Genomic DNA, 72,089 nt, shown 5'->3' with positions numbered 1-72,089 from the left:
CTTAAAACTTACCTCGGAAGTGGTCGACGATTAGATGTCCACGGCTATTCGTTTACTTCCTCTTTTCTCCTATCCGACTTTGATCCTCTTTGCTCTTAAGCTAATTCAAACAAATTTAACTTATTAAAGTCTCATTATGCTAGCTTATGGCTGAATATGACAAGGAGTTTGATAGGTCATATAGCCACCTTTAGCTCAAACACAAAATGGTCATACGCATTTTTAATCACATTGAGCAATTTAATACAATTAATCTAACATTTCCTCATGTGCACCTTTATGACCGAATACATGCAACACCAAGCTATCTATTCATTCATGTGTGCATCTTATTTAAGCATGTATATCCACAATCGAATTCATCATATAAATATCTATGATTTCACTCAAATAATCTCATTGCAACACATGGTGCTCCAACCATTATTTAAATTCAAAGCTCGGCTAGTACACATATATACACTAGCAATCCATTACTAACATTTGCACTTTATCTTAATAGCTAGCCTAGCAAACCTTAATTTAACACATAATTCATACATATCACATTCCAAGCATTCACTCAATTCTATCACTTAAAACACACACATTACTCAATAACTTCATAGTTCAAATTCGGCAACTACACCACTAATATTCAAAATCATATTCGGCCTTAGTACTCCCTTGTTAGCCGATTTTTCTTCATTTAGCAACTAAAATATAATAAACCACAACATTTAAATTCATCTCATTCTTCTCCTATTTGACCGAATGAACATTTATCAAATGAAAATTCAACTAAACAACAACATCTTTCTTTCTAAAATGTATATACACTCACACGGCAACTTTCAATTTATACTTTTCAACCATGAACTCTACTCATTCAAACATCATTTAAGCCACTTACCGAATGGACATTTGTCTATTGATGCATGAAATTAAACCATGGGCTAAATAAGCTATGCACTTATCAATCTAATCTCATAGTCAATTAAAAAGAAAATCACAATGCATACCTTAAACTAGGATAGCCATGGCCGACTACCTTGGTTTTCCTCTTCAATATTCCCTTTCCCACATTCGCAATCAAGAAGAAGGATGAGCATGCATTTTTTGTTTCCTTTTGTTATCTTTCTTCAACCCACGGCATTGGGGGAGAACATGGATGAGACAACTTTGTTTTCATCACCCTCCTTTTCATTTCTTTATTACTAACCTTTTTTCTTTTATTGTTTCCTACATACCCCATTATCACAAAGTGTTTATAATATGGTTAATCCCATAGCATGGCCGCCACTAGTTCATCTTTTGGGTATTTTGACATGCAAGGACAACATTTTCTAAGATGCATCAATAGGCCACTTTAACATTTGCCTAGCACATTTCTAAATTTTCTCACACAAGTCCTATTTAGCAAAATTCACTTACAATTAACAAAATTCAAACATGAAATTTTCACACATGCCTATATACATATAATAAGCATCAAATATAATGGTTAATTATTTTTATGACTCGGTTTTGTGGTCCCGAAACCACTTTCCGACTGGGGTCACTTTAGGGGTGTCACATTTAGATAATGAGATATTTGAAGTGGAGTGAGATAGAGTCAAAATGACTTTGAAATCCCCTGTTCTATCTTTAGAAAATCATTGTAAATTGTACAATTATGATTATAAGATAAAATTTATATTCTTAGACTCCTTAATGAGTCTAGTTTCAAATGAAGTAAACGATAACATATTTGAATTCGTATAATGAGAAAATTGATTTGTAGTGAAGAGTGGTTAGAATAGTCAAACAGTGAAACAGGGGAAACTTCAATAAAAATCTGGTATTGATTGGTCAAACCAAAATTCTGAAAATTTTATGGATGGAAGATATATAAGTCTATTTTCAGGAAAATTAACGGCACTTTATTTGGAATTTCTTATCTCCAGTTATAAATAATTTAGTGACTGTTGCTCGGAAAACAGCTTGTAGTGAATTTGTGATTTTGTTGCAAACATGGTTAAAACTAGTTAATGAGATACTTTTCGAGTTCTTATGATCTTATTTGTGATTTCAATATTTGGTTTTAATTGAGTTCAGATTCAAGTGAGGTGAATTTGCTAAATATGCATTATGTTCATGGATACTTGGCCGAAATGGCAATTACCTAGGAATGATTTCTTGAAAATTTGAAATAATCGAGCTATAAGTAAATTAATTGTTTGCATTGCTTAAAACTTACTAAGCATTGAAGCTTACTCTGTGTTCTCTTTTCCATTCCTTATAGGTTTATCCTTTAGTTTGAGTTGGAAGAGCCGGAGATATCATCACACTATCGAGTCATTATGTGAGTTGAGAATATGGTATATCATCATGATTTAAGGCATGTATAGGATAGACTATAGGTAGAATGATATTTTGTCTTTGTTTACATTATAGCCATGCGAAGATGGCTCGCTTATTTTGTTTAGAAAAGCCTTATAATTGAACTAATGTGTTGAAATATTTTAGTTATAACTTGATAGTAGTTAATTTGTTATTAGATATTCGGTTATGTTTTGATAGTTAGTTTGGAAATTTATAAGAGCTCTTATGAAAAATCAATGAGACAGGTTGCATTGTTGATAATTTATGTCTAGTAAATATCTTTGACCTTATAGAAGTTTTGTTCAGTCAAGTAATACCTCATAACCTTATTCCGGCAACGGATACGGGTTAGGAGTGTTACAAGTTGAGTCTCAATTCTGGTTCAGTTAAGTTGGAATCGACTGGCTCCTTAGTAGAAGACAGAATGATTAGTATCGAATGATTATTTGGGGCTTTCGTAGCCGTGTGTGAGAGGGGTTATATATGTGTATGAGGAGGATCTTTTTGCAGGTAGAATTCTCCTCATTTTGTTTTGTTTTCTTTTCTTTTGCACTATCTTCTTTGGTTTCTCCAAAGAAGAGAAAGTTGAGAAAAATCCTAAATAGGATAGTGATCGTGAGATTTAAGACCAGGTAGTAGAAAATCCAATGAGCTAGTAAGCTTCTCAATCTTTCAGTATTCGTGGATTTAAGAAAGAGAAATAATGATTTTTGAAATGTTTGAAAAGCTTCACATATTACTGGATTTTGGGTTTTAAAGTTTGAATAATTTTGGTTAAATTGATATACTGGTGGTTATGCTTAGCTGCCAAGACAAATGAGACTTTGGCATTTTGGAAAAGCTAAGTTGGTGAGGATGAAGGATTTCAAGTGAGCTTCTGTTTTCAACTATTTGAGTGTTGCTCTAGTTTGTTCTAGTGTTGTTTGTTTGTTCTACACAGAGTTCAATTGAGTTTATTGTCTACATATATAATCATCACTAACTAGAAAGGTTATGCTTACATATGGTTGTACGATTGTATGATTTTTGCAAGTATGTTCTTTCAATGTAAGACATGGTTGTGTATCTATGAATTGTTATGTGGCGTACTCCATGTTATGTTAGTGAATGTGATTATATGTATGATATGCATGTTTATAAAATGTGGAGTACGGAGGGAAGTATTAGTTGGTTAATCGAAGCTAGGAAAATGATTTGCAACTCAACCTAAATGTGTCAAACATCCATTTTACAATAATAATAAAAACCAATTTTACACCATTTCATGTCAATAAGATCACTTAATCATTCAACTAACCACATTTCCAAATTCAATCATTTTCCATTTCTACCTATACCATATAATCCCAAACATACTTTCAATACCAAACCAAACATGTTTCATTATGCACATTTGTGAGCAAATCAATTGACCCGAATGCGCTTGTGCGCAAAAAAAGAACAATTTTCTAAAACAATTTAAAGAACAGATTTTAACTGCAAGTGGATAGTGTCAGTTGTAATATTTGTAGTCTTCGATGGAACATCAAAGTATTCCAAGGGGTCGAACTCAAAAGATTGCCAAGTGGGTAAATGTGTTTATCAAGTTAATTACAAGTTAAAAAATTACTAATCTAATCGAGTCGAAAATTATTAATGCAAGTTCAAATAAAATTATTTATAAAATAAAATCAAACTATTAATTACAGGGTTAAATATAATATTAGTACTCGAACTTGTCCACTTCTCTCAGATTGGTACTTTTGATTTTTTTTTGTCCCAGATTGGTACTCAAAATTTTTTTCCGCCCACTATTTTGGTACCTGACACTAACGCCGTTACTTTTTTGACGATGTGGCTGCGTTGGCCAATCGCGTGCTGCCACGTGGCATCCTATGATACCTTATTTCTCTTTTTATTTAATTCTTTATTTTCTCTCATTTTTGTTTCTTTTTTTTCTTTTTTTTTAGGTTTTCTTCTATATCTTTCTTCTTCCTTTCTTTTGGCAACGCCCCAAATTTTCCCAATGTTCATACATAGTCTCAATCCCCTCAACCCAAGTTGCTATTTCCATCGTTGCCAGCGATTGGCCTCTTTTTCGCCCTAAAAATGGCACCAGAGTTAAGCTAATTTGGGGTTTTCGATTAAAGTTTTGTTTCAAATTAAAGTTCATCCAACTTTGGATCTTTTAAAATCCTTGGTTTACTCCATGAAATCGAGCTTAAAAAAACCTAATTACCGAAAATTTTGAACCAAATTTCAAATTATTGAAATTAGATAAGTGTTTCCAAGAAATCGGAAAGGGTTTCTTCAACATTCAAATTCTAATCTTAAACCCATAATCCAGTAACAAACATGTTAAGCAAGATGCCATAAAGGGGAAATGATAGACCAAAACAATTAAATACAAAGAAGAATAAATGGTGAACATAAAAGAATGACTAAATTTTGGAAAATAATCAAATAAAAATAAAGTGTTCATCGAATAATACCCCAAAAAAAAAAAACAAAAGTATAATAGTAAAATAGAAAAAGAAAAGAGAAAAGAATAATAACAATAAAAAGCCACATACTAGCAGCAGCGGCGATGGCAGAACTCCAGATCTCTGTTCAACGATCCCAATAGTGGTAAGGCGAACCATGGCACCATGTACCACATACTGGAGACTGGTGGTGATCTGATAAGGTAAAAAGGGAGATTGGAGAAAGAAATAGATCAAAACTTTGGTCTTTGTTTCATCAAATTTAGGTTGGGTTCTTGGTAAACTAACCGACAATTTGAAGAGATGTGGTGGAGAGGAGTGTTTTGATGGTGCCTAACCGGAGCTCAAACGGCAGAGGCAACAGCGAGTTCATCTAAGGAAAAAACAAAAAAAAAAAACAAAAGAAAGGAGGCCACTGCAAAATAAGAATCAAAAGTGGAGGGAGAGAAATGTTAAATGAATTTTTTTAATATTATTTTAAAAATTTTCAGCTGATGATGTCATTATGACATCGTCATTACCATGTATCTTCATTTCAAAGTGCCAAGTGTCCTGCATTTAACGCCGTCAGACTCAGGTACCAATCTGGGACAAAAAAACCATAAGTACCAATCTAGGATAAGTGGACAAGTTCGAGTACTAATCTTATATTTAACCCATTAATTAAACTAACTAAGCTAAACTTTATTCCTAATGTTCTAGATAATGTAAATGATTAAACGATGATCGATTGATTAGTTGAGTGCTAATTAAACTGGTGAACCTGTACCAATTATATTAGTTTCCACTCTTAGTTAAGAATCTTCTCTCAGTCTCATTCTAGACTAAAAGATACCACCTAAGAATACCTCTTGGTCTCACCTAGACATATAGATTACCTTTCGATCTCACTACTCGACACGATTCTGTTGAACTATCTAAATATTAACTCTCCTCTCAGTCTTGTTTATCTAGGTTTTCTGCTAGAGGCATCAATTCTAACGTATTAAGTATTTCGATATAATCAAACAACCAATCAATCAAGAATAGACATTAACTTAATCAAACAAATAACCAATCAACTAACCATCCAACAATTTAGCACAAAATAAAGCTTAACATCCAAACAGACATTTCATCAAATAATTAATAAGCACAATCTAGAGGTAATGAGAAATGATTATTTAGATGTGGAAACAATGGCTCCCAAAAGCTTCATCCATCTTCATTTACAAAGTTTTTTACAAGAAAGAAGAAAGAAAACTACAAGAGTAAAATATACTCTAAAAAGAAAAGAGAAAACCTAAATTAAAAATAAATAAATAAAAAGAAAAGGAAAAGAGAAAGAAAACCTAACCTGAAAACTATAAACCCTAAAGATACTATTCAGCCACCAAAAATTTGAAATGAAAGGCTTATAAAGTTTTATTTATAGCCTACTAACACTTAACCTAATATTAACCATTTTGTCCTTAAGTAAAAAGAAGAAATAAGCTTGTTTGACACAAAATTGCCCCTGCAGTTTTTTCACTCGTCAGACAACGGTATCGCAATACCACTGTAGATGGCCTATATTCTCTTCATTTCAACACTGTCAGAGGTATCACGACTTCCATGTTTCAGTATCGTGATACCCCTCTTCTAGGTGATGTTTTCTTCATGTTCGGGCCACCACCGACTCCTTACAACACTCAATCAACTTGTTAGGTTCCCCATGGTAAGGTTGACCAATTTAGGTCTCAAAAACGGCTTAAAACTAATAAATTTTTTTATTGACAACAAAACTAAAAATTAAAAAAAAAACATATAAAAGACACTTAAATTGCTTGAGAATAAGTTCCTTAAGTCTGATGGAGAGCGTAATTTGACGTATCAAATTACAACAGATCAACAACTCAATAAGTTTGACATGATTTTGTCAAAATATAGATTGAGCCATGAATTATCCATAATTCTTTAATCTTAGTATTTCTAACCATTCACTTAAGCTTATTAACCATAGCATATAAATTCACTGCATGATTAACTATACACTTTCATACTTCAAGTACCTATATGACCTTAGTATGAACCAATCCAAACATATGTCAATTATTTTTATAGCATAACACTCAATTATACCAAAACAATCAAGATTATAATGTTACTCATACTTGCGTGAAACACATTCCTTTCCACACATATACCGAGTCATAAAGAAATCATGTTACACTTAATTAAACATCTATCCAAGGTAGCCATTTCCATTACATTACATCCTCTTTTCAAGTTCCCAAGCTCATTTATATCATTTCGCCTGATGAACCTTAGTAAAATGGACTCGAATAAATGGGTAAACTACACTATACCAAGTTGCTCGTCCAAGCTAAACACATACCTATATCAGGTTATCCGTCCAGGCTAAACTTATATCATGACACATCAGGTTACTTGTCCAAGCTAAAAATGTGTCATATAATATTCGAGAATCTACAACAAATGTTGGATCCCATTAAAATCTATGATAATCCCTGTACAAGCGTGCAAAAGACCCTATTAGCATGCCAAACGTATCCTAACATTTTATTAAATTCACACTAGCCTCAATTTTACATGTTTCATCCCTGTAATTATCCATATTTCATATTGAATCATGTATAGGGTCGCATGTTTTGATTACATGCCCTGTACACATTCAAACTTCCACATTTGTACTCTGTACTATTTCATTATAACCAAATATCACATAACATTTCAATTCAATCCATACTAGCCATTTATGACAAATTCACTAATGTTTTAATTTTGTACAAATATATATAAATGGAATCAAATACAACATCACACTTAACATAAAATAAAATAGTAAGTTCTATATGAACTTACGTGTTCAAAATGTGAAAAGAGTATATACTTCAAGGACTAATTGTAATTTTAGTTTTTCCACTAATAACTCCACTTTGATCCAAATCTTGATCTATACAATTATTTTATATAAAAATCAATACCAAACATTTTCATTTGATTCCATGATATGAATGGACCTATATGAACTCATTTTTGATATCTTTAAAATTTTACATTTTATACAATTTTACATTTTTTGATATCATTTTATAAAATTAATATCTCATAACTTTCAATTCCTAGCTTGATTAAGATCCGAGTTCATATATCCTTATTAAGGATCTTATACTTTCTAATTCTAACATAATTTCATGACAAGTTTCACATTTATTTAGTTTGGTCCCTAATGTAACAAAGTTAACTAACAAGCTAAATAACTTTAAAATCTAGTCATTTTCATAATCTAAGCTTATAATCTATCAATTTCAAGTTTAATTCTTCAAGAAATCAACAATAACAACTTTCTAAAACTTTAATATTTTTACAAATTGGTACATTGGTTAGCTAAATCAAGCTCCCATGACCCCAAATTTATAAGAATTACAAAAAAGGACTTGAATTTCATACCTAAAGTGTAGCCGAAGCCTTCCGAGTTTGGAAGCTTTTTCTCCTTTATTTTTTCTTCTTCTTTTCGAGGACATAATGAGATGAAGAAGATGATACTATTTTCTCCACTCATTTTAGCTTATATAATTAATTAAATCTTAATTAATTTGTTTAACACCCAAATGGTCGGACGACCGACCCTTCAAGAATCCAATTTTTAAAAAAAGTATTAGTAATTTAATAATCAAATAATAATGCCACATGGTTTTTCTATTAAATCATAATATATGAAACTACTTTCTGATAAAATTCATCTCTTATAATAATATGTCCAACAACTTACGAGAATCTAATTACAATTTGAACTTGATTTGAAGAGTTCTAACATAAGCACAAAATAGAGATATAAACCACGTGATACCCTGGTATCTATAAATGCTACAAAAATAGAAATGTCATGCTCACAAAGGGCTTGCTTAGTCCCTTAATTCTTCTCGAACTACAATTTAGTATTACCTAAAATAAAAAATAAAATAAAAAAAAGAACATGGTAAGGTCATGAGAAACTTAGTGAGATTTAAAATAAGTTACTTCAATTTTTAAGATTCGCCAAGATTCTTGTTTAGCTTAAATTTGTGAGATCATTTTCCACAACTTGTATTTGAGCATAAATCACATAGTGGCACAGTACAATATGCATGAAAAGCCCCTTATGAAAGATTGTGAGGCATATAGTCTCTTCATATAGACTTGTTGCATAAGATCTTAATATAACCTACCGAAAGGAGAGAGAGTCATTTTAGATTAACTTGGTGGACAATCCTGCGGACTCTTTAATGCAGACTCTTATATATGGACTCAGTAGAAGATTCATGGATACAACGGCTCACACATATGTATTCATAGAAGAAGATTTACAAAATAGCGGGCTAAACATGCGTACTCTTATAAAAGGATTCAATATTATAGCAGTCCATGCATGCGAATTCATAGAAGAAACTTCAAAGATAAAATAGATTTAAACACTTGGATTCATAGAAAAACTTCACAATCATAGTAATTTCATACAAGTTTACTTTGTCGTAGACTTTATTTGGCAAAATCTCATATTTAATTTTAACATAAAACTTATTGTATAAGTTTGGTGGACTTTCATATACCATGGCCGTAGACTTGCTTACACATATGTAGCTTAAAGTCTTAGACTCCATATAGTCTCATACATATATAAAGCCCACATTGGGTTATCATATTCATTTGTGCATATATCTTCGTAAAATCCAACCGAACCTCCGCAAAGCCAGGTAACACGTGGCACAGAGTACACAACGTGACATTTCTTCATCTTTCATCCACCAAAACAACCCTCCATACTCCACATATCATTCATAATTATAATGGGCATATAGTAGCATTCAACTATTCATTTTATTGATAATACAACATATTATACCAAACATAACATCTAACAGACCATTGCAATAATAACTTCATCAATAATTATTTTCCTGGTAAAAGTTTATCAATAGTGAACTAGAAAATATAATTGAACATACAATTGTAAAATGATGCTTTATATAAACCATTCACGATAATGCAACTTATCATCAGCCGAACATGTATACAGCCACAACATGAAAACATAGTAATGATATAAATATATATAAACAACCACAGAAAGTTTGAGTTTAGAAACTCACCAAAAAAAACCCTGATTGGCACAACTTACCTACTTGGCCTTTCCTTTATCACTTGGATCTCCTCTTTCTTAGTTAGCTAAATATAACAATTATATAAAGGTCAAAACGAAGGTATACATACGTAAGAAACTTTAATCCATATGCATTAAGAAGAATTATAGTATTTATCTACGACTTTAACATCACAGTTCAAAATGAATCATACTTAAATCCCCAGACTTTTTTTCTTTTTAATTAATATCAAAAGGCACGTATGTAGCACCCCTAACCCGTCTCCGTCACTGGAATAGGGTTACGAAGTATTACTAAAGAATCAAAAACATTTGAATGTTATATCATTCAATATTATAATCACAATATAAACTATTCAAACGCATACATATTATCCTTAAATCGAGCCCTTGAGGCCCTAAAAATAGCTTAGAAATAATTTAGGACCAATTTGAATCACTTTAGAAAAATTTGGACAAAAGTAGCAAAATTTGAAAACAAGGGACACACAGCCATGTGGCCGAGTCATGTGCCTCACACGGTTGAGAGACACGCTCGTGTCATAGGCTGTGTAACCTTCGAACTAGGGACACAAGGCCTTTTCCCAGCCCGTGTCCTCACCCGTTAACTCTCTGAGTAGGGTCACATGGTCGTGTCACATGCCTGTGTGTCAATCCGTTTAACTCTTGAAATTGCCCCACATGCCCGTGTGTCAAGCTGTTTAACTCTTGGCTTGCATATAAAAAACCATCAAGTGACACACGGCCAAGTCACACGCCCATGCCTCAGGTCGTGTGAATCTAAATTTTACCTATTTCTTGTCCAATTCCAATTCCTTATGGCATAGGTACCTACACATTTTCAAACACACATATGGGAAGTGCAATTCAACTTCAACATTCATAAACATAATCATATATGTAACAACCCGATTTTGGGCTTAGTCGGAACAATGGTTTCGAGACCACAAATTCAAAGTCAGAAAAATTATTTTATTAATTTTTTTTATGGTTATAGCATGATTATAAAGGTGTATGAAAAATTTGGTGAAGTAATTTTAGCTTTTGAGGGCTTAATTTCGAAAAATAACTAAATCGCATAAAGTGCAAAAGTCCTATTTTAATAGCTAAAGGTGACAAATAGCTAGAGAACCTAAACTGGGGGCCTTTAAAAGACAATTAGACCCTAAGATAGTGCATGGCAGGCCATAGAAGACAATTTGGTCAAAAAGTCCAAGTTTGGTAAGTTTGGTGGCTAATTTGACTAAAATAGAAATAAAATAAGAAAAAGATGATATCACATTCTTATCTTCTTCACTACCACCGATTTTTCAGCCATTTTTAACAGTTTTGAGCTTCAAAAAAATTTCAAGAACTTGTTCCTTTTGCAAGTAAGTGATTCACATACTTTTTGTTAGTGATTTTTATATTTTTGGACCCTTGAAGCATAAGCTTTCTATTAAGGGGATTATTTTGCAAAATGGTTGAGAGTTTAGCATTTTTCCATGAAATCATATGTGTAGTTTTTTGAAATTTTATGGAATAATATGAGTATTAGATGTGTAATAAACAACTTTTGTGAAAGGATTTCTCATGAAAACCCTAACAGGGACTATTTTGCATAAGTTGAAAATTTGATGATAAATGTGTGAGATAGTGGAAATTTTGGATTTGCTATAAGAGAAAAAGGGGTTCGTCTAGGCTTTTGATATGAGGAAAGTCGATAAAAATTGATTTTCAGACCTAGGGGTAAAATGGTCATTTTGTAAAAGTCTAGCGGCAAAATGGTCATTTTGCCCAAGTATAGATTATTAAGTGCCTAGATCGATAAAGTGATTAAATTTGTGAATTTTTGTTATTATAGATCAAGAAATTCAAACTCCGAACTTAGACCGAAGGAAGGCCAAGCAAATTGATTAGACCGACTAGACACCATATTTTGTAACCGAGGTAAGTTGTATGCAAATAATACAACTACATTGTCATTATATGTGATAAGTTAATTTAGCATGAATTACTTGATTTTGGAAATGAAAATGCATGATGATAACTTAGATAGTAGATTTCCCATTTGAACCATAAGAAATAAATCGGATATTCATGCCATGACGTATGGGTTATTGTGAGCTAGTGTAAGACATGTCTGGGACATGCATTGGCCACATTACAAGAACTAGTGTAAGACCATGTCTAGGACATGGCATCGGCATTGAGACGAGAGCTAGTGTAAGACATGTCTAGGACATGCATCAGCCTCGAGATGTAAGCCAATGTAAGACATGTCTGGGACATGCATCGACTACGAGTTGAGCTAGTGTAAGACCATGTTCGGGACATGGCATCGGCATCCTACCCCATGTTGAGGCTCATTGAATATCCGGTAGTGTTTTGAATGGTTCAACTGTGAGAGTTATGGTTTAAAATCAAGAGAAAAGTATAACCGTGTTGTGAGTGATACAGGTACCTATTCATTCTGTGTGAAACGTGAGTTCAATATATATTATATGATGAGTATTGGATTGTGATGAGTAAGTTGTGTTTATGCCTATTTATATCAAGAGCATATTGATGAATGGTATAGTTGTTGCTAGGTGTTTGCATACTTCTTACTAAGCTTTATGCTTACTCCCTCTCTTCTCCATTTTCTTATAGTGTCGCCTAAATAGCTCGAGGATCAACAAACATCGGAGGCCACAATCACACTATCATTTGAAGCATTCGGTATAGTTAGATTTCTTGTTTTTGTGTATGGCATGTATAGGGCTAGAATTTAATGTTTTGTGTTATTGAGAAATAGCCAAATGTGTCGGCTTGGGATCAATATATTTATTTTGTATAAGGCCATGGATAATGATCAATGCTCATTTTGATACTTCTATAGAAGATATTATTTTCATGGATGAGTAAAACGCACAAATAAAATGTTGTCTATCGTGGTTAGTTTGGCTATGTAATGTACCCTTGTTTTGGTATAGATTGATTTTATGCAGGTTATGTAAATAAGAGTGGCAAAGAGGCTTGGTAAATAGCCTTATTTTGTCCACACGGGTAGGCACACGGGCGTGTGTCTAAGCCGTGTGTGACACACGGTCTGCCACATGGGCTTGTGATCTGGCAGTGTGTCCCCTGCACATAAAATTTGCAAGCCAGTATGCATGGTAGTAAACACACGAGCAGAGACACGGCCGTGTATCTCAGTTGTGTGAAAAGCACGACCTAGCACATGAGCATGTGCCTTGGCCGTGTGACCCTTAAGAATTGTTGACGTCAGAAACAGAATGTCCAGATTTTTGCATACGGGCTAGGACACGGGCGTGTCATGGCCGTGTGAAGGACACGGGCATGTTCCAGGCTATGTAAAAACCCCTGTAGGTGTAAATTTAGAATTAATTCAACACGTGTGAGGGACACGGGCGTGTACTTGTATTGCTTAGATCGTGTGAGTCACACGGGCCAACAACACAACCATGTCGAATTGGTCACAAGGGCGTGTTGCCCCTCTTACATGGGCGTGTGCCCCTGTAGCTAGTAACATTTTTCAGGGTTAGTGGTAAGACCCAAATCATTCCCAAATGGTTTTAAATGAACGTTTAGAGCCTAGTAGGCCTTTATTATGGAGTTTTCGATTTAGAGTGGAAAAGTTTTAAATTTGACCAAATTTTGATGACTAAGAAACGTGTGAATGTATGTGACCGAGTTAGGTAACACGTCGTATTCTGTCCCGACGTAAGGTAAGGGTGTGGGGTGTTACAGTATACCCATTCCCAACTAGTAACTACAACACAATTATCTTTTTAAACATGCATCCATTGCATTACAAGCATTAAGATGACCTATAGCATACCATTTCATACTATGTTCTTTCAAACATATCTAAGTAACAAGTTGGAAATCACAAGTTGATCAAGTGCACAACATGTCACAACATTTTACTCAAAAGCTAGGCATTTAACATAACAATACATATGGTCCTAATACATGCTATATATCAAAACTGAGAAATTTAGTCTACCAAGGTTCCAAGATAATGTGATTCCTAGCGTTAACCCGATCCTCTTAGCCTTCAAAATTTGATCTACAAAATGAACAAATTTAAAGGTAAGCTTAAAATGAAGCTTAGTAAGTTCGTTTAGAAATTCATAACCTTTCCAATCCAACTAGATTCAAATAACTTAAGCATAGAGATTTCCAATATACGCAGTTTATAACAGTAATTACAACCAATTCAATAGTTCAGTATACTTAATGAGCATCGCTCGATTGAACTTTTCATCAATATAACCATAGCTTTCTACTCATTTGAGCTTCACTCAGTATAACAGTAGAATTTGAACAATTTAAACATCAGTCAGTAAAACAGTAAGATTTACTCAGTTAAGTTCCATTCAATATAACGGTATGATTTGTTCGATTAAGCTTTATTCAATATACTAGTAAGATTTGGCTCAATAAAATGTACTTCAAGTAGATGAAACAATGTTCATTAACAACATGTTAACAAGAATGTAAGCATTTAAGGGTATAATTAAGCATGCGAACTTACTGGACTGTTTTACAGAAGATTCTAAAGTATAGGGACTACTTCGTAATTTTTCCTTTTCCAAGATTATCAGCACATTCTTGATCTAAAAGTAATAATTTCATTCCATTGATTAGAGTAACACATAATTTGATCCATTTCATGTAATTGAGTCCCTTTTGGTAAATTTACATTTTTACCCTCAATCTTTCATTTTATTCAATTTAATCCTTATGCCCTAATCATGCATAACACCCATGTTAGCCAATTGTACTCTACCTTCATATTAGCTCCTATTTGCCATAATTTCACCTCAAGTACAAGTACTTTATCATTTGAATCAATTGAGTCCCTAAGCATCAAAATCACTAAAAGTCACTTTACAAAATAGTCCACCCAAATAATAAGCTTTCATTTTTCCGTCATAAACTTCAAAGAATAACTCAACTCATCAATGGCAACATTTATAACATTTAACAATTTCGCAAATTGATCCCCAGGTTAGCTAGATCAAGCTAATACAAACTCAAAAACATAAAAATTACTAAAAACGGGCTAAAATTCACTTACAAATTGAAGCTACAAAGCTTGGAAGCTAAAATCCTAAAATTCTCACCCTTGCCGTGAAGAATATGAGATAACTTATCTAATTTCATCTTTTTAATTTTCTAAATTTTGTTTTATATAGCTAGGTTTTTTTGTAATTTTTACAACTTTCATAATTAATTTCTTAATTAACCATGCTTAAGCCTAATTAACTCATTTTTACTTAAGCCAATCATCATTCCAATCCACTAACTAATTTGCATTGTTTAATTATCCTTTTTAACCCCTTTAATTTAACTTCTCAACCTTTGTAGTTTTTACAATTCAATCATTTTTACTTATTAAATTATCCAAACAATTAAATTTTTCAACCAAAATTTAATACGACTTTAGAGACCTCATAATTATACTAACTAAATAATATTCATGAAGTATTTCATCGAAATTATGGTCTCAAAACCATTATTTCTGATACCACTGAAAATCGGGCTGTTACAGATGTAAGAGCTAGAAAGATTACCAGATTGCTAAGTTTTCAAATTTTATGCTAACACGTTAGATAATTCCTTTCATACAACCGTTTCTTAGTTTTACTTTCTTACAGAATGAACCAAAGAAGAAGAAAAAGATAGAAAAATGATAGAAAAATGAATATCAAAGAAGAAGAAAAAAATAGAAGAATGATAGAAAAATGAATATCAACATGAAGAACCCTTCCTATATATAGTCTTTCCACCACCGTTTCCCTTAATCCCAAGACAATCATTCTTATTAATACCATTAATCATAACGACTCCCACTAATAGAGACTCTTAGTTCTAATTTGACATAACTAATTTTATAATCTAACTATTTACCCAACCAACCCGTAAAGTTCACACATTTACACTAGAACCTACTTAAACAGAAAATTTTCTAATTAAGTATTCATAATTTCAATTATGCCAAACCTTTTATATTTTCGAGTGTGACAATTTGGTTTAATTAAAGTTAATCAAGTCTAATTTAACTAATCTAATTGCTAATTAACTTTTAATGGTTTCTCACATCATCATGCACTAACTCCCATATAAAAATGATTTAATTACCACTTTAAACCTTTGGTTAGTTGTTATTTAAGTCCTCAAGTATTTGATTAATTAAAATTATATAGTGATTGAACTTTTACAGTTTAGTCCCTAAGTCTTAATTAACTATTAATTTAACAAAAAATTACTCGATAAATCTCAATATATTTTTATATTAACCCCGTAAATATTTATATTTAATATTTACAGGCTTGTTTTAGAAAATGGGATTTTGAAACCGCATTTCTAGTACCATTAAAAATCGGGTTGTTACATCAAGTCTACGGATCATACATACAATTATCACTATAAGAAATGTCTCAACTATTATATATAATTCAAAAAGCATTCTCATAGTGGGTTTGTCTAATATAATCCAATAATAAAATTTTTGTTTGGCTCTTAAATTTAAAATTCAAATTTGACCCTCTAAAATTAAAAATTTTATAACTTAATCCCTTAATGAGTTGTAAAAATTACATTAATACAATAATAAAAATGCATTTAAAAATATAATTAAAATAGGCCTAAAAATATATTTTAAGATTCACCTCCATTGATGTTGCCACCACCGAATAGACATTTGGAGGCCATTAACCACCAAATCATTTTTTGAAGAGAAAGAAAAAGAAAGGTGAAAAAAAGGGGAAATGAGGATGATAACATGAGTATAAGAGGGGTAAAACTATTTATTTTGGATCAACATACAAAACTATTTTTCCAGTATGGCATGTCAACTAATTTTTAATAAAACTTTGAATGGAATTTAGATATTTTTAGTTGAATTATCTCTTACATTATGTTTGTGTGACATCCCTAATTTGACCCTAGTCGGAAAGTGGTTTCGGGACCACTAAACCGAGTCTTATAAGTAATTAAAAGTTATATTCTATGTTTATGATGTTAGTAAATGCATGTGTGAAAGTTTCATGCATTAATTTGATCATTTCTATGTGAATTTATTTAAAATGGACTTGTATGAAACATTGTTGAAAGGTGATAGGCTAATCTTACAATGGTCTAATAGTACATGCATGCAAAAGAGTGGTTTTGCATGTCAATTTGCCCAAAAAAGGGAAGAGTGGCGGCCATGACAAGTTATGGGCAAGGGAAACATGTTTCAAACATGTCTAGTTAATGGATTATGTAAGGAGGAATAAAAAAAAAAAGGAAGCATGGGAAATAAACTAATGAAAAATTAAAGGAAGAAAACAAAGAAAAAAAAATGTGTCCATCATTCTCATACATGACCGAAAAAAAAAAAGGGGAGAAGGAAAAGGCTTCATACTTTGGTTCTTCTTAGCCGTGTAGAAGAGGGAAAAAGAGGAAGAAATTTAGCCACTTTGAGCTGGAAATTAAGGTAAGAATTCAAGTTAGCTCTTTAAATCTTAGCATGGTTTTAAAAATTATGGTGATATGAACGTTCGGCCATGGTAGATGTTAAAGAAGATGGTGGAAATGTTGTACACATTTGATTAGTAAGTTAGATGGATGAGATTTGAACTAGTTACCAAGTTCTTTAGGTAACCCATGTTGAAATCTTGGTTTTTGAATAAGTGAGGTTTTCGGCTAGGGTGACTAACAAGGGTGATGATTGTTGTTTCATCTGAATCTAGATGAACAATAGTTTAAGAGGAGCACTCGGCCATGATATGAGATTGTGATGTTAGTGCGAATATGAAGATGATGAACTTGAATAAGAAATATTCGGCTAACATGATAAGTATGAATTATCAAGTAGTTGTGATAATTGATGAGTGAAGTGGCTAATGGGGACTCTTAATGAAATTATGCTAAGGCGAATGTATCAAATGCTAAATGTGCTTATATGTGTGTGTGTCGTTAGTAGCTAATGGCATTCGGCATTGTTTAACTAAAATTAGAAATGAATGCTTGAAAGTTAAATATGGTCGCCCTAGTGACCAAATGCGTTAAAGGCTAATATATGAACAAATGATACGAATAAATTGACCTTTGAAATGTATATGGTTGCCGTGTGTTTGTGTCTGATTGAGAAGTAAATTTGTTTGATTTAGCTCAAGATCTTAAAGGAGAGGCGTTTAACAAGGGGAAATCGAAGGTCATCGAGTAGCCGACTTGGAACTATTTTACCTAACACAAGGTAAGTCATAAGCACATATGTTTGATATTGCTTAAATGATTGTAAAATCTATGCAATTGTGTTTAATGGGATGATATATATATATAAATGAAATTGTATGTGTATGGAGTGATGACAATTGTTGAATGTAAAAGAAATAGTGAAATGTGTAGAAAGTTTGCTTTCGGCACTAAGTGTCTTGGGCAATACGTGTGTGCGGTGACGAGATTGGCACTAAGTGTGCGTGCTGGAAATATATGGCACTAAGTGTGCATGCTGGAAATATATGGCACTAAGTGTGCGAGCTCGAAGGGTATGGCACTATGTATGCGGGCTTAAATCGTATGGCACTAAGTGTGCGAAATCGAGTATTAAGCACTATGTGTGCGCACTCTATATATATATATATAAATATCTCCGATCGAACAATTATATGGAGGTGTGTCTCCACCGAGTTGAGTATGGACAGCGGATCGGGTAAGTACCTTGAGCTCATGACGACTAGGTAATATGTTCATGCTCGGGGTTGAGCTTGGTAAGCTTTAAATCTATGTGATGATTGCAATTGTATGATTGTGGTGAAAATGAGTTGGTGTGTAAAATGCCTCAAATATCTTATTGTATAGAATATGAAATGTGGATGTATGACTTGGTATGAGATTGAACCGAAGGTCCAAGGAACTATGATATAGTTCGATATGGATGGAGTACTTAGCCTCGTTCATTATTTCATGTTGTAATAATTTTGTTAATGGATGGTTGTGGAATGCTTATGACTTACTGAGTTGTAAACTCACTCGGTGTTTTCTTGTCACCCATTTTAGGTCTCTTGGACTCGTATTGTTGCGTTTCGGAACCGTCGTTGAAGTCATCACACCGCTGAAATCTTGTGGTATTGTTTTGTTGTTGAAGAACATTTGGCATGTATAGGCTATTATATTTTGTCGAATTGTGGGTTGTAAACTTTAAGCCATGTGAAAATGGCCTATGTGGTCGTCGAGTGGGATGCTAGAACCTATAGCCACGAGTCTTAGAAACTCAAATTTTGATAAGGTGGCCATAATTTGTGTCATGTATGATGGATGATTAAGGCCAAGGAAAACTTCATGATATTGGCATAGTCTCTGCAGTAACTGTTGCGGATAGCAGCAGTGGGATGAGATTGAAAAATCACTAAAAATAGTAGAAGTAGAACTAAATAGTGAGTAAATTATGGAACTGAACCTTGATGAATCTATTTTATATGGATGAAACGAAACGACCATATGAGCAGTATACTGAGAAATATTAAAGTTCTCGTGAGACAGGGCCAGAACGGTTTCTGGGTCCCCTGTCGCGACTTTGAAAATTTACCATAAATTATCCAGAAAGAATTAGGAGTCATGCCTTATATGTACAGATTCCATTTTGAGTCTAGTTTCATTAGAAACAAATTGAACCAGTATTAAAGCCCTGTACAGAGAGATATTCAAGTTGTAACGCGCAAAGGTCAGAGCAGTCGATCCCTGTAACATGGGTGACTTTAACTAATAAACTGTACCAATTGGCCCAACCAAAATTCTAAAATAAATCCATGGATGGGTATATGAGTCTAAATTCAGGAAAATTTACGAAACCAGTTTCCGAGTTTTTAAACTCGAGATATGATTTTTAAGGCGACGGTGACGCAGTTTTCCAGTCTGTCGAAATGCCAAATTGGTCGGTACTTTAAGAGGATTTGTCTCGTTAACCCCTCGTGTCCGACACGGCGATGGTCTCGGGTTTGGGGTGTTACAATTTTATTGGTATCAGAGCTATGGTTTAGTCGGTTCTAGGACTACCATAGGCGTGTGAGTCTAGCTATACATGCCAAATTGTTAGTGCTTAATAATGTGATGACTTGACGGTTGAAATTTTTGTTTTGATTAGCGATGGAACCCGGATAGAGAGACCCTTGGCGGATGACGTTGAAAGTGTAGCGGCTGCTCCTGCGCAAGGGACACCGCTGTTGAGCCTCGGTCATCCGCGAATAATCAAAATGAAGGGCGAAACAAGCCTTCTTCACCATGATGAATGAGTGGGTCGCGCAATATGCCCGAACCAATCCGAGTGTCCAACCATTCCGAATTTAAATAATCCACCCAAGAGCCCGTGATGCCATCGATTCATTGATCTGTGAGGATGAGTAAACCACCGTGGACTTGATTAGGAAGCGTGGGGCGAGGAGTTTAAGGCCATAGTTACCGAGCGATGCCGAAAGGGCCGAGTTCGGCTTGATAACACCATTAGAGTGTTTGATGAACTGTCATGCACACCGATGAATGTCTTAAGTGTGCTATATCTTTGTTCGAGACTCACCTACTATTGGTGGAGGACCTTGATTTCCATAGTCCCAAAGGAACAAGTTACTTGGGATTTCTTTCAAACGAATTTCGGAAGAAATATATTAGTCAACGGTTCATCGATCGAAGCGTAAGGAGTTCACGGAACTCAAGCAAGGCCGTATGATCAGATCTCGAATCTGAACATGAGTTCGTAAGACTTAGTCGGTATGCTCGGGAGTGTGTGGCTGATGAGGTTGCTATGTGCAAAAGATTTGAAGAAGGGTTGAATGAGGAGTTAAAGTTACTAGTGGGAATTTTGGAGATAAAGGAGTTCGTGATACTAGTCGAACGAGCACGCAAAGCGGAAGAACTTGGGAAGGAGAAGAAGAAGGCTGAACTTGGAGCAAGAGATTACCGTAAAAGATCAACGAGTAAAGCTTCGTTCTCATTGTAAAGAGGTTCGGGAGGACACTAGTAAGTCGAGGCGATCGGGAATTTCCATTAGAGCCCGACCATTGACGGACTCCGAGCTACATCGATAGCTAGTGTGGGCAATAATCGTTAAGAGAGACCGAATGTCCCCAATGTGGAAGACGACACCTAGGTGAATGTTGGGGTAAGTCATTAACAAGACCACATTACGGATGTGGTTCGAAGGACCACTTCATTAGGGATTGCACAGAGCTAGATGAGAAGAATAAGATGCAAGGTGCGAGATCTAATGGGGGACGACTAGAGGTAGACCCAGGGTTTCAGGAGGTAGGGGTGGTAATCGAGGGGAGCCACCGATACTACTGTTCGATCCGAGACCCGAGCTCTGCTAGAGCCTATGCCATCCGCGCACGAGAGGAGGCATCCTCCCCGACGTTATCACGGTACTTTTACTCTCTTTGATACTAGTGTGATTGCATTGATTGACCCGCTCTACTCATTCATATGTATGTGAAACTTTAGCATCCAAGAAGACTCTACTGTTGAGTCTCGAGTTCGTAATTCGAGTGTCAAACCCTTTGGGTCAATACGTACTCGTTGATAAAGTGTGCAAGAGATGCCCCTAATAATTCGAGAATCCTATTTTCCTACCGATCCGATGCTTCTACCATTTGATGAATTCGATGTTATTCTTGGTATGGATTGGTGACCGTACATGATGCGTTGGTGGTGCAAAGGAAAGCCATTGTTTTGAGGAGTGCAAATAATGAGGTAGTCCGAGTCGAGTCTCTTGATTTAAAAGGAGTGCCGGCGATAATATCTTCTATGACCGCTCGGAGATATGTGAAAAAGGGTGTGAAACATACCTTGCGTATGTGTTTGGAAGTAAAGAGACGTAAAGGAAACTCGAATCGGTACAGTGATTTGTGAGTATTCGGATGTTTTTCCGAGGAGTTACCGGATTGCCACGGTTCGAGAAGTGGAATTGACATCGAAGTTGTACCGGTACTACGCCGATTTCAATAGCCCGTATCGTATGGCATTAACGAATTAAAGGAATTGAAGGTTCAATTGCAAGAATTGACGGATAGAGGTTTCGCTCGACCGAAGTTTTTCTCCATGGGGCGCTTTTGTATTGTTTGTGAAGAAGAAGGACGGAACCATGAGGTTGTCCATCGACTATCGTCAACTCAATAAAGTGACGATAAAGAATAAATATCCATTGCCACGAATTGACGATTTGTTTGATCAATTAAAGGGAGCCTCGGTGTTTTCAAAGATAGATTTGAGGTCGGGTACTATCGGTTGAGGGTCCGAGAATCGGACATACCCAAAACCGCTTTTAGAATGAGGTACGGTCACTACGAATTCTTGGTGATGCCGTTTGGGCTCACTAATGCCCTGCGGTGTTTATGGATTTAATGAATAGAATTTTCAGCCATACTTGGATCGGTTCGTAGTTGTATTTATCGATGACATTTTGGTCTATTCGAGAGATGAAACCGAACATCTTGAACACCGAGGCTAGTGTTGCAAATCTTACGAGATAAGCGTTATATGCAAAGTTCATAAATGTGAATTTTGGTTGAAAGAGGTTAGCTTTTTGGGGCACGTGGTGTCCGTGACGGTGTCGTGGTGGACCGAACAAAATTTCGCCATAGTCGATTGAAACCACCAAGGAATGTTACCGAAGTTAGGAGCTTTTGGGGCTTGCGGTTATTACCGACGATTTGTAAAGGTTTCTCGACGATAGCCACGCCAATGACGGCTTACTCCAAAAGGATGTTAAGTTCGAATGGACGGAGAAATGTCGAAAAGTTTCGATCAATGAAAGCTTATTTGATGAAGCCCCAATTCTAGTGCAACCCGAATCGGGCAAAGAGTTTGTCATTTATAGTGACGCATCCCTACTTGGGTTGGGTTGCGTATTGATGCAAGAAGGGCGAGTTGTGGCCTGCGTCGAGGCAATTAAAGCCACATGAGAAAAATTATCCGACCCATGATCTCGAATTGGTTGCCATCGTATTCGCTTTTAAAGATATGGCGACATTACTTATTTGGTGAGAAGTGCCATGTGTATTCGGATCACAAAAGTCTCAAATATTTGATGACCTAAAGAGACTTAAATCTCGACAAAGGCGATGGCTCGAGTTGTTAAAAGATTATGAGCTCGTCATTGATTATCACCGGGAAGGGCTAATGTGGTTGCGGATGCCTTAAGCGGAAATCACTATTTACTTTATGACGATGAATGTACACTTGTCTATCCTACCCGACAATGTGTTAGTAGCTGAATTGAAAGCCAAACCATTATTGATACGTCAAATTCGTGAAGCTCGAGAAAGTCGACGATGAGTTGGTTGCAAAGCGGGATGAGTGTGTTCGAACAAGGACTCGAATTTCAAATCGATGATGACGATTGTTTAAGGTTGAAGTCGTCTGTGTGTTCCAAAGAATTGAACTTATTCCAATAATTTTGAACGAAGCCCATTGTAGCCGAATGGCAATCCACCCGGGAGTACGAAGATGTACAACGAATTGAAACGTCGGTTTTGGTGGCATGGTATGAAACGAGACATCTCGATTTTGTTTCGAGATGTTTAATATGTCAACAAGTGAAAGCGGAACATCAAGTGCCTTGAGATTACTTCACCGATCACGATACCCGAGTGGAAATGGGATCGAGTCACAATGGACTTTGTATCCGGACCGCCATTGTCGGTGAGTAAGAAGGATGCGATTTGGGTCGTTGTCGATAGACCGACTAAGTCGGCTCACTTTATCCCGTGACGTATGGATTTTTCAATGGACAAACTAGCGAATTGTACGTTTCTCGATTGTGAGATTACACGGGTGCCTATTTCCATCGTGTCGGATAGAGATCCGAGATTTACCTCGCGATTTTGGAAGAAGTTGCAAGAAGCTTTGGGTACCAAGTTGCATTTCAAAGATCGCCTTTCACCCCCAAACCGATGGTCAATCCGAACGGATAATTCAAATACTCGAGGATATGTTGAGATGTTGTATCCTTGAGTTTAGTGGTTCATGGGAAGCAGTATCGCCTTTGATTGAATTCGCTACAACAATAGCTTTCAATCAAGTATTAAGATGGCGCCTTACGAGGCTTTATACTATCGTAAATGTCGTACCCCATTATTCGGATTGAACTTAGTGAAGGTAAATTCTTGAGGTTGATTTGGTTAAGGATGCCGAGCAAAGAGTTCGAGTAATTCGTGAAAGTTTGAAAGTCGCCGGATCGCCAAAAGTCGTATGCGGATTTGAAAAGAAAAGATATTGAATATCGGGTTGGAGACAAGGTCTTTCTAAAAGTTTCACCTTGGAAGAAGGTGCTTAGATTTGGCCGTAAGGGAAAATTGAGTCCGAGGTTCATCGGTCCGTATGAAGTATCCGAACGAGTTGGACCGAGAGCGCGTCGATTAATTTTACCCCGAGCTTGAAAGGATCCACAACGTTTTCCATGTCTCGATGCTTGACGATATAGGTCGATCCATCGCGACGTAATCGCTCCGCTCGAGATTGAGATTCACCTAATTTGAGCTATGAAGAGGAACCGGTTCGCATTCGATGCGTGAAGTAAAAGAGTTGCGCAATAAGAAAATCCCATTAGTGAAGGTGTTGTGGCATAAACACGAATTGAAGAAGCCACTTGGGAACTCGAGGACTCTATGAAAGAGCGATACCCAAACCTATTTACCGGTAAGATTTTCGGGACGAAAATTTCGTAAGTGGGGAGAGTTGTGACATCCCTAATTTGACCCTAGTCGAAAGTGGTTTCGGGACCACTAAACCGAGTCTTATAAGTAATTAAAAGTTATATTCTATGTTTATGATGTTAGTAAATGCATGTGTGAAAGTTTCATGCATTAATTTGATCATTTCTATGTGAATTTATTTAAAATGGACTTGTATGAAACATTGTTGAAAGGTGATAGGCTAATCTTACAATGGTCTAATAGTACATGCATGCAAAAGAGTGGTTTTGCATGTCAATTTGCCCAAAAAAGGGAAGAGTGGCGGCCATGACAAGTTATGGGCAAGGGAAACATGTTTCAAACATGTCTAGTTAATGGATTATGTAAGGAGGAATAAAAAAAAAAAGGAAGCATGGGAAATAAACTAATGAAAATTAAAGGAAGAAAACAAAGAAAAAAAAATGTGTCCATCATTCTCATACATGAAAAAAAAAAAAAGGGAGAAGGAAAAGGCTTCATACTTTGGTTCTTCTTAGCCGTGTAGAAGAGGGAAAAGAGGAAGAAATTTAGCCACTTTGAGCTGGAAATTAAGGTAAGAATTCAAGTTAGCTCTTTAAATCTTAGCATGGTTTTAAGCTAGATTCTAAGCCCTTATTTAACCATGCCGAAATCTTTGAAAATTATGGTGATATGAACGTTCGGCCATGGTAGATGTTAAAGAAGATGGTGGAAATGTTGTACACATTTGATTAGTAAGTTAGATGGATGAGATTTGAACTAGTTACCAAGTTCTTTAGGTAACCCATGTTGAAATCTTGGTTTTGAATAAGTGAGGTTTTCGCTAGGGTGACTAACAAGGGTGATGATTGTTGTTTCATGTGAATCTAGATGAACAATAGTTTAAGAGGAGCACTCGGCCATGATATGAGATTGTGATGTTAGTGCGAATATGAAGATGATGAACTTGAATAAGAAATATTGGCTAACATGATAAGTATGAATTATCAAGTAGTTGTGATAATTGATGAGTGAAGTGGCTAATGGGGACTCTTAATGAAATTATGCTAAGGCCGAATGTATCAAATGCTAAATGTGCTTATATGTGTGTGTGTCGTTAGTAGCTAATGGCATTCGGCATTGTTTAACTAAAATTAGAAATGAATGCTTGAAAGTTAAATATGGTCGCCTAGTGACCAAATGCGTTAAAGGCTAATATATGAACAAATGATACGAATAAATTGACCTTTGAAATGTATATGGTTGCCGTGTGTTTGTGTCGATTGAGAAGTAAATTTGTTTGATTTAGCTCAAGATCTTAAAGGAGAGGCGTCTAACAAGGGAAATCGAAGGTCATCGAGTAGCCGACTTGGAACTATTTTACCTAACACAAGGTAAGTCATAAGCACATATGTTTGATATTGCTTAAATGATTGTAAAATCTATGCAATTGTGTTTAATGGGATGATATATATATAAATGAAATTGTATGTGTATGGAGTGATGACAATTGTTGAATGTAAAAGAAATAGTGAAATGTGTAGAAAGTTTGCTTTCGGCACTAAGTGTCTTGGGCAATACGTGTGTACGGTGACGATATTGGCACTAAGTGTGCGTCTTTGGAAATATATGGCACTAAGTGTGCATGCTGGAAATATATGGCACTAAGTGTGCGAGCTCGAAGGGTATGGCACTATGTGTGCGGGCTTAAATCGTATGGCACTAAGTGTGCGAAATCGAGTATTAAGCACTATGTGTGCGCACTCTCTCTATATATATATAAATATCTCCGATCGAACAATTATATGGAGGGTGTGTCTCCACCGAGTTGAGTATGGACAGCGGATCGGGTAAGTACCTTGAGCTCATGACGACTAGGTAATATGTTCATGCTCGGGGTTGAGCTTGGTAAGCTTTAAATCTATGTGATGATTGCAATTGTATGATTGTGGTGAAAAATGAGTTGGTGTGTAAAAATGCCTCAAATATCTTATTGTATAGAATATGAAATGTGGATGTATGACTTGGTATGAGATTGAACCGAAAGGTCCAAGGAACTATGATATAGTTCGATATGGATGGAGTACTTAGCCTCGTTCATTATTTCATGTTGTAATAATTTTGTTAATGGATGGTTGTGGAATGCTTATGACTTACTGAGTTGTAAACTCACTCGGTGTTTTCTTGCCACCCATTTTAGGTCTCTTGGACTCGATTGTTGTTGCGTTTCGGAACCGTCGTTGAAGTCATCACACCGGCTGAAATCTTGTGGTATTGTTTTTGTTGTTGAAGAACATTTGGCATGTATAGGCTATTATATTTTGTCGAATTGTGGGTTGTAAACTTTAAGCCATGTGAAAATGGCCTATGTGGTCGTCGAGTGGGATGCTAGAACCTATAGCCACGAGTCTTAGAAACTCAAATTTTGATAAGGTGGCCATAATTTGTGTCATGTATGATGGATGATTAAGGCCAAGGAAAACTTCATGATATTGGCATAGTCTCTGCGAGTAATCATTGCGGATAGCAGTAGTGGGATGAGATTGAAAAATCACTAAAAATAGTAGAAGTAGAACTAAATAGTGAGTAAATTATGGAACTGAACCTTGATGAATCTATTTTATATGGACGAAACGAAACGACCATATGAGCAGTATCTTGAGAAATATTAAAGTTCTCGTGAGACAGGGCCAGAACGGTTTCTGGGTCCCCTGTCGCGACTTTGAAAATTTACCATAAATTATCCAGAAAGAATTAGGAGTCATGCCTTATATGTACAGATTCCATTTTGAGTCTAGTTTCATTAGAAACAAACGGCACCAGTATTAAAGCCCTGTACAGAGAGATATTCAAGTTGTAATGCGCAAAGGTCAGAGCAGTCGATCCCTGTAACATGGGTGACTTTAACTAATAAAATGTACCAATTGGCCCAACCAAAAATTCTAAAAATAAATCCATGGATGGGTATATGAGTCTAAATTCAGGGAAAATTTACGAAACCAGTTTCCGAGTTTTGAAACTCGAGATATGATTTTTAAGGCGACGGTGACGCAGTTTTCCAGTCTGTCCAGAAATGCCAAATTGGTCGGTACTTTAAGAGGATTTGTCTCGTTAACCCCTCGTGTCCGACACCGGCGATGGTCTCGGGTTTGGGGTGTTACAGTTTGGTTGAGTGTAATAGGAATAGATTACAGCCCAATTCATGGGCCCACCACCAAACCAATGTTTGGTTGGCTGTAATGTCATTACAGCCTTATTCAATTCGGCCTCTATTCCCACTAAACACGCTGAATAGCATTCGGCGCCTTACCCACAGAATAGCCATTTAGAGTGTCTCAGTTTCAATTTTACCCTTGTCCCTTCCTCACGTCTGAAGCCTCTTCTCTTTTTCATTCTTTTTCCCATTTCCTTTCAGCCTTCTTAACCATATTCATCCCTAAAGTTTTAACCTTTTAGGAATTTGAATTAGGGTTTTGATATTTCCTAAAATTATCTAAAAAAGGAAAATGAATTTGGGGGATTTGCACAAGGTCTGGGAAATCAAAGCATTGAAGAGGAAACCTGGAGAAGAAGAAGCCAAACAAAATCTTAGAGAAAATAGCCAAACAAGTTTAACCCATTATGTGTAAGCATAAATGGAGGGTCAAGCTCCTCTCAGAATTCTGGTATCTTTATCAATTTTATTCATTTTGTATCTTTTATTACATTAAAGAGAATGATTTTTTCTTCAATTGTGCTGAATTCTTTTTCTTCAATTATGATTGATGGAAGAATGGGTATTTACGATTATACTACTGAAATTCAAGCGCTTTTCTTTTATGGCATTGAGATGTGTTTTATCAATGCTGAAGCATGATGTCGAAGGCAAATAATGCATTGAAAGAATTGTGAAGTGTTTGCATGCTTTGAGTTATCATACTAGGAGTTACTTTGGCTTGACTTTCAAAAATTATACTGAATTTAGTTTTGATTTTTTTTTATATTGATAGTCCGAATAATCCAGCTTTGCTTGGGCTAAATGTGGGAGCTGGCATCTACATAAAGTTAAGGTTATAAAGACCGAACCGGGATTGGGATTTTCATCCCTTCGATCAAGTTCTTGATACAATGCTTCACGAGCTTTGCCATAATGCTCATGGTCCTCATAATGCTAGTTTTTACAAGCTCTGGAATGAGTTTAGAAAGGTCCATTTCCATTCTTTTAGATAGTCCCTAATCATCATTTTCGATGCCAAATCTTTGTTTCATGGATGGTTCATGTACAGATTACTAATTTTCTTGTTAAGACTTGTTTAAGATCGTGCTATTGTGTTAGAACCATATAAGCCTATCAAATGAAAGATTCTGGCGTGTGAGGATCAAATCATTAAGAAAGCATTATTAAGTGTGACTGGAGGTTCTCAAGATGTGCCTATATATGGATTCACGATTAAACATTATCTATGTGGAAAAGAGAGAGCTTATGTTAGTTGAATAATTTGATTATTGGTTACAATATATTTGAGCCCTATGTTAGTTTTAATCCATTTGGGATGCATGTCTTACTTGGAAAATTGGACTGATCTTTGCTCAATCAGTGTTCCTTCTGCATGTTTCCTCATTGTTGTCTATTTACTTGTGTTTCTGGAATTATTACAATTAAATAGGGGTTAGTTAAGGTTTTAAGAAATGCACCTTTATTTTTATCTTATGTATCCTAAAGATCTTGATATATGAAGATAATTTGGAGAATCTATATTTAAGTAGCACATCTTTGGTTTTAATGTCTTGGTGGTGACAACACCATTAGGGATGCGCTTAGTCTTATACAAGCGGTTGCAATGGTCTTGAAAGGAGATTGCAGGATGATATCCGGTGTGGTTCCTATTGCTCGACATTCTTTGGGGATGAAAAAAGTTGTGCTGATACTTTGCAGGATCATTTGGACTTGGATCAAGGAGGAGAGAGATTGAGTATCTGCGGTGTGGGAGTGCTAATCATGCACTTTATTGAATCCAGTAAGTGTTTCATGCACCAATATCATTTCATTCAAATACTTTGCTTATAAAGGGATATCATATTGTTTAACACATATGTTCATGTTTTATATTGTATTTTATGTGCTGAAACATTTTGATATTTATATTGATAATGTTCACGTTGGCATGCTTGGTCCTGTTTTTGAGTTGTATATCCTTATCCTGTATGGTATTTGGCCCACATATTTTTCGCTTTGGTTGTTCTTAATAATCATGAAATTGTGCTTTTTGAGGTCCACAGGCCATGATATATTAACATTGGTATGGACCATGTTTGCTTTTTTTTTTTTTTTACAGTGAGAGATGCTTTGTGTTACTTGTTTGCCTCCTGAACTGGAGAAATACAGATATATTTTTAATGCCCCCTCTTGGAAACTTACTTTGCATATCATTGATGTGAAAACATTGCAGCCATTAGCCCCAATATGCAAGCTTTGCAGCATGGAAAGGCCTAGAGACATTGGCACCAAGTACAAATTTTGGTCTTGCAAGTTTTGCACCTTGGAAAACAGTGTGGAACTGGATAAATGCTCAGCATGTGACCAATGGAGATATTCACATGGTGCTCCTATATCAACTCCAGCTCCCTATGTTGGCACATGAGAAGTAATATCTCATCAATGCCAATTTGCTTCATCTTATTCAAGTAGGTTGATTTTTCCTTGTTACTGCTCGTGTTACAAAAGATAAGAAGCATTTTCAACAGTTGTTTTGGTTGCTTATTACAATGCCTTTTTTTTTTTGTCTTGGCAGCCTTTTTTTTATTCATCTTTTGGATGCTATTAAAATGTTCTATTGATCAGAGTGATGAGGGGCGGATCTGGGTAGAATCACATTTTGGGGAAACTGGTGATGTTATTTCATAATATTTTCAATGTAAATACCAGCTCCTACCATACACTCATTTGTTGTCTTATTCATATACAGTTTCTCTTTTCTTCCCCCTTTTTTTTGGTGGTTGAATTAAATATGAGAACTATGGGGAAACTGAATAGAATATTTAAGGATATCAATTTATCTCATTAACGCATTACTTTAACCTAGGGATGGATTGCAAAACCTCTGCACATTCAATCATGTCTTTCTACAATGGCAATATTTAGAGAAAAAATATTGTAGTATTCCAATCTTATAGTGAATGATTTCTACAGAAAAAATATTGTATTATCTCATTAACGATTTCTAGAGAAAAAAATATTGTAGTATTCCAATCTTGAAAATTTTTCAAGGAACATTCCCAAGAACATATGAATATTATGTTTGGATGTAAAATATAATTCTCAAGTTATTTATTACTTCTTATATTTTATTTTTATTGTAGAATAATCAAATTATTTATTTCACTAATAATATTTTAACACGTTATGTAGTGCAGTTTAAAATTAATAAAGTAGATTATATATTATTTTATAGTATTATATATTATGATTTTTTAATTCATATAATAATAATTATATTAAGAATTTTATTAAATTATATATTATTTTATTAAATTATATTTAGCAATAATTATGTTAAAATATGATTAAATTATTTATTATTTTTATTAAATTATTTTTAATAATAATCTTATTAAAATTTAATAATAATAACAATAATCACCTACCTAAAAAAATTCTGCTAATGGTATTCTGGTCATTTTAGTTTTTTTTCTTATTCTATTATAACCTCATTCCATTCAACCAAACACAAGAATACTATTACAGTTCTATTCTATTTCATTCAACCAAACAATTGAATTACTGATTACAGCTCTATTCCATTACAGCTCTATTCAATTACAACTCTATTCCATTACAGTGAACCAAACGTACCCTTAATTTCTCAACGCATATAAATAGTTGAGGTATTTGGATCAGCTTTTTAAATGACCCGTTGTTGTTTTTTTTTTTTCAAATTAAACGCACCGTTTAGGAACATCTCTTCCACTGAAAATTGAAAAACCCCAGAAATCTATCTACTAAACCTTAATTTTTGCAAAAAGGCAAACCTCCTTTCCTAATTCCCCAAAAATGAAAAAAATGCTCGCTTCTAGATTCGCAACCAGCATTTCCAAGAGAAATCTCAGCGCCTCTTCCTTCTTCGGCTACAGTTATCCTGATTGTCGCTTAATTTTAACGCCTCACCGTTCGATCTTCACCACGTCACCTGTCCAGTTCTCATGGATGGACTCGATCAAAGGTGTATTTACCGGCAAGAAGGCTTCTCCAGATGATCCAAACATCAGCGCAGAATCCTTCACTCTCCTCCGTGAGTCATCGCCTCAGCCTTCTGTTGTCTGAATGTTTAATACTATTAGTCCTCTCTGTCCTAGTCCTGTTGCTTTAGCTTGGAGTTTTGGACATCTATTCAAAAAATCAAAATTAATTTTCTATAAATCAATGTTTGTTAAATCAGGATTCGCCGATGAATTGAAGAATGCTAGAAAATTGGGGAAATTTAAGCAATACGTAGTTGGTAGAAGCAGCGACGCAACATTTGCGGATGTTTTCGAGAAGCAAGAAGCCATTATTAGATACCTTGGAGGTTGTGATCCGACCGGAATGGTTAGTTTCTGTATTATTTCATGGATTTTCTCCATTGGTTCTGTAAGGATAAATTTATTTATTTAGCGAGTTTGATGGTTGCTGCTTTTGTTTATGCTTATAGTTGAAGCAGCCTGTGGGTGAATGTTCTGATAGTGAATTTAGGGTTTAGGGGTTTTTTTATATAATTTTTATAGAATCTTCAACCAAGTCAAAAGAAAGAAGCTGCGAAGCAATGTGATTGCACGTTGTTGGATGTCGAGAATGCGCTTGCAAAGTTCACTTGGGCTAAAGAAGCACATCAGAAGATGGCTCAACTGAAAGAGGAAGGGAAACCGATGCCGAAGAGTTTTGCTGAGGTAGTTTCTCCACCGGTTTCTTTTGATTAATTTTCAACTGAATATGTTAAATGATTAAAACGATATCAAGTAAGCTAGTGTCTTCATTGTTTAGTGCTCAAAATACGGATTGAATTTTTATTCCCAAAATTAATATGTCTTTATTCCTCCTGCTGCCCAGCAGATAAGGTTTTGAAATGAACTATTTGAAAGAGATAAGGGATCTATTTGTCAGGGAGGGCAAAGGAGTTGCTTTTGCTCTTTAGTTTTTCTTGGATTCTTGAGCATTAGTCTTTTAGTTCGATGTTGGGAGACTGGGATTTCCATCTTCATCGACTTTCAATAGCTTAAATTTACATTTGATTTCACGGGAAAGTTTCTTCTGTGGACTGCAGTTAAAATATCAGCGATGAGCCCTTTATCTTTCTCTAAGAAAAACATTATTCGTTTTGCAGGTGCAAAAGCTAATGGGTTCCACACCATTGGATCGTGCCAGGTCTAACATGGCAAAGAGTGGGCAAATTAGCAGAAATGCGCTTTGTCCGTGTGGTTCGAAGAAGAGATACAAAAGGTACTTTGCCACAAACAAGTTAAAATCCGAATTATAAGATTTGTATAGAGCTTGCCACATATAGCTGGTTTTAAATCCTCTATCTCATCATTTACAGTTAAGTACCTGTGTCCGACATTTGTATCCAATGCACAATCATACATGGTATTTCAAATTATATCATTTTATCCTCCATTGGCACTAGAGTAAAAGTTTTTCTCATATACTCATATTTCGAATATTTTAGCTACACTCATCTTTTGTGACTCGATATTTTGGATATTTTACCTACACTTATCTTTTGTGAACGTTTAAACTTAATTGTGTAAGATAAGTGTATAACCAATATCATCCAGAACATCCAGAATACTTGTACAATTCTCTCATGTTCATTTAAACTCTTAACTTATTTTGTTTCTAATGCTTCTGTTATGAGAAGGTGCTGTGGCAAGGATCAATAGATTCGAAGATGAAGATAGACAACCGTATGGCTTACATAAATCCTTAAACCGGTTGAAAGAATCCAGATGCAGTTGCAGGTGACTTTCTTTCATGACTCTCCTGGTTCATGTTTCTCAATTGGACAGCTTTGTTTGAATCGGGCATTTTTTATTAGGGATAAGAGTAACGTTTATGTACTTTTTACTTTTTGAGTTTTGAATAATGACGATTCATGTTATATTTTTGTTAGTTTCGTGCAATTGGTTAAGCTTTTTATTGGAACAAATTTAGAACCAGAATGGGATGGTTTTGTTTATAACCGGATAACAAGTTGAATTTTATGGTTTTCTCTAACCTTCACAAATCACATTCATGTATTTTGTCGCATCTAATGATTCGTAAATCTTGAGATATTTGTTATATTGGTGTAGTGTTTATGTTGACCTTCTGTAGCTTGCGTTTACTCATTGATCCGACCTCCTCAGACTTAACCGGACTATACTTTCTACTACAATTTTCAGAACCAAAATATAAATGAACTTATAAGAATATTGCAGAAAAATGGAACTAATCAACCAAATTGTATAAATAACTACTTAATTGTATGTATTAAAACATATTTTATTTATTTGTTAAATTTTAAAATAATATAATATAATATTTTATTTTTCAAATTTTGGTAGTTTTACTTTGGAAGTATGGTATTTGATTTAAAATAAAGGGTTTAGAAAGTGTTTTCTTTTATTTATTTTATATATATATATATATATATATTAAAATCTGATTATAACTTAATTTAAAATTAAATTATAAAAGTTATTTTTTAATAATTTCATTACAAGTTCTAATTATATATATTCTTTTTGACATAGTGTATAGAACTATTCATAATTTTTTCATCCCATAAATAAGAGGATAATGTATTTTAATATACTTGATTTTATGTCTTCTTACATTAAAAATAATATTCATGCCCTCAATTTATTTTCTTATAATTCATAATACAATGGAATATTAAATGGCCATAAAACGCTTAATTAATTATGGATTGCCAAAAACATTCATTGGTCACATTTAGTATATTAAAGCTCATTTTAGACCAGATAGTACTTTGTTATTTTATATATCATATAATCTACTGCTGTGTGCAATATTAGGGCTGTGTAATAATAATTTAATCAGATTTAAAACTTTTAGCGAATATTGATTACCATAAAACGCGCATTAAGCATATAATGAGTATTTCTTCTTTAATGCATTTAGATCTTCCGGCATTTTTCATGAAGCTCAATTTTAATATAGCATCGACATCATCACTTGAATCCCAATTCTTAGCTTCTTCAAAGACTTTCTTTGTTAATTATTTCAACTTGCTGTAGACGTAATTTTTGGTATAGATCGATTTCATGATCATGTGCGTCAACTCTCAAACATAGAAGTTAAGTTTATGAAATTAAATGAAAACGGAAATGTTTTAGTAATGATATAACATAATTTTTATTTTAAATTATGCGATAATATGGGTTGTAAAACCTAATACGAAGGACACCTTAATTTTTGTACTTAATATATAAATTCAAATAGTATTTCATTTTTAAAATAAAGTAAATAATTAAAACAGAATTTCATATTTTAAATTAAATTTTTTTGGAAATAAAACATACATGTTTATGTCGATAAATGAATGCTCACTTTCTTCTAAGAATTTTTGTTTAACTTTCTGGATTGAAACTCCTTAAAATTGATTAGGACACAAAATAATAGACATTTCAAATTTTATCTGAACATAAAATGTTACAAGTTTGGGAACCTAACCTCTTTGTTCTATGATGCGGATTTTCCAGCCATTGGCAATTTATAAAATAAAGCACATTTTGAGAATTGCAAGAAAATTTCTTTAAAGAAAATGTGCTTCAATTTTTGAAATAATATTAAAAATGCAAGAGAAAGAATTATTATTAAATATATTTCTATATTCTCATTGACATAAAAAGAGAAATAATTGAAAGATAAATGAAACAGAACGATCAGGAAAATTGTGTAAAAGAAAATATACAGCTAATAGAGAAGTTAGCTTGTTTTATTTGAATCCCAACAAGCTTCCATATCTCATAAGCAAACAATAATGTAATTTAGTATAATGAAGAATAAAGTAATATATTTAAAAGTAAACATAAGACAATGGAAGAGGTAAATTGTTGACATTACTCACCTAATTATAGAAAAAACTGGATATCGTATCTGAAAAACCTAAAGAAAAATAAATCTTTGCAATCTCATTCATCCCCGTAAGGGATTTAGGGGTTTTGGGTATAAGTGATGTAATTTTGCTTTTGAGATTGCGCAATTATAGCAGTCAATTTTCGGTGCTGATATATGTTTTAAGTAATTAGGTGAATGCACTGATTTTTCCAAAACGTCAGTGTTGATATTGTTTTTATGGAAAAATAATGTTTTGAAGTTACATATTTAATCTAATTTAATATAATATGGAAACGTTGAAAATTTATGTAAGGTCTTAATATATTAATAGCTTAACGTATGTATTTTGGTAAATAATATTTAAAAAAATGATATATTCTTTTTATGAGGAATACAGCAATTATTGTGAGAAACATTAATTTTATATAAAAGACATGGGAGGTTTTTTAAAAGAAATATATTATAATGGATTTATTTAATAGGATTTAAATTAAAAGATTAAATATTAATTGTCATGTGTAGATAAATAAATTTGTCACTCGGTAATATAACAACTATGCTTTATCAACATGGTTACTTTATTTTGTTAGAAGCTATATATATATTTAAAAAGAAAAACATTGGTTAAAAAGTTTCGATTGATCAAACTTCAATATACAAATTAGCTAAATCAAGTGTTCCAGTGATGACTGGAGAATCGTTGACTTTCGACAGCGGTATTGGACGAGCAACGAAAAAGATCCGTAAGAGGTTAAATGAAACCCCCCCCCCCCCCCAAATTCCTGATGACCATTAGTAGATGAGAAGGGAATGACAATGATCTCGGATGATAGTCCCACTGCGTCATGGAAAGACAAGCTACTGGGCAACTAGGCAGTAATGTGAATTCACAAAAGGAGGAAGACTTTAACTTAATAGAGGGAGACGCTCCTAAGGAAGTGGTTGATGGTATACCTTCAATTGCCCTCTCTAAGCGTATCCATAATTTTATTGCTCAACGGATGGCCATGACTGTAATGGTGAAACTAATTGGTTCAAAGATCTCATACCTTACCATGTCAAGCAAGCTTCAGACAAAATGGAAAACAAAACAACCATTATAGATTCTAGACTTGGAAAATGATTATTTTTCAGTTAGATTTCAAGATGACAATGAGTATCTCACTGCGATATTGGGAGGACTGTGGGCAATCTTTGGTCATTACCTTATGGTAAGGTCATGGACTCTTGGTTTTTCAACGGATCAAGCACAACCAACCAATCTAATGGTTTGGATTCGTGTACCTGGACTACCAGAAGGGATGTATACTACGAGTTTATTGAAATTTATTGGTAGTACGATAGGGCTGGTCCAAAATTGATCGTAACACTGATAATAAAGCCAGAGGATAGTTCGCTCGTCTCACGGCCTTCATTGACTTAGGGCAGCCTCTTATGTCAGATAAAGATCGATAGGACTCAACAGTTGGAGTACGAGTTTCTACCAATGGTATGTTTTGAATATGGAAAGTATGGCCATAGTCGAGAGATTTGTCCTTACAAAACAAGTTAGGGGACGGTTCCGATTACAGAGAGTGACCAGCCACAAAGGAGGGTGCTTGGGATTCAGAAAAACATTGAAGAGGACAGACACATACCTTGGATGTTAGTGGAACGGAAACAAAGAAGGGGACCTAGACCAGTGGCGGCGAAGTCAGTCAGAGTCACGGTGGCTGGAGAGACTAGTTGTTTTGGAATCTTCGGTGGAAATCTTGGCGATGCTATAAGGATTAATGCTCAAGAATCGAATGTTGGTGATGTAAGTCAAATGGTTACGACGCAAATCGGAGGAGTGAGTGGTACAACGACAGGAGGGTGTTTTGGCTAAAACCAGGAATAAAGTTAAAAATAGGGTAAATTCAACAAACAGTCACTCAACTTTGAGTTAGCTGACAAAACAATCACTCAAGTTTTAATTCAATCGCTCAACTTTTGAAAAATAAAAAACAGTCATCACGAAGCATTTTATGTTACAAACATAACAAAGCTACCATTTTTCATTACAGACTTAACGGAGCTGCCATTTTTCATCCTCCTGTCACTACTCTCTCATCCCTCTCCCTCTTCCATCCAATAACATCTCAAGAGTCTACAAGTGATACTCATCAGGGAACACCTAAACTGCACAATCCATCAAATAATATTGGGCAAAATCATCTTTGCAATTGACAACTTGTAAAAGAACTAGATTAAATCCTTTAATGCTACAGACCTCTTAATTTTATATTAAAAAGAGAAAAAAATAGGAAAAAGAAGTAAAATTACTTGCTCTAAGACTCTTGGAAGAACTGTTTCTTTGTAAGTATCAAGGTCCACCCCTTTTATCTAATGAGAAAGTTCAATACAAAAGCATGAATTCCCCTCGAATGTGCATCAAGTACACTGATGTAGAGTTTAGCCAATTGAAAATTTTAGATTCTTGATATTACAAGTTCTTAAAGTGCGCTCCTTTCTTTTTTCCCGCTTCTCTCTAACTCTACCAAGTCCTTGCAGAACAAAAATTGGAATTGAAGTCTTCAACTCAATATGACCAAAGAGTATGAATGAATCACAAGCACCATAATAACACCTGCATGGACAAAATTTATGCTCTTATGATATATTTTCACTTCTAGGCATTCATGTACTTTGGTGCATTTTATATTTGAATAAAAGCTTGATAACAGACATTCAACAAACCTCAAGCTGCATTCACACTCAAAGTTTATTCATCTCGGTGAAATTTTCCAATATAAATTCCATAGCATCCATCATAGTGCCAGCTTTCATTAATGGGGGAGAGGGAAAGGGACGGAGGGAAATGGTTAGCAAAGGGACGATGGGGGAGAGGGGGAGGGTTAGCAAAATGATGGTAGGGGAGAGGGAAAGAGAATCAAGGGAGGGGGAGGGATGGTGGGGAAGAGAGAAATGGATGGGAGTGCAGTAATAGGGGGATAGAAAATGGAAGCTCTGTTAAGTCTATAACGAAAACTGGTAGCTCCGTTACGTCTATAATGAAAAATGGTTAGTGGTGATGGTTTTGTTATTTTTTAAAAGTTGAGTGACTGAATTGAAATCTGAATGACTGTTTTGTTAGCTACTCTAAAGTTGAGTGTCTGTTAGTGTAATTTACCCTTAAAAATAAACCAAATAATAAAGGGAAAAGGCTAATGCTGGGAAGTGGACAGAAATTAGGCCGAAAGGTTCTTAAATCATCCAACACACATGGCGGGGTTTCCTATGGGCTGGCGTAGAATCCGCTTGACGATGGATCCAAAATGGGTCGAAGGGAAAATTTTGGGTCAAGTCTAGTTCCAGGCGATTGGCCCAACATTGAATGGGAAAAATCATTAGGCTATGAAATTTCCTTCCAATAAAGACAAATCACCGATAGAAAAGAGAGGCCAAGATGTTCGTGTTCCCAATCTGGAAAAAATAATGGGAGAAAATACTGGTCCGCAACCGAATGGAATGGTTGGAGGAGAAGCGGGTGAGAACACTGGCTAAGAACCTTATCCTTTGGTAGCGAATGATGAACCAAGGTTTTCGGTTACGATAGTGATAGGAGAAATACTATATCGTCTGTAGTGCGACATTGGAGAGAGTTCAAAAATGATGGACGAGGCAGTTGAGGTTGATGGTTGTAGTGACGAATCGTTAGAGGATGCTAGTACAGCTTGAACCAGTGGTAAGGTGTTTTCTTAGTTCTTTTTTTTTTTCCTACAATTTATGGAGAAAGATTTCCATTTTCTATTTTGGAATTGTCAGGGATGTGGGCCTCTTCGTTTCCATAATTTTTTGAAAGAATATAGAAGAGAATTCAGCTAAATTTTTTTGCCCTTTTGAGACCAAAATCAATGGTCTTAGGCCTGGATCAGTGATTGTAAAGTTGGGTTTGATTTTTTGTTTAGAGTTGAGGTAATGGGGTTTGCATCTGGTATCTGGTTATTTTGGAATGAGAATGTCAGTGTGGAGATTTTGAAAATCCACCCGCAATTTATTCATTTGCAAAATTTTCGACCAAAGAAGCCGAAATCCCTTTCTTTGCACATCAATGTATGCGAGTCCTTAACGAGGATTACAGAAGTAGTTATAGGAGTAGCTTGATCAGATAGCATCTGAAATTAGAGAGTCATGGTTGATGGTAGGTGACTTTAATGTTATTATGAAAAATGATGAACGTCAGGGCGGAGTGGTTTCTAGTCATCCAGGATGTGATCATTTTAGATCTTTTTTCTTCTAACACGGGCTTCATAATTTGGGTTTGCAGGGGCCAATGTTCACATGGAATAGAGGGTAGTTGTTTCAGAGACTTGATCGTTCAATTTGCAATAAGGAATGGTAGAATTTTGCGCCAAACACCATCGTGCGACATCCTTTTAAATTGAAATCTGATCACCGACCCTTATTGGTCTTAACTAATTCGGGAAGGCTAGTGGATGGTAGGTACCATTTTGTTTGTAGATGGGCTTACCTATTCTAGTTATTCTTTACTCTTATGCCACCAGTCGAGCTGAAAGACTAGTTCATCATTTTCTTGTTCCAGATTTTCAGTGGTCTTTTCTTCCTCCTCATTCTCTTTTCCCATTTCTACCCCATATAACTCAACTTCATTTAACACTTCCCTCTCTGGATTATCGATTATGACCTATTGTGGTGTGATTTCTACTTTCTCCGTAGTTTCTAGCTTTCGACTCATACCTCATGTATGCTCGTTGCTACTTACCTTTTCTAGCATTATAACTATTTCATGGCTCGTGTTTGACCAAATACTCCATCCGAATATAATATCAATCTATCGTTTATTTTCCCCATCCAACCCATCATAAAAATGTTGCAATTGCATTGTGAGGTAAATATCTCCTCTCAATACCGTCGAGTAATCACCTTAAATCTTTCCCATGCTTGTCCTAGTGTTTCAGTAGCACCTTGCTTGAATCCAAATAGCTCCTTGTATGTGCTAATTATCGTAGTCATAGGTTCAAATCGACTTAGGAATAATTGTACAAATTCAGCCCAAGTAGTAATAGTGTTGAGAGGTAGAGCATTTAGCCATGCTTCTGCCTATCCTTCTAAGGTGAATGGAATAATTAACAGTTTAATAGCTTTTGATAGAAAATCTATGTAAGCAACTGTGTTGCCTAAGTGTTCAAACTAATGTAGAAATACTATTGGATCTCCTTCCACATAACTACTAAACCTGAAATTTGAAGATATCCATATTAGTAATGTCGGGTTAAGCTTAAATTGAGGATTCCTAATAACAGGTTAGACAATGCTAGGTCTTAACCAATTCATCTCAAAGGGAACTGCTCCTAACACTTGCATCATCCTACTAATTTTGTTAGAGTCGTGTGACTCGAATCCTTATTAAAGAAATAAAACATAGTGGCAAACAAGAGGATTTGTGTAGGGCCATGTTGCACAAGTAGAATTGGTATAGAATTACACTTCTTCTATTTGACATTGATTAGAATAAGATTTTTCAACCTTTAAATAGATGTAGTCGAAACTCCTTTTGTATCATTCAATTTTCAACATCAGTGAATTTCTTCTCCTCTACTTGTGATTTTTTCCAAATTATTGACGTTATTTTTAACAAATTTCAAATAACTAAAAAACCAATTAATCATAATAGTAATGTTGTAAGTGAATGGAAAATAATATTTCACAGTTAATTCTATAAACTTCCATGCCAGCCGACTTGTCGAGAATATCCATGCCTCTGCTCATACAATGAAATTCACAAAGAAAATAAACAAGTTAGTAAATTTTATTAACAAAATAAAAAAGGAAATACAAATCATATCCATAATTTAAAATTTCCTAACTATCCTATTAAGCGCAAAAATTAAAATTAACTCAGTGGCATTGCTTCCCCAACAACGACACCAACAACTTGACTATCTTCTGATGTACCAACGTCAAAAGTGAGAATAATACAACTAAATATATGGATTAAAGCAGTGTCCACATGTATATGGGTCAGGTTGTAATATAGTTTTTTACAACGAAATATTAAGGTACTTCGAGGATCATACCTAAGGGAGGAAAGACTAAACTAAGATTAACTTTACACTAATGGGTCTAGTTAGTACTTTATAGAAATCATATTACGAATGATCCTAAAGTGATAAGAAAAACTAATTTAAAATAAAAAACAATTGTAAAGACATATTACAGCTTTTACCAGATTTAACACAGAGGTTAATTGATCCCATATCCACTCGTTAATCTCCCTTACTAGATTAGCTCCCCATGGATTTAAAACATGTAATGTACTTGATAGAAAAGATAAACATTATGAATAAATCAAAAACAGAGGTAAGAAAAATCCTAATATAATAGTAAAGGCGCGAACAGTAATCCATTGAAGAGTTGATTGATTTACAATTTTATTTTCGCAAAGAACGAAATAGAAGACTAAAAGTACATCTAAAAGAAAATCTAAATTACAACTGAAAGTGAAATTAAACTCAGTAAAAAGTTATCCTTAAAAGTGTTAAGAACAATTCTATTTATAGGCCTAGGGTTGGCCGCTGATCCTTGACCTAATTCAGCTGACGATTTTGCGTTAAAGTTCATTGTGCAGACGAAAACACCCTTGGCCCATTAAGTGACCTCGTCATGTTGGTGTCGTGAGACTGAAGGCAATTTACTAGCTAGGCATGTCTTCAGGGTTGTGTCGCGACATGCTATGGTTGTGTTGCGACATGGAAGGCAGACTGCTCCTTTTGGTACTCTGTTCACTATGTTGCAACATCCAAGCTTCGTGTTGCAACATCTCGGGTAGTCTATTGTCTTTGTGCCTCGAAATGGTATCCTGCACACTCATCAAACATATTAGTATACATTTAGGCCTATTTTGGCCCTCAAGGTCATATAAAATACTCAAATTACTTCTTTTATTGCCTAAGTACTAAAAGTAAAAGCTAAATGAAAATATAACTAAATTGCTTTCCTATGAGCTTATTAAGTACAAAAAATAGTTTAGTCTACTATAACGAATTGCGATAGACTACCACCATAGGAAGCCGCAAAGAGCTATTGTAGATAACCCCTTGTAGTCCACTTTTTTCTCTTCTTATTATGCAGTGGCCTTGGGTACCCCCTTAGCTAATCTTCTTCCCTTTCTCTTTATTGTTAGTTGTTGCTTTCTGTGTTAAAAGACATGTTTGCATCTCATCTTTATGTTTTGAACTTAATAAAGCATGACTTAATTTCTTTTATTCAGAATAAGTATGAATCATGATTTGAGTTGATTGGTTTTAGTATTATGAATATTCTGTGCAAATGATTGTTTCATTCATTTAGGTTTAGTTCATGTTAATACTTATTAAGTGTAAGGCCAACATTTGCAGGTTAATGAATTAGTTATTTAATATGAGAAGAGGTAATAGTTAATAGAAAAATGACCTAAATGGTGCATAGCATGTCGATATCGAAAGATGATTATTGTATGCATAAATTGTATAAAAAGCTCAAAAGGGTGATTTCTAGGTTAGTTTTGACACAAACATATGGGCTTCTCTCGAAGCCCATGCTTAATATAAAATTAGGTTTAATGATTTTCATACTGCCACGATCTTTTACTAATATTCTTGTTATAATTTCCAATAAAATCTTGCTAAGTTAAATACATATTTTGGTCTATTCATATTATGTTTTTTAAATCGTGTGTTTACTCTTTCTGTTGCTATTATTCTTTTCCAATATGTGTTGTTTTATCTTGTGGGTATTTGAAATCTGATTAAACTCATAACATAATATTCAACTTCCAACATCTTTATTCTTTCACTTGTTTTCTTCCAAATTATTTTATAGTTGACTTTGCAAATAATCTACACATTCAGTACCTGTGTAACACCCCGTTTTTTAGTGGTATTAGAAAGGATGGTTTCAAATCCGAATATCCAAAGATTGAGTTAGTAAATATTATAAATTATTTTATAATGTTTATGAGTTTATTATAGAGTTAAATTAAGTTTTCGTCTTGTAATTTTAATGATGGAATAGTTAATTAAGGAAAAAAGGACTAAATCATAAAAGACATAAAACTTCATCACTATTGATTTATTAGCTAAACCGCATAATTAAGATTTGTTTAAGGATTTATGTGGTAATTTACCACTTTTAATATAGTGGATAGTTTCTACTTGGTTTTACTATTAAAATTATAATATAAGTTAAGTTAAAATTAATTAATAATATAATAAAACATAAAACTTAAGTTACTAGCCATTTTAGCATCTTTTCTTCTTTTCTATACTGAACACTATTGTTGAAAGCTTAGGGAAGATTCAACCATTTTCTTTTCCTTGCATGGTGAGTAATTGAAGCATATTTCTTATAAATTTTATGTTTTTGATATCGTTGTAGTTTAATCTAACTAACTCGGGGTTGTTGCGTAAAACTATTAAAGATTGTTGGACTTGCCATTGATGAATTTTAGGTGTTCATGAGATTAAATGAAAGATTTCTAAGCTTAGTCATTAATTACGACTATTTTTTAAATGAGATTTGGTTAGTTTTGAGTTTAGGGACTAAAATAAATATAATTAAAATTTAGCATGAAATCTTGTAAAAATTTAAGTGTTTTATGGATGATTGTGGATGAATTTATAAGTCATATGCATTAAAATGAGTATGTTAATGTATTCAAAAATAATAAATTAAATTTAACTATTATATAGATCAAGGATTGAATCGTACAAAGGATAATCAAGGACAAGGGAAAATCCCAGACTAGTCCCTACGAGTCAACTCATTTACTGAATATATTAAGTTCATAGTATAGATATGTGTATATATATTTATGATTTGTGTTGTTATGAATTTATTAATTAAATTGTGGTTCAATCGTTAATGCAAGATTGAAGTTATTAGTTGCTTATAATTAAGTACAAGATGAGTAAGTATGATACGCCAAAATTCATTGTAGCAGATTAAACTAGTTTTCACACTTAAGGAGCCTGAATACAAGCATTTTCATTACATTTTAGTTAATTTTTTTTAGGGTACTTACATTCAATAAAATATGTAAATTGAGTCTTTTATTGACCTTAAGGGCTGAATGAAGTCTAAGGGAGAGCTAATATACTTTGTAAGTATACAGAAAACCATCAGAAGGCATTTTAGAAGGGTATGGACCCTATGTCACAACACGGTAGGACTAATGTCGCAACATAGGGAATAGAATGAAGAAAATTCAAGTCTGCCTTTGATGTCGCAATACAAACTGAGGGTGTCGTGACATACCCCTGAAGATGGCTACAGAAGAGCATATCGGTTGCTATGTCGCGACATAGGTCCTGGTGTGTAGCAACATTGACTTTGGGACAGAAATTAAACATGAAGCAGGGGTGTTTTGATCCGCACAATAGAACATAAAGCTCGAGAACGTCAGCTAACCTAGGGTTAAGGATGACGTCCACCTGAAGGCTATAAATAGGCCTTTTTGGCACATGTTAAAGACACATTTTGATTAACCTAGTTTATTCCTTTACATGTAGTTTCGTTTTCTTAAGGTTCTAGAGTTTCAATTTATTTGTTCATCGTTTTCTTTCAAGAAAACTAGATTGTGGAATCATTCAACTCTATGGATTTGCGCTTAATACCAATACAATCAGGCTCTTTCATTTACTTTATTTTAGTGATTTAATTAGCATGATTTCTCTTTACATCTATTATATATTATTTATGAATGCCATGAGGAACTAATCCTTCTATGAAGGACTAGCGAGTGGAGGTATTATCTGTTAACTATTTTGTAAGCTTACTCAATGAATCAGTTGTTTGGGAAAGAGAGAACGTGAAACAAACCCTAGGCCTGACAACTCTGTGTAGTCATTAAGATGGGAATCAACCTAAAATTAGTATTGTCTATCTATGGACACCTTAAACTCAAACCGGTTTGGATTATGAAGTCGGAAGATAAGTAGTTCTTACTGACTCATTATGTTAGTGGAAGATAACAAGATCCTGCTAGGGTAGCAACTAGTTGATTGACAAGGAACCCGAAGCGACAATTGATGGAGAGTACCAAAGCGAGCTAATTACCCATAATCAGATTTGATTTATTCTTCTTTTTTAATCTCTTAAATTTTATCTTTTTATGCTATTTGATTTTCATTATTATAAAACCCTAAAATACTTTATTTTATATTCTTCATACTATAACTAAATTTAAAAGTACTAATTAGATCTTTTAGTGTTTAGGTTATAATTGATCTAGCGCTCGCCTCCCTTGGGTAAGATCCTCGGAGTACTCACTCACTCCGTTGTAAAACTATATTACAACTAGACTCGTATACATACGGATACCAACTCATAATTCTATATTTTATTACAGTATTCACTCTCTAGATGTTAGTACATCTGGAGGCGGTCAAGTTGTTGGCGCCGTTGCTGGGGAGGTAACGTCACTAGGTTAATTTTAATTTTTACACTTTAAAGGAATCATTAAGAAATTTGTAGGTTATAGATACAATTTTATTCCATTTATTGTTACTAACCTCCTCTTTCTAGGTTTAGTGTATGGCTTACAATAGGGCCATGCCTATTGTACAACTACAGATCTAGAAAAAATAATTTGAAGAAATTACTGTTAGCAACAGCAACAACAATAGCAACAACAGTGGCAAGATCCATCACCAGCAGCTGTAGATAACGTACTCTATGAAAATCTATTGTTTAGCGATGCTGATGACAACACCCTAGGAAACCCACCAGCACCACAGCTTCCTGCAAACATTCATCTGGTTCAGAACGAAAGAACTTTAAAGGATTATGCCTTACCAAGTCTGGACATGGTTCAAGAAATTATAGCAAGGTTGGCAATTACAGCTAATAATTTTGATATAAAACCGGCTATGATTCAAATGATCCAGAACAATCTGCAGTTTAGGGGCACTGTGAGAAAGGACCCTAATCAACATTTAAAATAGTTCTTTCAACTTTGTAATACTTTTAAGTATAGCGGGGTCATTGATGATGCTATTCATCTTCGGTTGTACCATTTATCCTTGATTGATAATACTTTTTCTTGGTTAGACTCCAGGCACTAAGGTCTATCATGACATGGGATGAACTCGATGGAAAGTTCTTATAGAAGTTTTTCCCAATCAGTCAAGTAGTGCAGCTAAAAAAGCGATATTGTTGTTTTTAGACAGATGGAGGGAGAAAGTTTCTATGAGGCATGGGAACGGTTCAAAATGTTGATTCAAAATGCTCGCACCATGGATTTCCTGAATGGATGCGACTGTAGGTATTCTATAATGGGTTGGATGCAAATGCATGATATGGATTAGATGGAATAGCAAGAGTAGCCCTTATGAACAAAACGTACGAGGATGCGTACGAGATCATTGAGAATATAGCACTAAACTCTTGCCAGTGGCCAATTAAATGATTCACACATGGTCAAAAACCCGCTACGATAAAGGCAATCTAAGAGGATGATAAGTATCAACAGTTAGTGGATAGAATCAACCATATGGAACCGGCTTCTAAATTGTCTATGCATGGGGAAGACAAACCACTCTTGCACTATATCAACAACTCGGTTGAGGATGTAAATTACATCGAAAACACGGATGGAAACCCTTATTTGAATACATATAATCCTGGTTGGAGAGATCACTCGAATTTGAGATGAGGGAGTCAAAAAGCAGGTAATAATTTAAATCAAGTTAAAAATACTAATTACCAACCTCCTTAATTGCAGAAACCTCAAGATAGGGCTCAACCTAAATGACCATACGACATGTGGTCAATGGATAGACAAAATTGAGGAAGAAATGAAATCAATGAAAACTGATGTCAAACAGGTGCAGTCTGAGTGCACCAATTCAACAAGAACATTAACTAAAATTGAGGATTAAATGAGTCAAATGATGAGCATGATGGGTGACATCGAGAGACAAATTGGCATAGGTATTCCCAGCAACACAGAAGATAATCTACTGAGAGAAGGTAAAGAGTATATGAAAGTAGTAGCACTTTAATCGGACAAAGTGCTGAGTAACCTAGAAACCACTACTACGAAAACAATAGTGGAGAATAATGACGATCCTCAAGAGGTATCTCTAGAAGCAGAAAATGAGCTAGAATCAGAGGAGGTAATCACACCAGCAGCAGAGATAGAGAAGGAAGTAACTAAAGATTCTACGAATACAAAAATCTCATTCCCTTTGAGACTAGAAGAAAAGTAAATGTGGGATGAGGATCATTTTGTAATTTTCCTAAACCTGTTTAAAACATTAAATGCTAACCTACCTTTAATTGAGTTAAATAAAAAAGTTTCGAAATACGTTAAATTTTTAAAAGAAATTATGGCTAGGCGTAAGAAAATTAAGGTAAGAGAAAAAGTTACTTTAAATGCTTTCTATAGTGTTATTATTTCAAGACAGTACCTCAAAAATTAAAAGACCTAGGAAGTTTTACTATTCCTATAGAGATAGTAAGCATTCATTTTAATAGAGCTAGTATTAATTTAACGCCTCTATCGATTTTTGAAAAACTCGGGTTAGGGGATCTAAAAACTACTCAAATAACATTACAGTTGGCCAACAGGTCTTCGGTACGTCCAAAAGGAGTATTAAAAGATGTGTTAGTCAAAGTGCAAAGTTTTATTATCCCAGCAGATTTTGTGGTACTTGATTTTGAAGAAGATCGTGAGATATTGATCTTATTAGGAAGACCTTTTTTAGTCACTTCTAGATCTACCATTGATTTAAAAAAGAATGAATTAACTATGAAAATTAATGGTGAGACTGAAACTTTTAAATGTAGTCATCAATCAAGCAATAAAGATAAGAGGAAGTTAGGGGAACAATGTAAAAAATTATTTATTACTAACTTCCCCGAGTCAAGGGACACACTTCTTTTTATGCATGCAGAAAGAATAAACAAGTTTAAGGAAAGGGACAAACGGGCACATGTGGAATGGCACGATGGAAGATGGACCAATACTGACAGAATAGGGAAATCCTCCATCGGTGAATTGGTGACACTGTTGGATGAATCTGGAAGTAAAACTTAAAAGTTAGTTCAATTGTTGTTTAAATTTTGTAAATTATTGTATATAAAACTAATCACCTATTTTAGATTTTGATTTTTATTTATGTAGGTTCATCTATAAACTAGAACATCCTTAAAGCTGAAAGCTTTTAGCCAAAAAAGAGTCAGTGTTGTGACACCTCCTCAGGGAATCGCTACATAGTAGACAGTTTCTTTCAGACCTCTAAATTGCAGGATATGTCATGACATCAAACCCTAGTGTCGTGACATAAGTAGTATGCCATGGATGTAGCGACACTGAACCCCTATGTCGTAACATCACTGTAATTTTCTGCAAAGTCAACTTGACCCAATCATGAACCCATCAGAATAATCTTCATTTAACCCGATTCTTAACCCATTAAAACCCTATTTTCTAACCTAAAACCATATTTACTTCTAATTAAAACACCTATTAACCCTTAATCCCCAAAACTCTTTCAAATCCCTTAAAACCTCTTAAACCTTAAACCCTTAATTTCTTAAACATTCTAGTTATTCTTCGTAAACTCTTCAACCATATTTGGGGTAACAAGGAATCAGAACATCGTGGGAAAGCAAAGAATTCAAATGAACTTCGATTATATATTAAAGGTTAAGAGTTTCTGAACTTAACTTTTTACTATTCCATTGAATGGTTTGCTTAGAATTGTATTCGGATTGAAATATCATGCCTCCTAGAAAAGGTAGAAAAATCAATGAGTTCGAATCATTGACGGATACAAACCCCCTTAATTTCGTAAACTCAGATATTAGGAAATATTTTACTGAACTTCAAGGAAAAACCTTTATCCAAGAAAGGGGATTCGATCTGTTAATAGTTTTGTCTAAGGAAATATGGCCTTTAGTTAGATATCATAGGTGGGAACATTATTGGATGTTCCCGAAAAAGAATGTCGTGGTCCCCATTGTTCAAGATTTTTATGCATCTTTACGGGACCATAAGTCTAGAAATACTGAAGGTTGTATGTGGGATATGGTACTTGTGAGGGGGAAGAAAGTGCAAGTAACCCCTCGAACATTTGGGATTTTTATAATGCTCCATATTATGAGAATGATTTCATTGATGAATCCAATCTAGAATACTTCAAAGATATAGATATGGATAGTATTATAAACTTATTGACTGAAGGTAGGGGTGAATAGAAATATCACGTAGGTACCAATATCCCAGTGTCCTTTCATCAAACGATCACGTTTCCTAAAGCCAAAATGTGGATCCAATTTGTATGTATAAAAATTTTACATGCTTTAAATGTTTCTAATGTTAATACTTTTAGAGCAGTGTTACTCTGTGCTATTTTACAGAAAAAGCAGGTATGTATTGGTAAATGGATTCATCAGAACATGAGAAGATGCATTGGCAGCCAGAAGGTGGGAGTCTTCTTTCCCCATCTGGTGGTTGTATTATGTAGAAAGGATGGTGTACCTATGATATCCACTGAGTAGTAGCTAAAACCTTCCAAAAGTATTATGGGTGATACCTTGTTCCAATAGTACATCGAACTACGAGCCAGACAAATGAAGGATTGGAACGAGCGACAACAAGAAGCGACAACTACACTAGCTTCATCACAGAGGTTGACATGAGCTCAACAAGACATCGGTGAAAGGAGACATCCAAAGCTTGATTGGATGATATAGTAGATGCAAGAGTCGGGACCAATATTCTAAGAATTTATAAGGTAAAATAACATCTGAGTTCCCAATTATACACCTGACATGTTCGAGCTGACGAATACAGAACAAGAAAAAGAAGTGCATGATAGCGAGGAGGAGGAAGAAGAAGAAGATGAGGAGAATGATGGGAGTGAGGAGATGGATGAGGAGGACGATTGAACTATTTTAATTTTATAAAAACATGTATTATTTATTAGATGATTTTAATTTAGACTTTGTAGGAGTAGGAATAATAAATAGATTTTTTGTTTTGTTGCACTTTGTTAAATTTTCTATGTAGGAACCCAACACGAATGAGACACAAAAAAATTTGAGCTAACATGATCAAAGGAGGAAGCACCCACCATTAGCACTTGGAGTGACCACGACCAATCAGGCAACTTCCTTCCTTATCTATTTATGGGCTACACATTAAGGACAATGTGTCAACTAAAGTGTGGGGAGTAACATAGAAAATTTGCTTCAAATTTTTACATTTTCTTTGATTTTTCTTGTCTTTTGTGTGCTTGAGCTTGTAGAAATACAAGTGATTGGTTAGGAGCATGTACATATGTTGCTTATGTTTATGAATAAATTTGGTATAATGATAGGTGATTTTAAACTTTTGATTATTAGGCTACTAAGTTCTATATGTTACACTATAAATAGGTATTAAGCAATCAACTATACCAAGCGATATAGAAAATACAAGGAAACGAGTATGCTAGTACGAATGATAAATAGTTGATTTTGTATTTGTTTGGTTGATTAAATTTGTGCATGTTGAGATATTTAGGGATGACCTAAGGCATTGTTTGGAACACATCTAGAACCAAAAAGTTGTCCTAATTATATTTCACCTTTAGTACCAATTTTTGAGCCTGTTGACACTTCTTGATGAACCACATTACAAACCTCGAGCCTGAACACATCAATTTGTATTTGCCCTTGTTCTTTGGTCCTACACTGCACGATTATAGATGCATAGTCATACGTATTGAGGGTTAAGTAGATGCATCATGGCGGATTTTGTAAAAATAGAGTGAAATAGGAAAAATTAGTGTGATATGGGAATTATAAGTTAGCCTGAAAGTGCAAAAAAAGAAGAAAAATCCAAAAAGAAAGTCCATACGAGTAGAAAAACTACCTAAAAAGCCAAAAAGCATTCTTGAGTGAGATAAGTTGAAAAAGAAAAGTGACGAAGTTATAACAATAGAAAAAACTCATTCATTAGTGTACAAAAAACTCGTAGGCTAGCCGTAGTTACTATGTCATGCTATGATTTCTTTTGTGGAGAGATAAGGAAGGTGAGAAAAGGAGAAATAAAGCAGTAAGCAAGAAAGGGTCACTAAGAGGGGAAGAATAGGGATCAATACGATGTGCCAAACTATTTTCGTGTTTGTAACCCTTTTTTCTGCTTACTATTTTAGAATTACATACCTATCCTAAGCTTCAGAATGTTACAAGCCAAAATGTCCTATGTAACCTAAATATCCTTATACATGAATGGACATCATACTAGACATGCGCATAAACGACTATTTGTATTTTGCTTGAATAATCAAAGTACTTATATGATTTGTTGATGGATTTCTATAGATGAAACCCTTAATACTTGTATATTTTGTAACATGCTGAACTTAGATGTTTGAAGTCAAAGGTGGTAAGTCAACTATTCATCATGTTAAAGTTGTTAATAAGCATGAAATGTCTAGGTCATATGCTTCGAAGTTAACACTTGTACCATACTTGCTTAAGGGTCATCATGTTTATTTGTCATCTTTGTTTATGTTGCTTGGGGACAAGAAATGGCTTAAGTGTGGGGGAGTTTGATCTACCAAAATTTGGTGTAGCAGATTAAACTAGTTTTCACACTTAAGGAGCCTGAATACAAGCATTTTCATTACATTTGAGTTAAGTTTCCTTAGTTGTACTTACATTCAATAAAATTTCCAAATGGAGTCTTTTATTGACTTAAGGGCTGAATGAGGTCTAAGGGAAAGCTAACATACTTTGAGAGTTTGCAGGAGACCATCAAAAGGCATTTTAGGATGATAGTGGATGCTATGTCGCAACACGGGAGGATTGATGTCGCAACGTAGAGAACAAAATTAAGAAAACTCAAATCTGCATTCGATGTTGCGGCACAGACTGAGGATGTCGCGACATACCCCCGAAGATGGCTACAACAGAGAATATTGGTTTCTATGTCACGACATACTCATAATCAGATTTGATTTATTCTTCCTTTTTATTCTTTTGAAATTTTGTCTTTTTATGCTATTTTATTTTCATTATTATAAAACCCCAAAAATCCTTTTTTTTATATTCTTCATACTATAACTAGATATAAAAGTATTAATTAATTCTTTTAATATTTAGGTTAGAATTGATCTAGCGCTCACCTCCCTTTGTATGATCCTTGGAGTACTTACCCACTCCGTTGTAAAACTATATTCTTTAACGCCCAAAAAAATTGGGCTTAGGAGAGTTAGACTTTGAGTCAGGATTCGGATAGAAGAAAACCCGAATATTTAGAAGTTTTGAATATTACTAGTGTTTAAAAATATATATATTGATAAAATATTTATGTTAGTACTAATATTTTAATTTTTATGAAAATTATTATCATTATAATTATTAGATACAAATATATTTATAAAATTATTGTTGTTAATTTAGTGTTTAAATTAACATATTATTAGAAAATTTTACAGTATCTATTTTTATTGATTTATGGAAATTATAATTATTATTATTAGGAAAAATATATATTATCGTATTTGAAATTTTCATTATTATAGTTATTATTATTATTATTTTAGTTTTTAAATAAAATATGAATGGCTTATAGTATGGGAAAAAGTCCAGGCTCGGCCCATAGCTTTAGCGAAATTTTCAAATTTTGCCTCTTAAGAGAATCTGGGCAGTAGGCCTTATTAATAACTTGGGCTGAGTTTTAGCATAAAGAAGCACCTGGCCCAGTGGCTAAGCACGCTAGGAGGCCGTGGGAAGTGCTTGGGTTCAAGGCACGGCAGCATAAATTGGGTTTTTTTTTTAGTATGCGAGTTGCGGTTGGAATAGGCCTTAAAGGAAGTTGCGAATGAAGTTTGACATAAGGAGAGCACTGTATGGCAATGGCAAGCAACGTATGTGTGTGTTTAAGAGGTCGCAGTTCGAGATGTACAGTAGGCAAAAATTTCCTTTTGTTTCATAAAGTAACCTGAGCTTCAGCAGTAAGGTTTATAATTAATTGTGACCGTATATAAGTAAAGAGAGAAGCATGGTGCAGTGGCTGCAAAGACAGGCGAAGGCACAAGGCGGACGGAGGTTTGGGGTTCGAGCCTCACCTCGAGCACGGAAGGCTTTGATTTTTGCTGCTCACGTGGGGGAGAGTCAGAGTTTGACCGAAACTCTCCTAGCCATGGCTTGAGTCGGTCAAGCGGTGGACTGCAGCTGATAGTGCAAGGAAGTTGGATAGGATTTAAATTGGTGGGGGCTGAAATTTAGGAGAAAAGTATGGAATTTAAATTTGGGAAGGAATTTATGTCAAAATAAGATTTATGGCAGAGTACCAATTCGGCTATAGGCAATTAAATGCCGAAAAAACTCTTAAAATTTTGGTGTTAGTCTTGGGTATTTTTAAGTAACTAATAGATTTAGGTTGGGGCCATTCATATCTACGGTTATTTTTGAGATCGACCTTCATTGTTTCTCCTCTCTTCTCTCCTCTCTTGCATTCATATTTTCTTTTCTCCATAGCCGAACCCATACTCCTTTCTTTCTATCTTTTCCCTTATTTTTCTTTCTTCATTATTTCTCAAAAGTGAATCTTGCTATAGCCGAATCTCTATCCTTTTCCTTTTTCTTTCAAAAGCGAAAACCTTCATATCTGGGTGTAGGAAGTCAATCATTGGCTACTTGAACTGTCTCTTCCGACTATGGTAGATCGGGATTAGAATCATAGATAAGAGCACTCTCTTGGGCGAACAACGATTGGTAAGTATTGAATCACTTGTGTTAGTTATTCATGGTTTAAGATAAAAGCCGAAACCCCTTAAGGGTGGCTAACGTTTGGACTAAGGGTGTTGGTGCTTTTTTCTTTTTCATTGTATAAGCATTAGCGTGGACAAGGGGGCATGCAGTGAAGGGTGTGAAGACTGATTCGGATTGGATCTCTAGATCTAATCCATATTTAACAAAAAGGTAAGAACTCTAGGGTAAGGGATGTTGGTGAATTTGGTAAGGGGAATAGTCGTAGTTTGTTTTCGGCATGTAGACTGACGTTTAGTAACTTGATTGTAGGAAACTCGTGAGTGGATCGCGCCAGCGTACCGTTACAAATCAGATGTGTAAACGACACCCACTCATAGACTAGATCGGTAAAAGCCGAAAAGCCGAAAAGCAGACATTTATGAACTTGCGAGCGTGCGAGCACTTGTGAGGTGGTTTGGTTGTTAATTTTGATAATCGCAAGCAGTATGATTGCAGAGTGCATAATTTCGTGCACTTCGGTATATTTGGGCTTAATGGGCCGAAAATAGGTTAGTGGGCCAATGGGCCCGATTCGGTAAAAACTCTCGGTAAGTGCTTCTGTTAATGTGTTAATGGTTAGAATATGTATGTAAACTTTGGAATAGTAAATTTTATTAAACTACCCTTAAGTAGGAAAATTATCGTTTTACCCCTAGGTGCTAAATGACCGTTATACCCCTAGGGTTAATTTTGACTGAAATACATGATATTCGATTCATTTGTTATATGCCATGACATGTATATCATTGCATGGGGTTGGGTTTTGTTATGGAGGAAGAACCTGTTCGGTGGTCGTGCCACATATTACGATATAAGCGACTTTTGCGGATTATAGTTAGTGCATAATCGGTGCTAACACCGTAAGTGTAGGGATGGCGTGGGTGATTTATTCCCACGTGAAGTGTAGGATGGACGGAGGCAAGTGCAGGGTTGGATGGGGTTATCATGCATTAATCATATGAGACTGTTTTATTATGGGCCAACTGTATTAAAATGGGCCCAACTGTGTTAATATGGGCAAGACCCAATATATCTCGACTTGTAATAGGGCTACGGCCCAGACTGATACTGATATGGGCTAGGCCCAGTATGCTCTGATATTGTAATAGGGCTATGGCCCAGATTAATATTGATATGGGCTAAGGCCCAGTTAACACTGATTTCTGAATAGGGCTTAGGCCCAGTAAGGCTTGAATTGATTTGGGCTCTGGTTGGGATACTTTACACACTGAGTTTTCCAAACTCACCCTCTTTCTCTTCCATCCTTGCAGGTGAGCCCTAGTTGGTGGACTTGGAGCTGGGCGGGATTCAGAGTGGCCACGAATATTAAGTTTCTGTTTTCTTTAAAATAAGTTTCGCATTTATTATTTTGATTATTTTCTGGTTTAAGTTGTAATAAGGCCTCTCTTTTTATTATTTTTAATATTTTGGGTTATTAAATTGGTTAACTCTAGGGCGCGTTTTATAAAAGTTACTTATTTTCAAAATATCACGATTACCGAGCAAAGCTTCCGCAACGTAAATGTTTTCAAAGGAAATAAATATTTTAAATAGACTTAACTTGTTGTTCGTGGACAAGCAATATGCTTTAAGTGTGGCAATGGATGTGTGCATGTCTAGGATTGGATCCATGAAGAGCTTGGTACTTAAGCAGTCCAATAGACTCACCACCTCTTTTCTGGCATCCTACCTGGTGCACATCTTCCATTCACTTTAAGCCATAACAAAGAAGGTTTGATTTCTCGATACTTAACTGTTTTTAAAATAACATGTTTCTGCCACTACAAAGGTTTATAAGTTTTCAAAGTTTCCCATAAGATTTTACAAGGTTGTTAACAATGTTTTGATTGTTACAATGAATCACGTTTTGGAAAAAAATAAGGCTAAAGTTTTATACAAGTTTAAATGGTAAAAGTTTCTAAACATCAAGAAGGGTTTTCAATGAAAACATGGTTTTTGAAAAACACTTCAATGTGACACGCCGGATTCAGTCGTAACTTCTGGGCCGAGTTTGGGGTGTTACAATTACAACTAGACTCTATACTTGCGGATATCGCTTCGTAATTCTATATTTTATTACAGTATTCACACTCTGGATGTTAGTACGTCTAGAGGTGGTCAAAATACTTATTTGGAAGTTGAAAAACATATGTGAAACACGAGTTATATGTGTAACACCCTAAAATAGGGCCTAGGAGTTTTAGGGATATTTTAGGAATTTTAGCCTTTGAGTGTTCGGAATTCTATTACATGGCATATCAGTAATGTTTTCAATTATGGTTTTTAAAAAATTAAATCAATTCCTGAAAATGATTTTTAATTAATTTTGAAAATAGGACTGATTTGCAAAAGAGTCAAAAATTAAGAGTTTTTATGAAGCAATTTGACCAATTGTCCAAAATCAACTTAAAAACCCCCTTTTCCAAATAATTTTCACATCAACTTCTCCTCCCCCATATTTGTGTCATCCCATTATTTTCCTTTTTACTTCCCAATCAATTTTTACTTCTAATTCCTAATCCTCTTTGATTTTTATCACCCTTGAACCTTAAATCCTCCATTTAAATCAAGAAAATCACCCCAAAAACTTTATCATCTACATCATCTTATCCAAATGTGGTTTTTTGGGATTTGCATCAAATTTCATTTTTCTTCCATTGAAGATAACCATTCAACTTTCTATGAGTTTTAAATGATATAGTCCCTTAAACTGAATTTTTAGCCATTGAAATACATGTTTTTAAAAAAAGCCAAAAATCGGGTCTTAAATGGTAAATTTTGGGTTTGTGGCTAAAAATATGGTTTCAAGGTGTTTTTCAATTAGTTTTAATATGATTAGTTTTTCAATTTTGGGTCTCGGAAATAAGACAATGTGGTGCAAATATGTTGATATTTGCTATGTTATTATGGTGGTTACTTTAGAGTTAATACTTTTAAGATTTATGAGACTTGGTGCTTGATTAATCGTCTAGTTATACGGATATGATTCAGTGTTTAAAACTGATTATATAGGTGTTATGATGATTTTTAGGAGTTATAATTGTTGCATGCTGATTCAGTATAAGTATGGACGATTGGAATGCTTACATATGTTGTATTTTTTTGGTTTGAAGCAGAGGTATCAATATTTGTATGTTAAAAATGATACCTCTAAAAATTTCAAAGTGCAGGAAGTCAATCTTGCTAATTGTTATTGATACCTTAGCTCAAGTTTTGATACTCAAGGGCAAAATTATAGATACTTGTTTAGTGGTACCGATATTTTTTGGTAGTTGGGTTTTTTATTAAGAAACAGTAAGCTAGTTTGGTACCCATTTTCCAAGTAGTATCGACCAGTTGAGAGAATTATCGATACCACATGCATAGTATAGATACATATGTGATATATTTGTAAAAATTTCTAAACAGCCCCAAAGCATGATTATTTGATGTTATAAGCTCGTTTGAAGTATAATTAACATGTCCTATTGATAATCATCATGTGTTTTTCATAAAACTTATATGAATGTTTAAATGGAAGACGTTTTGTTAGGAATGAGCTTTTACTTTTTATATTTGACATTAGACGATGGTGTGGCACCTTGATATTCAGGATTGACAACCAGGCCGGGTATGGGATGTTACAATATGATTTTGGAAAGAACATAATTTTACAACATGTGTATAGATATTTTAGAAGTGCCTCTAATTTATAGATATTATGAATTCTGTTAAATGCCCATTTGAACGTAGTAAACAGTTAGGATACGATTCACAAGCCAATAGGATTAGAATGCGCACTTGTACAGGATTGCACTTTGGTGCCTCTAATTTCACCTCAGTGCCTCTATTTTGACTACAGTGCCCCTGTTTGCACTATATTGCCTCTATATAGCGTTTCGATGCTCTCTAGTGTGGTGTAGTTACCTGAGTATCCGAGTTATTTTACTATAGTTCATTAGGATATTAAAATTTGTGAATGATCTTTATAGGATTTGTTAATATATGTGACGAAATATCAAAAGATTTATGCTAATGAATGAATATACAAGAATGTTTCTGATATTGATTCAATGAAATGTATATATGAATGATATTGATTAAATTATTAAATAACATGAAATATTTGATAAATTATTTCAGTGCTAATCCCATCTATTCTTGCAAATGGTTTGTCAAGTTCATATAATCTAAGTTGTTTTAATTTCAATTTTTAGAATGAGGTAAGTTGGTTTAGATTTAGTTATGGACTTACTAAGCTATATAAACTTACTCTGTTTATTTTTTGTTTTTTGTAGTTAACGTTTTGTGAAACTAGGCAGACGAATCAACTTCTAAGCTCACACTATCAAGCTTCTATCTCGGTAGATTTTGACTCGTAATTTTAGTTTTGTGGCATGTATAAAAGGTATTTTAGGTTAGTGAATTTGAAGACCTAGGTTGAAATTGTAATGTGTTTAAAGGTTGACATGTATTATGTTAAACCTAATGTTTATCATGTTATGCATATATGATGAATGTGATGAAGGCATGTTGAAGATGGTGTGTTGATCTAAATTATGAAATGTTTGAATTTTGAATGTAATGTTTTGGTTTATGTACTAGTTGATGATTATGATTTATGGCATCAAAATAATGGTATGTTGGAGTTTGGAATAAGTTTTATTTTGGGTATGAATTAGGCATGCCTTAGTTGATAAAAGATATGGTTTGGTTAACCTTTTAGGTTAAGTGCATATTGGTGGACATATGCAAACTTCGATGATTGGTTTGTTTTCAATAGTTAAGTTAGATGTGATGGTGCTTTATGGCATATTGGTTAGAACTAGGCAAATGATATATTTTTGCATGATTTTGATGTGTTTTGAGTTTTTTGAATAAATAGTTTTGGTATGTTTGGAACTTAAATTAACCATTGAAGTAAATCTTGTATTTCAAGGTACCATATGGCACACACGATCTACCACACGATAGGACACACGGCCGTGTGACTCATACAGGCATGGGACACGATCGTGTGATTTGTTTGATTTTAGTGAATTTAGGTACACATGGCGTCAATCTATTACACATTCTGGCAATACGGTCGTGTGACCCTATTATACACAGCATCAATCTATTGCACGGTTTGGGGACACGACAGTGTGCTATTGCACCACATGGCCTCAACCCTATCACACAGCCTGACCACATAGCCATGTGTCACCTGTTTTTTGTTTTTGCCCTAATTTTATGTTATGTTTCAAATTAGTCCCTGCTTGTTTCTTAATTTTTTTTAAAGCATTGTAATCTTGACTCGTTTTAGTATGAATAACATGTTTATTGAATGAAAATATATTGATGATTTTTCAAAATAAATTTTGGATTGAAATAGTTTATGTTGTTTTGTTAATTACTGTAGCACATTGTAACCTTAATTTGATGGCAGAGACGGGTGAGGGGTGTTACAACTTGTGGAGATAATAACTCTTTACTTACTACTTATTATTTGTAACGACCATGTATACTTGCACGAAACCTTAATACAACTTTTTGGCGTCATTGACGGGGACTGTATTTTGTCATTGTTTATGAAGATAATTGTTTTGCAATTTGGTTTGTTTTTGTTTTTATGAATTTTAATTTTATTATTTTTGTGACTTTTCAGGGTTTATGAAAATTGACTAAATTATTAATTTATTACCAATTGACCTAGAAATTGAATGCACTTTTAGGCAAAGAAGAAGAGGACGATCAACCTAAAGACAAGTCAAAGAAATGAATCAAGATCAAAGGGAAGATGCAACAAGTAATACTCGAAATCTGATCCTTATTTTTTATGGTAAAGATCGAGCTATTCAGCAGTATGTTGTGCCTTTATTTAGTGAACTCAATCCAGGGATTGTAAGACCTGAAATTGAGTCCCCTCAATTTGAGTTAAAACAGGTGATGTTCCAAATGTTGCAAACAATGAGACAATTCAGTGGGATTGTAACAGCCCATTTTCAGTAGTGTCAAATATGGTGGTTTTGGGACCACAGTTTCGACCAGTGAGTCAATATTTTATTATTTATTTAATGTTTATAGAGATATTCTGTAACACCCCGTACCCGTACCCGAGACCGTTTCCGGAGTCGAACACGAGGTGTTAACGGACTTAATTCATTTACTTACACAGTTCATTTTAAAATTTCCAGACAAGCTGGCTAACTGCATCACAGTTATTTTAAAAATCATATCTCGAGTTAAAAAACTCGAAAACCGATTCCGTAAATTTTTCCTGAAACTAGACTCATATTTCCATCTACAAATTTTTTTCTAGAATTTTTTGGTTGAGCCAATTAGTACAGTTTATTAGTTAAAGTTTCTCCTGTTTCAGGGTTTGACTACCCTGACCTTCATGCATTACAACTTAGATATCTCCCTGTACAGAGCTTCAATACTTATACCGTTTGTTTCTAATTAAACTAGACTCAAAAAGGAATCTATACATATAAAGCATGACTTCTAATTGTCTCTGGTTAATTTATGGTAAATTTTCAAAATCAGAATAGGGGATCTAGAAAACACTCTGGCCCTGTTTCACGAAAACTTAAACATCTCATAAAATACGGCTCATATGGTCGTTTTGTTTCTTTCATATGAAAATAGACTCATCAAGATTCAATTACACAATTTATTCACTATTTAATTCCATTCCTACTATTTTTAGTGATTTTTCCAACTTACATCACTGCTACTGTCAGCATCTATTTTAAGGTAAATTTTACCTATTTCATAATTTTCCATGAATCAAATAGCAAATTGACATACATTATTATCAAGGGTAATCCCGATTAGCCATGACGTACGTAGCACCAATAGGACCATGATTGGCCATTCAATGGCTAGTCATTACCAAACATTTCCACACCACTTAATAACCATATCACAAGACCATAATGTTATACTTGAAATATCTGAGCCATTTCGCATTGCTATCTGAATACACATTACCAAAGGGTACTTAATTAACAACAAGGGTCAGCCCTATACATGCCATTTTCAAAATTGAACTAAAAGAGTACCAAAAAGTGGCTTAGATAGTGTGGATGACTTGACTTTGACACTCCGAGTCCGATGGTGACGAACAAAATCTATAAAGCAGAGAATCAAAGTGTGAGTAAGCATTTTAATGCTTAGTAAGTTCAAGTAATGAAATTATTTACGACTAAAGTACAGCGTTCATATGACTAAATGAATAGTTGTATATCGCATATTCCCAAAATCACACTTACTTCACACCTCAACCGGTATATTCATACGAGGATCAAACCTAACTAAAGGCGGAAGTTGTTAATCAATAGAGCGCATACTATCTAAAAGGAATTAACTTTTTGATGCATATCTGAAACATACCTTATCGTTTGGATTTTATGAGCGTATTAATTGAAATTATTACAGCAAGATCGCTCATTTCCAAACCCAAGTACCTTGAGATTTAGCGGATATAGCAACTTCGCACAAATGTCTTTGGGTCTTAGCCCGGATATAGTCAATAGCACAAAAGCCTTCGGGACTTAGCCCGGATATAGTCACTAGCACAAATGCCTTCGGACTTAGCCCGGATATCATTCGAATAATCATGCACACATACCAATAAATCATGACACATCCATATTTCATCTTCATTACTAAAGCTCAAACACAAGACACTTATCAAACCTTACCAATTTCGGCTCAATAGCCACATACAAAGAGCATAATTTTGATTGGCTTTATAACATGATCTCTATGCACATTCGGTTACCCGTCATAGGTATAAACTAATCACCTCAATATATAATTCAAGTAGAATCATTATATCACCGTTTATTTGTTATGCTTATATGTCATGACTTAATCAAATCATAAACTAAGTTTCATTACTCGAAAACTTACCTCGGATATTTGGTACAGTTGCGGAGTGGCTACTCGGTTACTTTCTCTTTTCCCTTATCTGAAATTGCCCCCCTATGCTCTTGAGCTTAAGTTCAACAAATTTTAACTAGTCATTAATCGACTATTCAAGTATTTCTTTCAGAATACAATACATATGGATTCGACTTTCACACATATAGATTATAGTAAGCTTTATAAAAAATCAATAAATAATTCAATAGCAAATTTTCATTAATGTTTACAATATATTTACAATTTCCCTATAAGCTGACTTCCTGAGCAACAGTCACTAAAGTTTTTATAACTGGAGCTATGAAACTCCAAATTAATTTCCGTAAATTTTTCCTGCCAGAAGACTCATTTATATATTATCCATAAAATTTTCAAAATTTTTAGTTTAGCCCAACAATACCAGATTTTTCTTAAAGTTCACCTTGTTTCACTGTTTGACTAAACTAACTACTCTTCACTACGAATCAAATTTCTCATTGTACAGAATTCAAAATATGTTCTCGTTTATTTCATTTGAAACTAGACTCATTAAGGAGTCTAAGCATATAAATTTTATCTTAGGGACATTTTTGTACAATTTATACTGATTTTATAAAAACAGAACAGGGAATCTAGTAGTCATTTTGACTCAGCCCCACAATACTTCAAATATCTCAAGATCGGTAACTCTTTTGTTTTTATAGTTTCTTTTGTCAGAAACTAGACTCTTCAAGCTTTAATTACATAATTTATTCAGCTTCTAACTCAACTCCTACAAATTATGGCGATTTTCCAAAATCACCTTACTGCTGCTGTCCCCAAGCAGATTATGACCAAATCATTCTCTCACACATTCTTTGTATACATTTTATTCAAGCATGTATATCAACAATCGAATTCATCATATAAATATCTATAAATTCACTCAAACAATCTCAATACAACACATGGTGCTCAAACCATTATTCAAGTTCAAAACTCGGCTAATACACATATATACACTAGCAATCAAATACTAACATTTGCATTTCACCTTAATAGCTAGCTTAGCAAACCTTAATTTAACATATAATTGTTCATAACACAATTAAAGCATCCTCTCCACTCCATCAATTCAAAACACATACATTACCCAATAATATCCAAAATCATATTCGGCCTTAGTACACAACTTGTTAGCCGATTTTTCTCCATTTAGCAACTAATGCACATATGTGCTCATTTGTTAGACTCTACTTCACCTAACTACCATTTTTTCATCCAAATAACATGAACAACAACCATTTCTTGAACATTTTCTCTTAACCGATTACTCATGTTACCAACAAGATTCAAAATTTGGACATGGGCTAACTAAGGGACTTAGTAACTAGCTTAATACATTCAACAATTTCAAAAGCTACCATGAATTACATACCTTATTCAAGACTAGAAGGAGTGGCGAATGTTTGTTTCCCTTCCCTTTCTTCTTAGAATTTTCGCCAAAGATGTTAAAAGATGAACACTTATTTCCTTTCTTTGTTTTATTCACTTAATTAGTTTAACACCCTTTTTTCTTTTCTTTTTTTCATAAATTATGCCATTAATACATTATTTTATTATTATTACCCATCACATATTGCTTATCCTCATTGTCATGGCTGGCCACTACTATCAAAGTGGGGAAATTGACATGCAAGTCCACCCTTTTGATTACATGCATTATTGAACCACTTCTAGGATTACCTATCCCATTTCACATTTGTCTCACATAAGTCCTATTAAAAAGATTCACATTCAAATGAATAAATTAAAGATTGAAATTTTCACACATGCATGTTCATGCACAATAAACATAGAAAATAACGGTTCTTTATTTTTATAACTCGGTTTTGTGGTCCCGAAACCACTTTCCGACTAGGGTCAATTTAGGGCTGTCACAACTCTCCCCCACTTAAGAAATTTTCGTCCCCAAAAATCTTACCGGTAAATAGGTTTGGGTATCGTTCTTTCATAGAGTTCTCGGTTTCCCAAGTAGCTTTTTCGATCCCGTGTTTGAGCCATAACACCTTTACTAACAGAACCCTTTTGTTTCGCAACTCTTTCACTTCACGAGCTAGGATACGAATCGGTTCTTCTTCATAGCTCATATCGGCTTGAATTTCAACCTCGGAGGATTTATTATGTGCGAAGGATCGGATCAGTAACGTCAAGCATCGAAACATGAAAAGCGTTGTGAATCTTTTTGAGATTAGGGGTAAAATCAATCTATATGCCATGGACCAACTCGTTCGGATATTTCATACGGCCCCATGAACCTCGGACTCGGTTTGTCCTTACGGCCAAATCGAGTATCTTTTCCAAGGTGAAACTTTAAGAAACACTTTGTCTCCACGATTCTCAATATCTCTTCGTTTTAAATCGCGTCGACTTCGACGATCGATCTCGCCTTGAGACTTTCACGAATTATCTTTACTTTACGCTCGGCGTCTTTAATCAAATCAACTCGAAAATTTTACTTTCACCGAGCTCGGTCCAAAACAATGGTGTACGGCATTTACGACCGTACAAAGCCTCGTAAGGTGCCATCTTAATGCTTGACCGAAAACTATTGTTGTGGCGAATTCAATCAAAGGTAAATACCGTTCCTATGAACCACCAAACTCAAGAATGCAACACCTCAACATGTCTTCGAGTATCTGAATTATCCGTTCAGATTGGCCATCAGTCTGAGGATGAAAAGCGGTGCTAAAATGCAACTTGGTGCCCAAAGCTTCTTGCAATTTCTTCCAAAATCGCGATGTGAATCTCGGATCTCTATCGACACAATGGAAATAGGTACTCCATGTAACCTTACAACTCGAGATACATACATTTCAGCTAGCTTGTCAAGGGAATAATCCGTACGTACAGGAATAAAATGAGCTGACTTTGTCAGTCTATCAACAACAACCCAAATCGCGTCTTTCTTACTTGCAAGCGATGGCAACCGGATACAAAATCCATCGTGACTCGATCCCATTTCCATTCAAGTATCATGATCGGCTGAAGTAAACCTGTAGGCACTTCATGTTCCGCTTTCACTTGTTGACATATTAAACACTTTGAAACAAAATCGGAAATGTCTCGTTTCATACCATGCCACCAAAACTAACGTCTCAGATCGTTGTACATTTTCGTACTCCCCGGGTGAATTGACATTCGGCTACAATGAGCTTCGTTCAGAATTGTTGAAATAAGTTCTGAATTTCTTGGAACACACAAACGACTTCTGAACCTCAAACAATCATCATCATCAATTTGAAACTCTAATTCCTTATTCGAAACACATTCAGCCCGTTTTGCAACCAATTCATCATCGACTTTCTGAGCTTCACGAATTTGATGAATCAACAATGGTTTGGCCTTTATTTCTGCTACTAACACATTATCGGATAGAACCGACAAATGTACATTCATCGCTCGTAAAGCAAACAGTGATTTACGACTTAAGGCATCCGCAACCACATTAGCCTTTCCCGGGTGATAGTCAATGACAAGCTCATAATCTTTTAACAACTCGAGCCAACGTCTTTGTCATGATTCAAATCTCTTTGAGTCATCAAATATTTGAGACTTTTGTGATCCGAAAATACATGGCACTTCTCACCAAATAAGTAGTGTCTCCATATTTTCAAAGCGAATACGATGGCAGCTAATTCGAGATCATGGGTTGGATTATTTTTCTCATGTGGCTTCAATTGTCTCGACGCATACGCTACAAATCGACCTTCTTGCATCAATACACAACCCAACCCAAGTAAGGATGCGTCCTTGTAAATGACAAACTCTTTGCACGATTAAAGTTGCACTATACTTGGAGCTTTAGTCAAGTAAGTTTTAGTTGATCGAAACTTTTCGACATTTTTGGACCATTCGAACTTAACATCTTTCTAAAGTAGCCGTCATTGGTGTGGCTATCATTGAGAAACCCTTTACAAACCGTCTGTAGTAAAGCAAGTCCCAAAAGCTCGAACCTCGATAATATTTCTGGGGCTTCGGTTAAGTATGGCTGAAATTTTCTCGAGATCAACTCGAATACCGATCTGAGATACCACATGACCCAAGAAGCTAACCTCTCTTAACGAACTCACACTTCTTGAACTTAGCATATAAGCGCTTTTCCGTAAAATCGCAACACTAATCCCGGTGTTGGCATGATCGGTTTCATTTCTCGAATAGACCAAAATATCATCGATAAACACAACTACAAACCGATCCAAAAGCGGTGCGAAGATCCGATTCATCAAATCCATAAATACCGAGGGCATTAGTGAGCCCAAGCGGCATCACTAAGAACTCGTAGTGACCGTATCTCGCTTAAAGCGGTTTTGGGTATATCCGAATCCCGAATTCATGGCGATAATAGCCCGATCTCAAATCTATCTTTGAAAACACCGAGGCTCCTTTAGTTGATCAAACAAATCATCAATATGCGGTAGCGGATATTTATTCTTTATTGTCACTTTATTCGGTGACGATAGTCGATGCACAACCTCATGGTTCCGTCCTTCTTTTCACAAACAATCTTGGTGCACCCCAAGGTGAGAAACTTGGTCGGCGAAACCTCTATCCGTCAACTCTTGCAACTGAGCTTTCAATTCCTTTAATTCCGTTGGTGCCATACGATACGGAGCTATCGAAATCGGTGTAGTCCTAGGTACAAGTTCGATGCAAAACTCTACCTCCCGAACAGGTGGTAACCCTGGTAATTCTTCTGGAAAAAACATCCGGATATTAACAAACCACTAGTACCGACTCAAGTTTCTTTCCTGATTCTTTATTATCAAGTACGTACGTAAGATACGCTTCACACCCCTTACTCACATATTTTTGGGCTAACATCGAGGATATTATTGTTGGCAATCCATTCAAGACAGTAGACTCAACTCGGATTATCTCATTATTTGCACACCTCAAATCAATAGTCTTACTTTTGCAATTCACAACCGCATCATGTACGGTCAACCAATCCAAACCGAGAATAACATCAAATTCATCAAACGGTAAAAGTATCAAGCCAGCCGGAAAACAGGAACCTTAAATTACTAGGGGGCATTTCTTACACACCTTATCAACAAGCACATAATGACCCAAGGGATTCGACACTCTAATAACGAACTCATGAGACTCAGCAGGTAAAGTCTTCTTTGGATGCTAAAGTCTCACATATATAAGAATGAGTAGAACCAGGTCAATCAATGCAATCACATTAGTATCAAGGAGAGTGAAAGTAGGTAATAACATCAGTGAAGAAGCATCCTCGCGTGCATGTATAGCATAAGCTCTAGCGAGAACACGAGCCTCGGATCTGGTAGTAACATCTCTAAATCCTCTCGACCGCCACTAGCATTCCCGCATTTTTAGATGGTCTACCTCGGCGATAGTAGCACCCGGTTTCCCACTCGATTTACATTCATGCTCGAGCGGTCTCGGGCAATTCTTGATAAAGTGGTCACTACTCCGCACTTATAACAGAGGCGGTTATAGAATCTACAACTCCCGAATGCCATTTACCACAATCATGGCACTCTCTCTGTCCCGACGATCATTTCCAACACCGGCAAGCAAGTGACTCGTGTACTCTGTGGGGTCGATCACGATCTCGTCTAGAAAAGCCGAAGTGTCTTTAGATCGGCCTAAATCATCTCTAAATTTCTTCGATGTTGTTGAAAGGGCTTCCCGAAGATCTCTTCTGAAACTCCTTTGCTCCCATATCGCTTTTCTTTTCTCCTTCTTGAGCTCTTGGCTTTGCAAGCTCGCTCGACAAGTACCACAAATTCTCGATTTCTAAAATGCCAACACACGTTTATATCTTCTTTCAGGTCCATCTTGAAACGTTTGCACATTACGGCTTCGAGGAAATGCATTCTCGGCGTCGGCTAAGCCTTACAAACTTTCGTTCATAATCGATAACCAACATGGAACCTTGTTTAAGTTCAAGAAATTCTTTCCGTTTTAATCAATGAATCTCGGTTGATATACTTTTTGAAACTTCGGTTTGAAAAACTCCCAAGTTACTTGCTCTCTGGGCACAATGAAATCAACGTATTCCACCAATAATAGGCGAATCTCGTAGCAAGGAGATAGTACACTTAAGGCAATCATCGGTGTGCAAGATAGTTCATCAAGTACCGAATAGTGTTGTCCAACCAAAATTCACTTGCTCGGCATCATCATTGTCTGTAGCCTTAAATTGATAGCCGTGTTTTGATTACATCAGCTGGGGCTTATTTAACCTTATCTCGTCGATTCTGGAGGTATCGTAGGTCTGAGGGTTGTATTGCTCGGGAATGGGGTTGTGGAGCAGTAGTATTAGTTCGAATGTCTTGATTGAACCATTCATTCATTATGCTATAAAAGCACATCTAGCTTCATCATTCGATTACTAGCAATAGGTTGAGAGTCCGGTATTTGTCCTTTGCGCGGAGTAGGCGCTACACTCTCAACATCATCACTACCTTCGGTTGGGATCGGGATCCATTACTATAAGTAAACACATTTTTAATCGTCGAAATCACCACACTATCAATAAACACATAATGGCATGTATAGCTAAACCCGAACGTATTACGGTAGTCCTAGAATCGACTAAAACGTGGCTCTGATACCAATAAAATTGTAACGCCCCGTACCCGAGACCATTGCCGGAGTAGAACACGAGGTGTTAACGGACTTAATTCATTTACTTACACAGTTCATTTTAAAATTTCCAGACAAGCTGGCTAACTGCATCACAGTTACTTTAAAAATCATATCTCAAGTTCCAAAACTCGAAAACCGATTCCATAAATTTTTCCTGAAACTAGACCCATATTTCCATCTACAAATTTTTTTATAGAATTTTTTGGTCGAGCCAATTAGTACAGCTTATTAGTTAAAATCTCCCCTATTTCAGGGTTCGACTACCCTGACCTTCATGCATTACGACTTAGATATCTCCCTGTACAGAGCTTCAATACTTATGCCGTTTGTTTCTAATGAAACTAGACTCAAAAACGAATCTATGCATATAAATCATGACTTCTAATTGTCTCTGGTTAATTTATGGTAAATTTTCAAAATCAGAACAGGGGATCCAGAAAATGCTCTGACCCTGTTTCACGAAAACTTAAACATCTCATAAAATACGGCTCATATGGTAGTTTCGTTTCTTTCATATGAAAATATACTCATCAAGATTAGATTACATAATTTATTCACAATTTAATTCCATTCCTACTATTTTTAGTGATTTTTCCAACTTACCTCGCTGCTGCTGTCAGCATCTATTTTAAGGTAAATTTTACCTATTTCATAATTTTCCATGAATCAAATAGCAAATTGACATACATTATTATCAAGGGTAATCCCGATTAGCCATGACGTACGTAGCACCAATAGGACCATGATTGGCCATTCCAATGGCTAGTCATTACCAAACATTTCCACACCACTTAATAACCATATCACAAGACCATAATGTTATACTTTGAAATATACGAGCCATTTCGCATGGCTATCTGAATACACATTACCAAAGGGTACTTAATTAACAACAAGGGTCAGCCCTATACATGCCATTTTCAAAATTGAACTAAAAGAGTACCAAAAGTGGCTTAGATAGTGTGGATGACTTGACTTTGACACTCCCGAGTCCGATGGTGACGAACAAAATCTATAAAGCAGAGAATCAAAAATGAGTAAGCATTTTAATGCTTAGTAAGTTCAAGTAATGAAATTATTTACGACTAAAGTACAGCGTTCATATGACTAAATGAATAGTTGTATATCGCATATTCCCAAAATCACACTTACTTCACACCTCAACGGTATATTCATACACGAGGATCAAACCTAACTAAAGGCGGAAGTTGTTAATCAATAGGCGCATACTATCTAAAAGGAATTAACTTTTTCGATGCATATCTGAAACATACCTTATCGTTTGGATTTTATGAGCGTATTAATTGAAATTATTACAGCAAGATCGCTCATTTCCAAACCCAAGTACCTTGAGATTTAGCGGATATAGCAACTCGCACAAATGCCTTGGTCTTAGCAGGATATAGTCAATAGTACAAAAGCCTTGAGGACTTAGCAGGATATAGTCACTAGCACAAATGCCTTGGGACTTAGCCAGATATCGTTCGAATAATCATGCACATATATCAATAAATCATGACACATCCATATTTCATCTTCATTACTAAAGCTCAAACACAAGACACTTATCAAACTTTACCAATTTCGGCTCAATAGCCACATACAAAAGCATGATTTTGATTGGCTTTATAACATGATCTCTATGCACATTCATTACCGTCATAGGTATAAACTAATCACCTCAATATATAATTCAAGTAGAATCATTATATCACCGTTTATTTGTTATGCTTATATGTCATGACTTAATCAAATCATAAACTAAGTTTCATTACTCGAAAACTTACCTCGGATATTTGGTGCAGATTCTTGAGTGGCTACTCGGTTACTTTCTCTTTCCCTTATCTGAAATTGCCCCCTATGCTCTTGAGCTTAAGTTCAACAAATTTTAACTAGTCATTAATCGACTATTCAAGTATTTCTTTCAGAATACAATACATATGGATTCGACTTTCACACATATAGATTATAGTAAGCTTTATAAAAATCAATAAATAATTCATTAGCAAATTTTCATTAATGTTTACAATATATTTACAATTTCCTATAAGTGACTTCACGAGCAACAGTCACTACAGTTTTTATAACTGGAGCTACGAAACTCCAAATTAATTGCCGTAAATTTTTCTTGACAGAAGACTCATTTATATATTATCCATAAAATTTTCAAAATTTTTAGTTTAGCCCAACAATACCAGATTTTTCTTAAAGTTCACCTTGTTTCACTGTTTGACTAAACTGACTACTCTTCACTACGAATCAAATTTCTCATTGTACCGAATTCAAAATATGTTCTCGTTTATTTCATTTGAAACTAGACTCATTAAGGAGTCTAAGCATATAAATTTTATCTTAGGGACATTTTTTTACAATTTATACTGATTTTATAAAAACAGAACAGGGAATCTAGTAGTCATTTTGACTCAGCCCCACAATACTTCAAATATCTCAAGATCGGTAACTCTTTTGTTTTTATAATTTCTTTTGTCAGAAACTAGACTCTTCAAGCTTTAATGACATAATTTATTCAGCTTCTAACTCAACTCCTACAAATTATGGCGATTTTCCAAAATCACCTTACTGCTGCTGTCCCCAAGCAGATTATTACCAAATCATTCTCTCACACATTCTTTGTATACATTTTATTCAAGCATGTATATCAACAATCGAATTCATCATATAAATATCTATAAATTCACTCAAACAATCTCAATACAACACATGGTGCTCAAACCATTATTCAAGTTCAAAACTCGGCTAATACACATATATACACTAGCAATCAAATACTAACATTTGCATTTCACCTTAATAGCTAGCTTAGCAAACCTTAATTTAACATATAATTGTTCATAACACAATTAAAGCATCCTCTCCACTCCATCAATTCAAAACACATACATTACCCAATAATATCCAAAATCATATTCGGCCTTAGTACACAACTTGTTAGCCGATTTTTCTCCATTTAGCAACTAATGCACATATGTGCTCATTTGTTAGACTCTACTTCACCTAACTACCATTTTTTTCACCCAAATAACATGAACAACAACCATTTCTTGAACATTTTCTCTTAACCGATTACTCATGTTACCAACAAGATTCAAAATTTGGACATGGGCTAA

The 72,089-nt window shown here is 34.8% G+C and overlaps 1 protein-coding gene, 2 long non-coding RNA genes and 1 other non-coding gene across 6 annotated transcripts; 3 read left to right on the top strand and 1 right to left on the bottom strand.

The window, feature by feature from the left end:
- The first annotated feature begins 31,546 nt into the window (after positions 1 to 31,546).
- On the top strand, positions 31,547 to 33,742 carry LOC108461890 (uncharacterized). Its single transcript, XM_017761866.2, has 5 exons — positions 31,547 to 31,852; positions 32,000 to 32,148; positions 32,325 to 32,486; positions 32,921 to 33,036; positions 33,455 to 33,742. Exons 1-5 carry the CDS (start codon positions 31,615 to 31,617, stop codon positions 33,474 to 33,476), a joined length of 687 nt encoding a protein of 228 aa, XP_017617355.1. The 5' UTR covers positions 31,547 to 31,614; the 3' UTR covers positions 33,477 to 33,742.
- A 5,113-nt stretch (positions 33,743 to 38,855) lies between these two features.
- On the top strand, positions 38,856 to 55,916 carry LOC108461735 (uncharacterized). 3 transcript variants are annotated; one of them, XR_008277456.1, is made up of 3 exons: positions 38,873 to 39,364; positions 39,947 to 40,118; positions 55,701 to 55,916. It is a non-coding gene; the product is annotated as an uncharacterized LOC108461735 (long non-coding RNA). The 3 variants fall into 3 exon arrangements; XR_008277455.1 differs by having other exon boundaries at positions 52,422 to 55,916; XR_001867836.2 differs by lacking the exon at positions 55,701 to 55,916 and having other exon boundaries at positions 38,856 to 39,364; positions 39,947 to 40,446.
- Positions 46,815 to 46,920, bottom strand: LOC128287573 (small nucleolar RNA R71). Its single transcript, XR_008278273.1, has one exon. It is a non-coding gene; the product is annotated as a small nucleolar RNA R71 (small nucleolar RNA).
- A 2,706-nt stretch (positions 55,917 to 58,622) lies between the features above and the next one.
- LOC128286474 (uncharacterized) lies at positions 58,623 to 60,427 on the top strand. The gene is made up of 2 exons (XR_008277052.1): positions 58,623 to 58,772; positions 60,123 to 60,427. It is a non-coding gene; the product is annotated as an uncharacterized LOC128286474 (long non-coding RNA).
- The last annotated feature ends 11,662 nt before the right edge of the window (positions 60,428 to 72,089 follow it).

The sequence above is a fragment of the Gossypium arboreum genome, chromosome 13 (genome assembly GCF_025698485.1).
Source record: "Gossypium arboreum isolate Shixiya-1 chromosome 13, ASM2569848v2, whole genome shotgun sequence".
NCBI classification, from domain to species: Eukaryota; Viridiplantae; Streptophyta; class Magnoliopsida; order Malvales; family Malvaceae; genus Gossypium; species Gossypium arboreum.
The sequence above is the reverse complement of the archived record's forward strand: the minus strand, read 5'-3'. Positions and strand labels throughout refer to the sequence as shown.

What these genes read in the sequence shown, in the direction of transcription:
- LOC108461890 (XM_017761866.2), top strand. Translation starts at nt 31,615, where the DNA reads ATGAAAAAAATGCTCGCTTCTAGATTCGCAACCAGCATTTCCAAGAGA. An exon ending in GTTGTGATCCGACCGGAATG is followed by an intron (nt 32,149 to 32,324) that starts GTTAGTTTCTGT and finishes TAATTTTTATAG; the next exon opens with AATCTTCAACCAAGTCAAAA. An exon ending in TCGAAGAAGAGATACAAAAG is followed by an intron (nt 33,037 to 33,454) that starts GTACTTTGCCAC and finishes TGTTATGAGAAG; the next exon opens with GTGCTGTGGCAAGGATCAAT.